We start from the raw sequence: 60,948 nt of genomic DNA on the forward strand, positions 1-60,948 counted from the left end.
ATGTGTCAGCCCACTATCTACAGCATTTTTTATTAGGTTTTTTTTTTTCACACCATGAAAGAAATCCTTAGTCACTCAGACAGGTAGTACCGTACTCACTTGTAGAGTGTTGTTTGAGTGGGTACATGAAGAATTATAGTCTTCCTAATTACATCATTTTCCAAGAGGATAAAATATCTGCAGAGCTCACAAGCTCATTCAGAGACAGGCAAAAAAAAAAAAAGTCATCTTGGTAGCGCAAATAAAGTCTCCAGTGTGAATAAAATAAAATTTGGTATATTGCACATTTAAGTAAAAAGTGTGTTTCTGAATTATAATGTTGACAGCTGGGATGTCATTAAGAATAAGTTACAGCCGATAAGGTAAGCTCTTGCAAAGTAAGCCGTACACACGCACAGTGCTGCAGTTTACCCTTTCTCCAGGGGCAAGGTCAAAACCCAGGAACAGAAGGAACAGTCTTGGAGGCTAGACCAGTGGTTCCCAAGCTGGAGCAGGCATCAGCATCATCTGTAGGGCTTGTCAAAACAGACTGCTGGGTCTTCCTCTCCTTTTTCCCCCCTCACCCCCTATGCCAATTTCTAGGGTGGGGCCCAAGAATTTATAAGAACCATCCTTTGAGAACCACTGGACCAGACTATGTGGCTACCCTCATTTGCTTGCCTTGACCAAATGTATTTGCAGGAAAGAAGAATCCCAGATGCTCCTTCAAAGGTCTCCTGGACCCAGACCCAGGTTGAACTGGAGCAATAAATCATTATTACCCATGTGCTTTCATAGGAGTTATCTTCAATCATGACTTCACATGAGAATCATCTGGACCGTTTTAGAAACAGCCCAGGTCCCCTCTCCAGAGAATCCAAATTAACCGGTCTAGGGTGGAACCTGGGTAAAAGCCCGTGTGGGCTTCAATTACCATTTAAGCAATGGCTCAACCCTGGCTGCACATTTGAAACTCTCGAGACCTTTTAAAAAATATCTATGCCTGGCTCCACTCCAGACCATGTATCAGACTCTCTGAGGGAGGAACTGAGCCTTGGTGCTTTTAAAAAGCACCCCAGGAGATTCATATGTACTGCCAAGTTGAGAACCACGGATTTAACAATGATTAAGGACCAAGACCAAAATAACTCAAGAACTTTCCCACGTGTGTTACTTTTTAAAATCCTCCATCTGGTTGCCAGTAATTGTCAACAACAAAATATAACAGGAACCTGGTGTCAACTTATAGAAAAAACAATAAAAATATGCATACCAAAATAAAACCATTGTCATACCATTATTTAACCTTCAGATTGGCAAAGGTCAAAATGTTTGCAAACACAATGAATTGGAAAATTTGAGGAAGCAGACACTCATAGACTTGGCTGGTAGAATGTTATAGAGTGAAGAATCAACTTTCCCCAAAGAATTTGACCTTAGTCCCTAGTTCCTGGGAAGTAATCTCCAAACGCTTGGAATTTCCTGAGTGACTGGAGGGTCTTTGTTATTCATGGCTGGTCCCATGGATCACATCTGATAGTTTATGATAACAAAATGACTCAGGGAGCTGGCCACACCAGAAAGACCCACTATATGATATCAGCCTGACGTCCAGAGAGGGAAAGGGAACTGGAGATCGAGTTCAACCAAAGGGACAGTGAGTCAATCAATCTTGCCTACATAATTACCTGTTGCTGTGCGAGTCGATTTCAACTCATAACAACCCTATAGCAAGCCTATGCAACTAAACCCAGTAGAAACTCCGGATACCAAAGCTCCGATGAGCGTCTCTAATTGACAATATACTTCATACCTGGATGTGCTGGGATGCTGATGTGTCCTAACTCCATGGGGACAGGACAAGGAAGCTTCATTTTTAAGGTCTTCCTAGACTTTGCCCCATCCGCGTCTACCCTTTGGCTTGTTCTGATTTGTATTCTTTTCTTTGCAATAAGACTGTAATCAAAGAAGGAAGCCAAAGACTCAGAGAAGAAACTAGTCTAAAGGACTAATAGTCTCCACGAACCATGACCTCATCTTCCCTGAGACCAGAAGACCTAGATGGTGACTGGCTACCACCATTGACTGTTCTAATCAGGAACACAGTAGATGGAGCCTGACAGAATGGCGGCAAAATGTGGAACAGAACTCGAATTCTTAACAAGTCCAGACTTACTGGACTGGTTGGGACTGGAGGACCCCCAAGAATATTGCCCTGAGATACCTCCTATTCCATGAGGTCATCTTTTAGCTAAATAATAGATTGGCTTATAAAATAAAAAAAATCACCTGTGAGTATTGTGATCCTTGAAAAAATCATCTCTATGAGACCAAATGGTCAACATTCATTCCAAAGCAAAGATGAGAAGGCAAAGGGGCAGGGAAACTAGACTACTGGAAACGGAACAACCTGAAGGCAAATAATGAGAAAGTTGACACATTATGAAAAATGTAACCAATGTCCCTGAATAAATTGTGTAGAAATTGTTAAATGGGAACCTAATTTGATGTGTAAACTTTTATCGAAAACACAGCAAAATATTATTTTTTAAAAAATTGTGATCATCAGTATAGTGCTTTCCGTACTTCTGGGAATCATTCTGTTGGAGTAGTGGGAACGTCCAAACGTGTAGCCAGTTGGTCAGAAGCACGGCCGTCCTGTGGACTCTCTGAGTTTGGAGCTAGCGTTGGGGTCTTGGGCACATTTAGCAGTCTGGAGGACTGTGCTTTAACATGCGAAGTTTGCCCTAAGTCCAAGTAGTCGGGGACAGAACTGAAGTCTTTGTAAATGGAATTTGGTAAAACCTCCTCGGGAGAGCAATTTGGCAACTGTGGTGAAATGAGTTCCTTTATGTGGTCTTTTGCCTTGGTTCTTTGGAAAAACAGCTTCAGAGATTTTTCCCCTAAACCCTGAGGAGTTACTTTTGCCCTAGTTTTCTACCCTAGAGGGTTTGTTGCTTTTGGTCAGGTCGATTAACATTTTCTGGGTAAACTGCAAACAAATTATGGTCTGATACTTTTTCTCTTGTCCTAGGCTGCAGCCTGCCCTATGATTGGTATGTTCCTTGCAGGGCTGGTCAGTAGACTATGCAAATGAAGTGACTGTAGCCTACTAAGAGGGGATTAGTTAGTCAGTGGCCATGCCTTGAAATTGATGAGTTTTTCACACAGGAAGCTGACAAAAGCAAAAAGAAGACAGAAGAGAGAAGCAGAGAGAAAGCAGGCAAGAAATCTTCTAAAGGAGCTATAACATGGGTCAAGGGCTTTAACACGGAAGACAGCGAGAGGCCCAGAAGTGGCCTTGCAGCAGAGTAGGTAGTGACAGACAGCAGGGCCTAGAGGAGCCTGTCCTAGGGGGACTGAGAGGAAGCCTGCCCTTAGGGGGGCTGAGAGGAGCCTGTCCTGAGGGGCCGAGAGGAGGCTGAACTGAGGGGGCGACAGAGAAGAGCCTGTTACGAGGAGGGGAGTGGGCTGAGAAGAGGCCTACATGGCTGAGAGGAGCTGACAGAGTTATCCTACACTGAAGAAGGGGGACTTAGCCTATGTGCTTCTTGATCCTGATCCCGAGTTGTACCCTATTACTTCCTTAATAAATCACTTAACTTTAAGTGTGGTCTCTGAGTTCTGTGTGGTCATTACAACGAATTATCAAACCCAGAAGAGAAGCAGAGAGCGCCGTGGGAGGGACAGCTGGTGTCAGAATTGGTAAAAAGGGTGGAGGGTGGAGGTATGTCTGACCTCCACCTCATGGGCTGATCCTGGTCATTTTCCCCCCAAAGTTAGACAGGTTCTGACACTACTACTACTACCACCTAAGTTTTACAGCAATATCTACCAAACTCAAAAACGCACTAGCATCTTGGTCCACCAGTTCTACTTCTAACAGTGTTTCCTATAGCTGTTGTCAGGTACCATCGAGTCGGTTCCGACTCAGAGTGACCTACGTACAACAGGATGAAACACTGCCCGCTCCTGCGCCATCCTCATGATCGTTGTTATACTTGATGTCATTGTTGCAGCCACTGTGTCAATCCATCCCCTTGGCGGCCTTCCCTCGTTTGGCTGATCCTCTACTTTACCAAGCACGTTGTCCTTCTCCAGGGACTGATCCCTCCTGATAACATGTCCAACACATGTGAGACAAAGTCTCGCCATCCTCGCTTCTAAGGAGCATTCTGGCTGTACTTCTTCCAAGACAGATTTGTTCGTTCTTTTGGCAGTCCCTGGTATATTCAATTTACTTAGCCAACACCATAATTCAAAGGCATCAATTCTTTTTCTGTCTTCCTTATTCATTGCCCAGCTTTTGCATGCATATGAGGCAACTGAAAATGCCATAGCTTGGGTATCCTTATAGATAAACGTGTAAAGGCACATAGGTGTAAGGTATTTATTGCAAAACCGTAATGACAAAAGATTTCTAATAACCTAAATATCCATTAGTTGGGGACTGGATACATAGACCATGGTACACTCATATAACCATATAAACTGTAATGACAAAAGATTTCTAATAACCTAAATATCCCTTAGTTGGGGACTGGATACATAGATCATGGTACACTCATATAACCATGTAAACTGTAATGACAAAAGATTTCTAATAACCTAAATATCCATTAGTTGGGGACTGGGTACATAGATCATGGTACACTCATATAACCACATAAACTGTAATGACAAAAGATTTCTAATAACCTAAATATCCATTAGTTGGGGACTGGATACATAGATCATGGTACACTCATATAACCACATAAACTGTAATGACAAAAGATTTCTAATAACCTAAATATCCATTAGTTGGGGACTGGGTACATAGATCATGGTACACTCATATAACCACATAAGGTATAACCTAAAAAATAATGAGGGTGCTTTTCATAAACTACTATTCAAAGATTTTCAGCATACATATAAATCAAAACGTGCAAGATGCAGAACAGTATATAATATTCTATCATTTATGTGAAAAAAGGGGATGAAAAGTGAATATGTAAATTTATGTTTTATAAATATACATTGATCTCTGTAACATAATTACAGAAAGCTATTAACATTGGTTAAGCTGCTAACAATTGAGTATACTCTATTGGATACCTTTTGAATCTGAATCACAGTAATGTATTACTTAAAAAACTTTTTTTAATGTGCCTACGCTTAGATCCGGAAACCCTGGTGGCATGTGGTTAAGTGCTACGACTGCTAACCAAAAGGCTGGCAGTTCAAATCCACCAGGCGTTGCTTGGAAACTCTGTGGGGCAGTTCTACTCTGCTCTGTAAGGTCGCTATGAGTTGGAATCGACTGGATGGCAATGGGTTTTTTTTTTTTTTTTTTTTTTATAACCCTTAGATCCAGCAATTACACTTTTAGGAAATTATCCCGGGGGGGGAAATTAAGTATTGTACGAATTTTCATTGATGTATTGTTTGTAACATGGAAAAACAGGAAACAACTTACATGTCCAAAAACAGGAATTAAGAAAATACTGATTCCGAATAATGAAATATCACATACCTTTTTAAAGCCATCTTGGAGAAATATATTCATGGTATAGGAAAATGTTCACGAGACTCTGCTGAGTTTTTAGAAAACAAATTAATAAACAGTGTCCATAGCATTTTATCACTTTAAAATATATATGTATTTGGGTATAGAAAAAAGTCTGGAATGTGGTTTACCAAAATTTAATAATAATCTCTCAATTTATCTTCTGATTCTTGTAGCTTTCATATTTTTTCTTATATCATCTGATTCTTTTTTACGATGAATATGTATTATTCATAAAATTAAAAAAAAAGTCAAGGGGATGAATGTGGTCTCTAAATACCATTCCCTATTAAAAAGAAACAGGGCTCCTTGGCGAAACAGCTGGTTCTGGTCTGACTTCAGAAAGCAAGGAAGATATCAAAGACCCCTGGAGTCACGTCAAATGGATTTAAAAGCCAACTTGGAGAGACTACCACTGGCCAGAGATGGTGGAATTTTAACTTTGGTGAGAATAATAACAGCAAAAGATTAAAACACGTCAACTATGCTAAATTCGGGCCTTCTTAACGGTAATTTTGAGAGAATTCTCTTTGGGGAAGTTGTTCTTAGCTGCTGTTGAGTCACCCTGACTCACAGTCATCTCATATAAGAGGACAAAGTGCTACTTGGCCCTGTGCCATCCCCATGACTGACTGGGAGGGGACTGTTATGATCCACAGGGTTTTCATTAGCTGATTTTCAGAAGTAGATGGCCAGGCCTTTCTTCCTAGTCTGTCTGAGTCTGGAAGGTCCACTGAAACCTGTTGAGCATCATAGCAACACGCAAGCCTCAACTGACGAGGTGCATTGGCTGGGAACTGAACCCCGGTCTCCCATGTGGAAGGCAAGAATTCTACCACTGAACCACCACTTCTCTCTCTTCACAATATTATGAGGAGGCTAAAAAATGGAATTTAGAAAACAGTCTTGCTGGTCCAACAGAAATGTGTGAGCATAAAACAACGAGCAACATGGAAGATCAAAGCGCCTAAATTTGCCTACAGGCACCAGAGAAAGTTTTACAGAAGAAACAGCTTTTCAGCTAAAACTTGACAACTAAATTGATATTGACCAGGACTAGAGCCAGGAGCAGGAGGTAATTTCAGGAAGAAGGATATGAATTTGCAAGACAGCATGAAACTGCAGAAGCACGGTCTTAGAGGAAGGAGAAATATTGCAGTTTTGCTGGAGCATTGAGTGGGGGGTCCTAGGACCTATTTTCCGGCCTGGTGGACCACAGCCCCACCTCACCTCCCTCAGTCTAGCTCTGGCCGGGCCGGGGGAGGCCTTTAGCCTAGGACCCTTTCAGCCTTTTAAAACTAATTGCCTATGGAAAAGGGAGAGGAGAGCCAAGTTTTAAGAAACCTTACGAATTGTGGGCCAGGATACATTTTGGAGCCGGTTTAAAATGCAGTGCAAGAAAGACTAAAAGCAAAGAGGAAACGTGGGAGGGTTAGAAGCATAACAAAAACACTTGGTGTGAGCGACAACCACCTACTTCCTGCAATCACAGACCTCTGTACAAAGAAGGAAGATGAGTAAGAAATGAATGTTCTAAACTTCCTTTTTGGGCAGCAGTAGGCTTTGTACCCATGGTGGTTTCATATATATTCAGTCTACATTACGCAGTATTATTTATTTCTAAACTACAATTTTTTTTTTTTTTTTTTGGCTTGAGACAGTTTAAGTGCTTTATCTAAGGAGGCAGTGTTTGGTTTGGTGATATTATTTCAAAATTACAGATTATATATAAAATCCCATAGTAAAAAGGTTTGTCGTGAATTAACACTTAAGAGATAAGAAATCAATTAGCATTGGAAAACTGGTAACAAAACATATCTGGAGAATATAAGTACTTGTCAGTTTGGATTTTTTTTTAAGTGTATTTTGAAATGTTTTAGACCAGCAAAGCCTTTACCGTGTGCCTTGCACGGTACCTCCTGTTGAGTGATTTAAACAACCGCGATCCCTCGCTTCCGCGCCTGCTCGCGGAGAAGTTCCGTTTTTCTCACGGCTTCTTAGTCACCACTGTCCCCTCGCCGGTGGCTTCCCCTAGCTTCGGGGGCGCTGCGCGTCTGTTGCACAAGCTCGGCCCCTGGCCAAGGACAACCCGGGGTGTCGCAAGCAGTGGCGTGGCTCCTCGGGGTCCCTGCGGCGCTGCCCAGACCCAGGGCTCCCCGGGGCCGCCTTGCTACCTGCACCGCGCAGGCAACCACCTCTCTGCGACTCGGTGGCCTCGCAGGACTGCGCGCACGCGGGGACCCCGGCTCCTGCCCCGCAAGGCCGAGCCAGCCCCGCGGGGCCCGGGGACCGAGGCCCCGCCCCGCCGCTCGCCCCGCCCCACCAGGCCCCGCCCATCCCGGCCCCGCCCCCGGCCTCGCTCTCGTCCCGCTCGGCGGCCGCCGGCCCCCACTTCCCTGCGCGCCCCTTGCCCTCGTCGGCGGCCTCGCACGCGCGCTCCGCGGCCCCGGGGCTCGGCCGGGTGCCCGCCGCGACCTTCGCACAGCCCGGCGGCGCGGCCATGGCCTGGCGGCGGCCGGAAGCCCGCGTGCGGAGCGGCGGCGCGCTGGCGCTGCTGGCCTTGGCGCTGTGCGCGCCGGGGGCCCGGGGCCGGGCGCTCGAGTGGTACTCGGCCCTGGTGAGCACGGCCTACGTGGACCCGCAGACCAACCTGACCGTGCGCAGCGTCTCGGAGAGCGGCCGCTTCGGCGACAGCTCGCCCAGGGAGGGCGCGCAGGGCCTGCTGGGCCTCCCGGACGGCCACCCCGAGGGCTGCGACCCCGACACCCGCTTCCACGTGCCCGCGCCCGGCGGCCGGGCTGCCGCGCCCTGGGTCGCCCTGGTGGCGCGCGGGGGCTGCATCTTCAAGGACAAGGTCTTGGTGGCGGCGCGGAGGAACGCCTCGGCGGTGGTGGTCTACAACGAGGAGCGCTACGGCAACCTCACTGCGGCCATGTCCCACGCGGGTGAGTGCGGCCGGGCGCGGGAGGAAGGGGCCCCCTGGCAGCGTGGCCACGGTCCCACGGCCTTCTTGCCCTCCCGTCTGATCCTGATCGGCAGGCGGCGAAGTGGGACGGGGACGCGGCTTTCCCGGACTTCGCTTTCAGGAGCTATTAGGAAGACACTAGACTCGCTCAGCGTGGTCCTCTGGGGTCCTGCTGGGGAAGAGACAAAGTCTGCAGGCGAGAATGGGTGGCTCTTCTTTGGTCGTTGAGGTGAAGGGAGATGGTTTCCGGAGCAGGGGAGTGACGAGAACTAAAGAAGTGAAAATCCGGAGGAGGTGTGTGGTTCTACCCGGTGGAAGAATCTCGTGTTGCCTGTTACGGCGCTTTCCGTTCACCGTTTCCCCAGTTGGCAGGGGTGGGAATTCAGCTGGTGCGAATCTCTCTGTGTTAGGATTGTGCTCCTCTAACTATGCTGTCCCTACTCCAGTGAGACGAAAGTCTTCAGCTGAGTCTTTTCATTAAAAACTTTTTTGGTTCTGGAGTTTTTAGGTCCCGGCCTTCTCCCTCAGATGCTGTCATGTGCTCTAGTCCCATAAGGTTTTCATTGGTCAGTTCTTTGGCATGGAAGTCGAATAACTCTGCGACCTGCAGTTGATTACCAATATCGACCACAGCTTGCCTGGCTTCAGAGATATCGTCAGCTGTAGACTCCTGAGCATCACAAAATAGTGTTTTCGTTCCTTATTACGAACCATTGTATTTCACTCAAAATTTTCATATAATAGGCTTTTTGGCAGTCCGTTCTTAAGTAGAAGTTTCAGTAAGTTGAACATTCTTAGCCCAACATTTTACTGTATTGTTATGCCTTCTAGGATAACGTTAACTTTGTGTACCACATGAGCGACTCATTCTGAAATTGTTGTTGTTGTCATTATTGGACACCTTCAAGTCGGTTTTGATTCATAGAGACCCCTGTACAACAGAAAGGAACACTCCTGGTCCTGTAGCATTCCCCCAGTCCTTGCTATCTTCAAGCACAGTGTTGTAGGCACTGTGTCAATTCACCTCCTTGAGGGTCTTCATCTTTTTCGCTGACCCTCTGCTTTACCAAGCATGATGTCCTTCTCCAGGGACTGATCCCTCCTGATAACATGTAAGCGAGATGAAGTCTTACCATCCTCACTTCTGAAGAGCATTCTGGCTGTACTTGTTCCAAAACAGATTTGTTCATCCTTCTGGCAGTCCATGGTACATGCAGTACTCTTCAACAAAACCATAATTCATAGGTATCAATTCTTCTTCGGTCTTCCTTACTCCTCGTCCAGCTTTCACATGCATATGATCCGACTGAAAATACCATGGCTTGGGTCAGGCTCACCGTAGTCAAAGTGACATCTTTGCTTTTTAACACTTTAAACAGGTCTTTTGCAGCAGGTTAGCCCGCTGCAATACGTCATTTGATTTCTTGGCTGTGCTTCCATGGGTGCTGATTGTGGATCCACGCATAATGAAATCCTTGACAACTTTGATCTTTTCTCCATTTATCATGATGTTGCTTATTGGTCCAGTTGTGAGCATTTTTGTTTTCCTTATTTTGAGGTATAATCCATATGGAAGACTGTAGTCTTTGATCTTCATCAGTAAGTGCTTCAAGTCCTCTTCACTTTCAACAAGCAAGGTTGTATCATCCTCATATACCAGGTCATTACTGAGTCTTCTTCCAATCTTCTTCATATAGTCCAGCATCTTATATTATTTGCTCAGCATACAAATTAAATAAGTATGGTAAAAAGATGCAACCAGGGTGCACCCCTTTTCTTTATTTTAAATCACTCAGTATCCCCTTGTTCTATTCTAACTGCCTCTTGGTCTGTGTACAGGTTCCACGTGAGCACAATTAAGTGTTCTGGAATTCCTGTTCTTCGCAGTGTTATCTATTATTTGTTATGATCCACACAATCAAATGCTGTTGCATAGCAATAAAACACAGGTAAACATCTCTCTGGTATTCTCTGCTTTCAGCCCAGATCCATCTGACGTCAGCAGTGATATCCCTGTTTCCACATCCTCAGCAGTTCCCTGTCAATATACTGTTGCAAGCATTTTTGAATTATCTTCAGCAAAATTTTACTTGCTTGTGATATTAGTGATATCGTTTGATAATTTCCGCATTCTTTTGGATCACCTTTCTTTGGAATGGGCACAAATAGGGATCTCTTCCAGTTGGTTAGCCAGGTAGCTGTCTTCCAAATTTCTTGGCATAGATGAGTGAGCGCTTCCAGCGCTGCATCTGTTTGTTGAAACATCTCCGTTGGTATTCCGTCAGTTCCTGGAGGCTTGTTTTTCGCCAGTGCCTTCAGTACAGCTTGAACTTCTTCCTTCAGTACCATCAGTTCATGCTCATATGCTGCTTCCTAGAATGATTGAACGTCATCCACTTCATTTTGGTACAGTGACTCTCTGCCCTCCTTCCGTTTTCTTTTGATGCTTCCTGCGTCATTCGGTATTTTGCGCGGAGAATCCTTTATCATTGCAACTGAGGCTTGAATTTTTTCTTCAGTTCTTGCAGCTTGAGAAACCAAGGGTGTTCTTCCTGTGTGGTTTTCTTACGCCAGATCTTTGCATACTTCTTTATAATACTTTACTTTGTCTTCTTGAGCTGTTCTTTGAAATCTTCTGTTCATCTCTTTTACTTTATCATATCTTCCTTTCTCTTTAGCTACTCTGTGTTCAAGAGCAAGTTAAGGAGTCTCTTCTGACATCCATTTTGGTCTTTTCTTTCTTTCCTGTCTTTTTAATGACCTTTTGCTTTCTTCATGTATGATGTCCTTGATGTTATCCCACAAATTGTCTGGTTCAGTGCATCAAATCTATTCTTAAGATGGTCTCCAAATTCAGTTGGGATATACTCAAGATTATATTTTGGTGCTGGTGGACGTGTTCTGATTTTCTTCACCTTCAGTTTGAACCTGCGTGTGAGCAGTTGATACATATGAGCAACTGATGGTCTGTTCTGCAGTCAGCCCCTGGCCTTGTGCTGACTAATCATATTGAACTTTTCCATTGTCTCTTTGCACAGATGTAGTCGATTTAATTCCTGTGTATTCCATCTAGTGAGGTCTATGTGTGTATAGTCCCCCTTTATGTTGTAGAAAAATGTATTTGCAGTGAATAAGTCATTGTTCTTACAGAATTCTATCATATGATCTCCAGCATCCTTTCCATCTCCAAGGCCATGTTTTCCTACTACCAGTACTTCTTTGTTCTGAAATTCTGTAATTCTGAAATTACCCTGATTAAAATCTCTTTAGAATTTCCGCTGCTCTAGGTCAGAAATCCTTTTTCCTCTGCTTTTGTTTTTGATTTCACAGATGCAGGTTCGGAACCTAACAGTGTTGTGTAAAATGAGGACAGAAAAGTGACGTTGGATTTGGCCTATTTCAGAGTTGTGATGGGAACGGAAGCCAGCTGAGAGGTGAGGAAGTGGAGACAGCTCTTTCAAGAAATGGGACTAAAGGTTGGGGGAGGTACAGAGACGTAGGGCAGAAAATGTAGGGGGAAAAGGGTAGGATGGGAGACAAGAAGGCATATTTGAAACCTTATAGGAATGCCTGGTACAGATCCAGGAGAGAGAAGAGATGACTGAATACTCGTGGAGGGAGTGGCCTCATGTGGTAGAGAGACAGTTCCTAGTTGCAGTAAGAGAAAAGGGAGACAGCTTAGGAGCAGATGTTCATGTGGTGGCGTTGGTCTAGGCACTGCCTTTGCTGCGGTTACCCAGTGATTTCAAGTCTACTGAATTGTCATCATACCCATGCCATGTTTCCACAAGACTATCAGAAGAGGTCACGTCGTGTTTCACGTAACATTCCGCATGCATCCTATCAAAGTGTTCTCCCAGTTTAGTAGTTCTGGCCAAGAAAAGAGGTTAGTGTGTTGTGATTCTCTGATGCTGGGCCCCTGTAAACCCTTCTAGGTGCACACACATCTTAATGGAGACTTTTTCTTTTAAATAACAGCCTCATCGATCTAAAATTTTCTAAATCTACCTTATGGCCTTTTTTTTATGGCATTAGTGTCTTTCTAGGCTAATAGCAAGGTGCCCTGGTGGTACAGAAGGTTAAGCACTGGGCTGCCAGCCGAAAGGTTGGTGGTTCGGACCTACCCAACCCTCCATGGAAGAAAGACCTGGCAATCTGCTTCTGTAAAGATTGCAGCCAAGAAAACCCTCTGTCACATGGGTCGTCATTATGAGTTGAAATTGACTCAACGGAACCGAACAACAGCAGGCTAATAGCACTTGTTCTAAGCATGGTTCAGCAATCTTGCTTGCCTGTGTTACGAACATGTAATTTATCTAGATCCAGAAAAGTTAACTCATGTTAATTTTAAACCCTCTTCTTGTGGACTTCTGTTGCCATTATCAATGGCCGTTTTAGCCTTTTTAGTGTGAGTATAATTATTTGAGAGAAAAGACAGAAGAGCTAGCACCTTTTTAAGATGTGAATGTTCCCAGCACATAGCCGCTGTGCTCACAGTGTTCTGCATACCGTGGCTCACGTCATCCTCCTGACTGATGCTCAAAGAGTTTAAACGACTAGCCCAAGATAACAAACAACGATGAATGAAGTCATGCTTCAAAGCCAGGTTTTTCTGAGTCTCTGCTCTTCGTCCCGCTGCATGCTGTCTCCCAGGGAAGAGTTAAGGAGCTTACCTTTTTGTTGTTATCCATCCACAGTGTACCTTCAGCTTCAGGCAGCAGAATTAACCTTTCTTCCTTGATCTTTTTGTTGCCTGTTGTTAGGTGCCGTTGAGTTGGTTCCGACCCATAGCAACCCTGTGTACAACAAAACGAAACATTGCCTGGTCCTGTGTCATCCTCACAATCATTGTTATGCTTGAGCCCATTGTTGCATCTCATTAAGGATTTTCTTATCTTTTGTTGACCCTGTGCTTTACCAAGCATGATGTCCTTCTCCAGGGACTGGTCCTTCCTGATAACATATACAAAGTATGTGAGACATAGTTTCGCCGTCCTTGCTTTTAAAGAGCGTTCTGGTTGTACTTCTTCTAAGACAGATTTGTTTGTTCTTTTGGCAGTCCATGGTATGTTCGATATTCTTTGCCAACACCACAATTCAAAAGTCTCAGTTCTTCTTTGGTCTCCTTATTCACTGTCCAGCTTTCACATGCATATGAGGCAATTGAAAATACCATGGCTTGGATCAGGCTCACCTTAGTCCTCAAGGTGACATCTTTGCTTTTTAACACTTTAAAGAGGTCTTTTGCAGCAGATTTGCCCAGTGCAATATGTCATTTGGTTTCTTGACTACTGCTTCCATGGGTGTTGATTGTAGATCCAAGTAAAATGAAATCCTTGACAACTTCAGTCTTTTGTCCATTTATCATGATGTTTCTTACTGGTCCAGTTATGAACATTTTTGTTTTCTTTGTGTTGAGGTGTAATACATACGAAAGACTGTAGTCTTTGATCTTCATCAGTAAATGCTTCAAGTGCTCTTCACTTTCAGCAAGCAAGGTTGTGTCATCTGCATAACGCAGGTTGTTAGTGGGTCTTCCTCCAATCCTGATGCCATGTTTTCTTCGTGTACTCCACCATCTCAGATTATTGCTTGAGCATACAGATTGAATAAATGTGGTGAAGGAATACAACCCTGATGCATACCTTTTCTGATTTTAAACCATGCAATATCTCTTTCTTCTCTCTGAGCAACTGCCTCTTGATCTACATACAGGTTAAAATGTTTTACTGGTTATTAGCGTCTGCAAGACTCAGTTTATTTGTGATTCCAGTCACATGACTTTTAAAAATCTGTGCCACCAACTCAGTGTCATTTTTTCCTCATTTTTCATGCAGCTTGTTTGTGTAATTGCAGTTAACTTTTCAAAGCTTCCAACCTCCTTAAGGTGACCTCCCATCTAGGCCTCATGGAATGGCACCTGCTGAATTTCTTGGAGTTACGATCTTTTTTTTTTTTTGCAGATGGACATCCAGTTTTGCCAGCAGCATTTGTTAAAAAGACTGTCTTTTCCCCATTTGATGGACTTTGGGCCCTTGTCGAAGATCAGGTGACCAGAGGTGGATGGATTTACATCTGGGTTCTCAATTCTTTTCCATTGGTCGATGTATCTGTCATTTTACCAGTACCGGGCTGTTTTGACTACCGTAGCTGTATAGTAGGTTCCAAAGTCAGGTAGTGTGAGTCCTACTTTATTCTTCTTCTCCAATAGTGCCTTACTTATCTGGGGCCTCTTCCCTTTCCATATAAAGTTAATTATAAGTTTTTCATCTCTTTAAAGAATGTTGTTGGTGTTTGGATTGGTATTGCATTGTATTTGTAAACCACTTTGGGTAGAATTGTCATTTTCACAATGTTGAGTCTACCTGTCCATGAGCATGGTATGTGGTTTCTTGCAGTAGTAGTGTTTTGTAGTTTTCTTTGTATAGGACTTTTACTTCCTTGGTTAGATTTATTCCCAAGTACTTTATTTTTTTAGGGGCTATTTATAAATGGTATTTTTTTCCTAATTTCCTTTTCATCATTCTCTTTATTGGTATATAGGAATCCAACTGATTTTTGTATGTTGATCTTGTATCTTGCAACTCTGCTGAATCTTTCTATTAGTTCCAGTAGTTTTCTGGTAGAGTCTTTTGGATTTTCTTAGTATCATATCATCCGCAAATAGAGAGTTTAATTTCTTCATTACCAATTTGGATGCCCTTTATTTCTGTTTCTTGCCTTACTGCTCTAGCTAAGATTTCCAACACAGCATTAAATAGGAGTGGTGATGAAGGGCATCCTTGTCTTGTTCCTATTCTCCAGGGGAATGTTTTCAGCCCTTCTCTATTGAGGGCGAGGTTGGTCATTGGTTTTGCACAGATGCCCTTTACCTTCTATACCTATTTTATTAAGAGCTTTTGTCAGGAATGAGTGTTGGACTTTGTCAGATGCCTTTTCTGCGTCGGTTGAGATGATCACATGAGTCTTTTCTTTCTTTTTATTTATGTGGTGGATTACATTAATTCATTTTCTAATGTTGAACCATCCTTGCATACCTGGTATGAATCCTACTTGGTCATGGTGTGTTATTTTTTTTTATATGATGCTGAATTCTATTGGCTAGTATTTTGTTGAGAATTTTGTACCTATATTCCTGAGAGATATTGGTCTGTAATTTTCTTTTTTTGTGATGTCTTTTCCTGGGTTTGGTATCAGGGTTATGCTGGCTTCATAGAATGAATTCGGAATTATCGCTTCCTTTTCTATGTTCTGAAATAGTTTGAATACTACTGGTGTAAGCTCTTCTCTGAATGTTTGGTAGAATTCTCCAGTGAATCTATCTGGGGTTTTTTGGTTGGGAGTTTTTTAATTACCTTTTCAATTTCTTTTCTTGCTATGCATCTGTTCAGATTTTCAACGTCATTTTGTGTTAGTTTGGATAAGTAGTGTGTCTCTAGGAATTTGTCTGTTTCTTATAGGTTTTCAAATTTGTTGGAGTATAGTTTTTTATAATACTCTGTTATGATCATTTTTATTTCAGTTGGGTCTGTTGTAATGTCCCCCATTTCATTTCTTATTTGGGTTATTTGTGTTCTCTCCTGTTTTTTGTTTGTCAGTTTGGGCAGTGGTTTGTCGATTTTGTTGATCCTTTCAAAGAACCAACTTTTGGTTTTGTTGATTCTTTCTATTATTTTTCTGTTCTCTATTTCATTTGTTTCTGCTCTGATCTTTATTCCTTTCTTCTGGTGGCTGTTAGCTTCTTTTGCTGTTCTCTTTCTTTCGTTCAAGTTGTGTAACTAATGTTTTGATTTTGTCCCTTCTTTTTTGATGTGTGCATCTAGTGCTATAAATTGATCTCTGAGGACTGCCTTTGCTGTGTCCCAAAAGTTTTGTTATAATGTGTTTTCATTCTTGTTTGATTCTAGGAGCTTTTTGATTCCATCTTTGATTTCTTTTATTACCCAGTGGTTTTAATTTCCATGTAATTGCTTTTTTTCCAAACTGTTCCAGTTGTTAATTTCTACTTTGATGGCATTGTGGTCAGAGAAGATACTTTGTATTATCTCAGTGTATTGGATTTTGCTGAGGATTGCTCTGTGGCCTAAGATGTGCTCTATTCTGGAGAACGTTCCATGTGCGTTGGAAAAGAATGTGTACTTTGCAGCCGTTGGGTGAAGTGTTGTATCTGTGTCTGTCAGGTCAAGTTGTCTGATTGTGCTCTTTAGCTCTTCTGTATCTTTGTCGAGTTTCTTTCTAAATGTTCTGTCCTTTAAATGAGAGTGGTGTGTTGAAGTCTCCTACTGTTGTGGAGTTTTCAATTTCTGTTTTCAGTGCTGTTAGTTTGTTTTATATATTTTAGAACCCTGTCATTGGGTGAGTAGATGTTTATTATAGTTAAGTCTTCATGATGCATCATCCCTTTAATCATTATATAGTGCCTTTTTCTGTCTTTTATGGTGGATTTTGTTTTAAAGTCTATCTTATCTGAGATTAGTATTGCCACTCCTGCTCTTTTTTGGTAGTTATTTGCTTGATATTTTTTTCTCCATCCTTTGATTTTTAGTAAGGTTATGTCTTGTTTCTAAGGTGTGTCTCTCGTAGACAGCATATTGACGCATCCTGTTTTTTTAATCCGTTCTGTCACTCTGTGTCTCTTTATGGGTGCAATTAAGCCATTTACATTCAGTGTAATTATTGATAGGTGTGAGTTTATTGCTGTTATTTTGTAGTTTTTTTTTTTTTGTGGTGCTAACATTTTCTTTGTTCCTCTTACTTTCCTGTGCTGAGTTCCTTTTGTTTGTGGATTTCTTTTTCATTTGTTTTTGTAGATTTTGTTTTTATTGAGACTTTATGTTTTTCTTCTTTATTTTGATAAGTAGGTTTCTTAACTTTCATTGTGGTTACCTTGAAATTTACCCTTATCTTCCCAGGTTTGAACTGGTCTGTTATAACTTGGTATCACCTTGCCTTCCTCTCCATTAGACAGTTCTATACCTATATCATTTATCCTCTTTTATTGTTCTGACATTATTGTTATTTACAGATTAACCTCTCTGGTTCCCTGTTGCAATTGTTTTGGTTTTGGATAGTCCCTGAGAGTTCATTTCCTAGGTTGGTATCTGGCTGATACAATCTTGTGTTCTAGATTCAGGCTGTGGTCTGATGTTGTTTGTTCTCAGACCGAAGGGCTCCTTTTAATAATTCTTGTATGTTTGGTTTGGTTTTTACATATTCCCTTAATTTCTGTTTATCTGGAAATGTTCTAATTTCACCATCATATTTGAACAAAAGTTTAGCAGGGTATATTGTTCTTGGCTGGCAACTTTTTTCTTTCAAGTTTTTATATATGTCCTCGCATTGCCTTCTTGCCTGCATGGTTTCTGCCAAAGAATCAGAGCTTAGTCTAACTGTTTCTCTTCTGTATGTGACTTTTTGTTTTTCTGGAGCTGCTTGCATGATTTTCTTTGTCTTTGGTTTTAGCGAGTGTGATTATGATATGCACTGGTATTTTTCTTTTGGAGTCTATCCTATATGGGGTTCATTGAGCTTCTTGGATGGTCAGCTTTTCATCCTTCATGATATCAGGGAAGTTTTCTGTCAGCAATTGCTCAATGATCTCTGTGTTTTCCGTTTTCTCTCCCTGTTCTGGAACTCCGATCACTTGCAAATTCTTTCTTTTGATTGTATCCCACATAATTCTCAGTGTTTCTTTATTTTTCTTCGTTCTTTTTTCTGATTTTTCCTCAGATTTGTATGCAAGTGTTTGTCATCAATTTCGCTAATTCTCTCTTCCACCGTTTCAGACCTGCTCCTCAGCTGTTCTTTGGTACTGTCCATTTCTGAAATCTTGTTTCTTTTGGATTTCTAATTGTTGTTTTTGTATCATTTCTAGTTGTGAATTTATTTTGGCATTTTGTTCCTGTATCACTTTCCTGAATTGTCCCATTTTTTTTTCTGTATTTTCCATGAATTTGTCTACCTTTTCCAGAAATTTATCTATTTTTTCCTCATTTTTGTCGGCTCTTTGCTTCAACTCTTGGATTGCTCTGAATATTAGAGATTTGAATTCCCTGTCAGGTAGTTCTAGTGCCTTTTCTTCTACTGGGAAGTCATCTAGTATTTTATTTTGGATGCCTGTTGGAACCGTCTTGTCCTGTTTTTTTAAATGTTTTTATATTGTCTGCTGTCTTTGGGACATTCAGTAGTTATTTTCTTCATTTCTTTATTGTAGATTTGCGTGTTTCATCCTGCTTTTTTGTTTTATTTGGTTATGTCTGAGCAGGCAGGCTCTGCATCCTTCGTTGTTTGCTCATCTGTGGTCATAATACTTCTCACCTCCTTGTCCAATGGGCGGGGCCAGACACTCGTCTATGGTACATCAGGGTGGGTCCAGCTGAAGGGGAAGGGCTGGAATGGATTGTTTGTGGCACGTACTAGGGCCGACAGGGTGGGCCAGGAATCAGTGCTGGGCGGGTTCTGGTAGGCCATGCCTGTGCTGCTCGGGAGTGTGATGTTCAGTGCACGGTGCAGGTAGGCAGGAAGGAGGGGGAGGTTGTGATGTGTGGAGCTACTAGCGGTATGGAGAAGAGGAGAGAGAAACAAGAGCCAAAAAAAAGCAAACAAAGAAAGAAAGAAAAAAAGAATGCTAAGGGAGCTTGCCATTGGAGTGAAGAGAAGAGAAACCAAGAAATGGAGAAAAGCAAAAAGAAGGAAAAAAAGGGAAAAAGAAAGAAAATAGATAAAAATTTGGGGGAAAAAAGAAAAGCCCCCAGGAGTCCTGGAGTCCCACTGGTGGGGCTGCTAAGATTGGGGAAGTGGCTCCCAGGCTGCACGGTATAGCCTGGCCAGAATGGGTGTAGATGTCACATAGCACCATGTATTCAGGAGACAGGAAAAGAAGATAAGTGTAGAGAGACGAGAACCTAGAAATGAAGAAAGAAAGGGAAAAAGAAAGAGAAAAGAAAAAAAGAAATGCCCCAGGGATCCTGCCTACCTGGCTGCGCAAACCAGGCGACTAACTCCTAAGCCGTGAGGTGCAGCCCAGCTAGAAGGGGCTCCCAAGCTGTGATAAAAAGATGAAAACAAACAAAGCAAAACAAGGCAAAAACAAGCCAGGTGTTCCAGAGAAAGGAGGGGGAGGTGGTAGGAGGCACAGAAGAAACCAGAAGAGATGGAAAGAACCAACACCAGCTCAGGGGCCCGGTCATTGTGGGCAGAGTGAATCTAAGCAGCGTGAGGCCAAAGCAGTTGCCTCCCAGCCAAGAGAGGAGGCTGAAGTGGGGAAGGAGAAGGGGGTGGGTTAGGAAAGCGTATATTGCTTGTTACTGGGTGCTCTGTCTCCTGCTGGGAACTTTGTGAAGCTGCTTTCCCATACTCTCTGTCTGCTGATCTCCAACATGGGCAGGGTGAATCCAAGCGGCACAGACGCTGCACTTCCCGGCCGGCCGACCCACCACAGCCAGCCAGGAATCTCGGAAGCAGGGCAGCAGGGAGAGAATGGGAGGTGGGAAAGCGTGCATCACTGGTCACTGGGTGCTCTGTCTCCTGCTGGGAGTTCCGCCAAGCTGCTTTCCCGCGTTCCTTGTCTGCCAGTCCCCAACAGGAGTCCAAGATGGGGGACCCATGCCGCATTAGCTGATGGTGCCCCCCACACATGTCTGTCCTTGCCGTCTGTCCTGTCAGTTTCTTATTCCATTCGATGCTTGGCTGAGTTCTTTATCTCTTCATTTGACACTTCAGGTTCCAGGAATGACGTTTGTCTCCCCTGTACTAAATTTTTCAGGTCTTTGCTGTAGAAGGACGGCATGGTACTTCTGTCTGTGGTGCCATGTTGGCCAGAAGTCTCCAGAGTTATAATCTTAAAATACTAACTTTCTCTGTGGCCTAGACTTCTCCTTTTCTGCTGACAAATCCAAGATGATGTGGTTATTTTTCTCCATTGCCCTTTTATTTTTGGCCAATTAGTTCCTCTTTGTTATTTTAAATTAGTTCCAGACCCACAGATGTTCTTTTCTAACTTTTTGCAACTTTTTTGGAATCATTGAGAATGTAGTAAAAGCTGTGTTCACCCCCTGCCCAAAGTTGCAAATACGCCAAAATATACAAACTTTGGCACACAATTTAAGGGGATGGACGAAATCCCTAGGGCCCAGGGTCTCAAGTTAAGAACCTTATTGATTTTCCTTCACTCTGGGAGACAAAGCTGTCACTAAGGCCAGTCAGGAATTTATGGGGATTCTCAAAAGAGATGAACTATCTAAACGGAATAGACAAACAGCTGGTACTTTGTGATGTGCCTGGCCTTGGTCAAAGATGTAAATAGAGTTTCTGACCTTCAAGAATATACAATCCAGTATGGGAATGAAATAATGATAACGTGAGATCATACGTGGTAAGGGCCTTCTTGGGACACAGTTTGAGATTTGTTTACATCTTCTCGGCGGTGATTGAGGAAAGCATCTCATGACTGGTGGTAGACTAGGCCAGATGATAAAAGGTCTTAAATGCTAGCGTAAGACTGGGTTGTATTCTTATGGAGTGGCTGGAGGTGGTTTTTGTTTAATTTTAGTTAGCCTTTTTTTTTGAAGCGGTATATTAACATAAAACAGTTTATCAGCCTCTGTACCATTGATATTTTGGCCCAGAAAATTCTTTGTTGTGGGGGCTGTCCTTTTCATTATAGAATGTTTAGCAGCATCCCTGGCCTCTGCCCACCAGATTCCAATGGCACTCCTGCAGTTGTGACAATCTAAAATGTCACCAAACCCATTGCCGTTGAGTCAATTCTGACTCATAACGACCCTATAGGACAGAGTAGAGCTGCCCCATGGGGCTTCTAAGGAAGAGCTGGTGGATTCAAACTGCCGACCTTTTGGTTAGCAGCCATATCTGTCTGTAGTTCTTAGCCACTGCATCACCAGGGCTCCAAAATGTCACCAGATATTGCCAAATATCTCCAGGGTGGGGCGGAGGGGGGAATGGGACAGAATCATCCCGTTTTTGAAGCACTGACTTAAAGGAAAAGAATTAATAATAGAATGAATGGAGTTAAGTCAGAAGAGGAGCAACGTCTGATGAGGAATAAAGTGGTCTCTCTTTCTGATATACTTGAATTTTAGGTGTAGAACCCTAAAGGCAGCTCAGACCTATGTTTCGTATGTATAGTTAGAACTTGGCTGGAGCCAGTAAAAATGACTGATTCGTTGGTTTCCAGTGTTCTTGTGTGCTCTAAGGAGGCAAATTCCACCTTTGCTGCTAACTGTGTGCTAAGGATCAGCGTGAATCCAATCCCCTGAATGTGAGGCTGCACCCAGTCCTCACTTTCTGACTTCTCCATACTCATTGCCAGCTGTCCCACGGCACTCTCTCTCTCTGACCCCAGCCACCCAGAGCTGGGCCAGAGCTCACAAGTTAGACTGACACTGTCTTTGAGACCAGCTGCCCATTCAGCATTTATTGGATCAGCCGCCAGAGCTAGGTTAGAGCTAACACGTTAGAAGGATACCTTCTTTCAGACTGACAAATAGACAGACACCAGCCGCTGATGGCTCTCATTGCCCCTGTGGGTTCATTAATTCACTGGAACAACTCAACAGAATCTCACGTAAAGTATACCATACTTACGGTTACAACTTTTCTACAAACGGAGAGACACAGAGGGTAAAGTCTGGGAGGGCTCATGACATGGAGCTTCCATGTCCCAAAGAGGAACACCCTACCCACTCCTCTGTGTGGTCACCAACCAGGAAGTTCCTCTGACCCTTAGGGCTCATGGCACTTTTCGACCTCACCACATGCCATGACAGATTGATTACATCATGCCTCGTGAGGTTTGTTCAGCATTGGGTCCACAAATGGTCCCTCTTGGTCTAGTAAGCCCCCATTCATTAGCCAAAGGTGTTGGTAGGGCTTGAAAAAACTGAGAACAAATGCCAGATTGCTTTCTGCAAGGTGATTCCACACCTCAAACTGTGTAACAGTGGTTTTCTACAAAGCAGGTAGTAGTAGTCTGCCTGTCATGTTGAATAATATTAGTCTCTTTCCAAGTCCTAGGGAGAATTTCTCCAGTTTTCTTAAACCTATTGCTTGTCTCTACAAGAATCTAGTACAAGATATTTTAGTTTTAAATGAATATTTCATTGTGATTCTTTTAAAAAAACATGACTTTAAGAACGGTTTTAGGAACCACTGCACAAAGTTAATTCCATTTACTCTAGCAGACATATATGGAGCGGCCACTTTGGACCAAACATGCCCACTCAGGTATAGACGTGCGTTAAGATAAAACGCCTGCCATTGAGGAATTTATGAACTGTTGTTGTTAGGTGCTGTGAGTTGGTTCCGACTCATAACCAATCCTGTATACAACAGAACAAAGCACTGCCCAGTCCTGTGCCATCCTCACAATGAAGTGTTGTTAGGTGCTGTCGCGTTGGTTCTGACTTGCAGCAATCCTATGTACAGCAGAACGAAACACTGCCTACTCCTGCGCCATCCTCACAGTCATTGCTATGTTTGCTCCATTGTTGCAGCCACTGTGTCAGTCCATCTCATTGAGGTCTTCCTCTTTTACACTGACTCTCTGCTTTACCAAGCACGATGTCTTTTTCCAGGGGACTGGTTTCTCCTGATAACATGTCCAAAGTCTCTGAGATGAAGACTTGCCATCATTGCTTCTAAGGAACATTTTGGCTGTACTTCCTCCAAGACAGATCTGTTGTTCTGGCCAAAACCAAAACCAAATGCATTGCCGTTGAGTCAATTCCAACTCATAGAGATCCTATAGGACAGAATAGAACTGCCCCATAGGACTGTCCCCTATAGGACAGAGGAGAACTGCTTTCCAAGGAGCAGCTGGTGGATTCAAACTGCTGACCTTTTGGTTAGCAGCTACATACTTAACCACTGTGCTACCAGGGCTCCATTCCTCTGGCAGTCCATGGTATATTCAGTATTCCTCGACAGCACCGACACTAGTGTTGAACTAATGGGGAGGGAAACAGAACTTTCAAGATAATATGGTTTGGACCTTGACTGGCAGTACATGCACAGGCGCCTAGGGAACCTAAGAGACATTGGTGCACTGAGTATACAAAGGAAGGGGTGAATGGTGCTGGAAAGGCTTAGTAGTATTTGCTGGGAGCCGTGGTGGTTCAGCGGTAGAATTCTCACCTTCCATGTGGGAGACTCGGGTTCAATTCCCAGCCAATGCAAGGACGGACATTTGATGCGAGGGTGGGAGGAGGTGTAAGGTCACAAAGATGACTAGTTGTTAGCTTGACCAAGATAAAAATAGATAAAAGGCAAGGACAACAGCATTAGTAAAGCCAGCATAAGCAGATTTGGTATATCCGGGCCAAAGGGGTGAGTGTATGTGAGAGACAGTGTGTGAGTGTGTGACTGAGAGAGTGTGCGTGTGTGACAGAGTGAGTGTAAATATGTGTGAGTCTGTGAGTGGGTATGTGTGTGAGAGTGGGTGTGTGTATGCGAGTGAGTGTGTGTGTGCGGTGGGCGAGATGGGGAGAGGGTAAGGAATCAGTCCAGAGCAGGAGGCAGAAGCTAAATCGCAAGTATTGTGCTAAGAAGCTTGGACTTAGTTCTTTAGAGCCTACTATTAAGGGTTTTTATTAATGATGAAACCACCGAATGTGTTTTAAGCATGAACATCAAACAATTAAAACCCAAGCTTTTATAGAGTATTGGTTTTATAGTGTTATTGGTTAATAAATAGAATGGTCCTTTAGCTGAAATCTTGGTGTGGCCTTTTAAGTATGGCACTTTCATTCTTCTAACAGTTATTTACTGAGTGGGAGGTACTGGCAAGGCTTAGAGCTGTTTGGGGTGGGGAATGGAGAGTGAGGTGGAAGGAGAATACAAAGACAGATGAGCAGTCTCTGACCTTCCCAGAGTCCACAACTTTAAAGATATGCAGTTTGTATTTGCAGAGCACCGTACTAGCTAGTCCTTCTGTAGAGTAATAAAGTCTTGATGACCTTTCATGCCACACTCTCACAGATGATGTCAAAATCTAGATTGGTATTTACAGTGTATTTTGGTGCTATGAGAGGACAGAAGGGGCACCTCACGGCCTCACACAGGATGGAATTAACTAGGACAGTTCCCAAAAAGGTTGGATTTTGAAGGATAATTTAAAGTCATTGGGGAGGTTGTCTGTGTGTAGTGGGGCTGGTTGGACAAAAAGCTGACGGTCTGAGATAAGTAGTACATTTGGGAAAGAGTTCTCAGCAAGACTTTCGAGTAGCGTATTCCACAAATGCAGAATAGTTTGGAGCAAGCCAAATTACCCAGAACATACTTTTAAATTGTACAGAGCCAAAAAGGGAATTGCATTTATTTCTGAGTCATCCTAATTTGCCTGTGTCAACCATAAAAACATTTCTGCTTTGCAGAATAACTTCAGATTTCTGAAACATTCACATTCCTAGTTGGTACACTGTTACCCCAGCTAAGCAGCCTGTAATTTTCCTTATTGGATCACTTCAGCTATAGAACTAGAAGATAAACCAACTTTTCACATTACTTAGTTCACACAAACCCCTTCAGTGGGCACTACTTTGTGATGATGCTAGGACTGTAAAAATCAATAAATAAACAACAGGTGTAGTGTTTGTCTGGGGGCAGTGGTAGTTCACTGGTAGAATTCTCACCTTCCATGTGGGAAACTCGGGTTCGAGTCACAGCCAGTATGCCTCATTCCCAGCCACCACCTGCATGTCAGTGGAAGCTTACATGTTGTTGTGATGCTGAACAGGTTCCAGTGGAGCTCCCAGACTAAGACAGACTAGGAAGAAAGGCCTGGCAATGTTTTTACAAAAAATTAGCCAGTGAAAACCCTGTGGATCACAGCTGTCTGATCCCACTGTACATGGGGTCTCCGTGAGTGAGGGGCCAACTTGACAATAGCTAACAACAGCAACAAACACACGTCTTATGAGGAAGTAAACCAGTTACTCTTGAGCCGATTCTGACTGAGGGTGGCCCCATGTGTGTCAGAGTAAAATTGTGCTCCACAGGATTTTCAATGACTGATTTTTTGGAAGTAGACCGCCAGGCTTTTCTTGGAAGGTGCCTCTGGATGAACTCAAACAGCCAGCCTTTTGTTTAGCACCTAAGAACATTAACTGTTTGCACCACCCAGAGACCTATGAGGTGAGAGACCTGTGGAGAAAGTATCGTAGATGTGTCTCTTAGTCATCTAGTCCTGTTATAACAGAAATACCTCACGTGGATGGCTTTAACAAAGAGAAACTTATTCCCTCGCAGTCTAATAGGTTACATGTCCTAATTCAGGGCACCAGCTCCAGGGGAAGGCTTTCTCTCTGTGTCAACTCTGGAGGAAGGTCCTTGTCATCAATCTTCCCATAGTCTAGGAGCTTCTCTGTGCGGAAACCTCGAGTCCTGAGGACACGCTCTGCTACCAGCACTGTTTTCTTGGTGGTATGAGGTCCACCTGCCTCTCTGCTCACTTCTGTTTTTTCTACATCAAAAGAGATTGACTCAAGCTCCAATCTAATCTCATAGATTGAGTCCTGCCTCATTAACATGTCGTTGTTGTTGTTAGGTGCCTTCAGGTCAGTTCCAACTCATAGCGACCGTAAGCACAACGGACCAAACACTGCCTGGTCTTGCGCCATCCGCATAATCGTTGTTACACTTGAGCTCCTTTTTGCAGCCACTGTGCCAGTCCACCTTGTTCAGGGTCATCCTCTTTTCTGCTGACCCTGTATTTTGCCTAGCATGATGTCCTTCTCCAGGGATGGTCCCTTCTGACAACATATCCAAATTATGTAAGAAGCGGTTTTGCCATCCTTGCTTCCAAGGAGCATTCTGGTTGTACTTCACTTTTTCTAAGACAGATTTGTTCATTCTTTTGGCAGTCCATGGTATATTCGATATTCTTCGCCAACACCACAATTCAAAGGTCTCAGTTCTTCCGTCTTCCTTATTCATTGTCCAGCTTTCACATGCATATGATGCGATTGAAAATACCACGGCTTGGATCAGGCACACCTTAGTCTTCAAGGTGACATCTTTGCTCTTCAACACTTTAAAGAGGTCCTTTGCAGCAGATTTACCCAATGCAATGTGTCGTTTGATTTCTTGACAGCTGCTTCCGTGGCTGTTGGTTGTGGATCCAAGTAAAATGAAATCCTTGACAACTCCAATCTTTTCTCTGTTCGTCGTGATGTTGCTCATTGGTCCAGTCATGAGGATTTTTGTTTTCTTTATGTTGAGGTGCAATCCATACTGAAGGCTGTGGTCTTTGATCTTCATTAGTAAGTGCTTCAAGTCCTCTTCACTTTCAGCAAGCAAGGTTGTGTCATCTGCATAACGCAGGTTGTTAATGAGTCTTCCTCCAGTCCTGATGCCCCGTTCTTCTTCATATAGTCCAGCTTCTCCGATTATTTGCTCAGCATACAGATTGAATAGGTATGGTGAAAGAATACAACCCTGATGCATACCTTTCCTGACTTTAAACCAATCAGTATCCCCTTGGTTTGTCCAAACAACTGCCTCTTGATCTATGTAAAGTTTCCTCATGAGCACAATTAAGTGTTCTGGAATTCCCACTCTTCCCAGTATTATCCATAATTTGTTATGATCCACACTGGCAAATGCCTTTGCATAGTCAGTAAAACACAGGTAAACATCCTTCTGGTATTCTCTGCTTTCAGGCAGGATCCATCTGACATCAGCAATGATATCCCTGGTTCCACGTCCTCTTCTGAAACCGGCCTGAATTTCTGGCAGTGTGTGTTGTATATCCTGTCTCCATGATGTTGATGAGATGGGATTACTCATAAACATAACTGCACTAATCCCATCTCATCAACATCATAGAGACAGCATTTACAACACACAGGAAAATCACAGTGGATGTCAGAATGGTGGACAGTCACGTAATACTGGGAATCATGGCCTGGCCAAATTGATACATGTATTTTGGGGGGACACAATTCAATCCATGACAAAGAGGCACTTGGTGCATTGAGTACACAAAGCGGGGTAGGGGGAGGTGGGCAACGGTGCTGAAAAGACTTAAGTTGAGCCTGAGCTGAACCTTAAAAATTTGACCAGAATTTCTCTAAGGAGAGGGTATGGAAGTTATTTGAAAAAAGAAAAGCCCGTAGTTCATGAGATTCTCTTGTTAGAGCTTTAGAATGTTTTTATTGCTGCCTGAATTAACTTTCTAGGACAGAAATCTAATCTACTACTTTATATATTTCAATAATTCCCATCTCCATGGAGAGGTTGTTGGAATCTAAATAGTCTCCTTGGGAGGCAAAATGGTATACTAGACTCCAGTGGTAACTCCAGAATTTTGAAGTTATCAGCCAAAACAGGTTGTTTTGTTTTGTTGCTTTTGACAAGATGGTCAGAAGAACAAAGAAATTTGAAATGGAAATGCATGCAATTTCGTTTTGGGCATAGAAGAATTGTAAATGATCTTAAGGATAATTTGGCTAGCTAAAAAAATACTGTATTTGATTTTATTATCATTCAACAAGTAGGTATACAACCTTGTACCATGTGCAAAGACATTGTGCTAAGTGATAAGGCAAAAATAAAGCAGAAAATGCCCTCAAGGAGTTTTACCATTTAATGGTGAAGTCTATAGGTTCCTTTGAAGGGGGTATTGCTCAAGATGACCTCTCTTTAGTCAGGCAGGATTGGGAGCAGTGTTACACCTAAGGAAGAAAACCAGTTCTAGGGCTTTTACTCCCCCACTCCAAATCTTTGGGTTTCTTTGCTTTCTGTGAAGAAATTTAGCTATTTAGTTTGGAAGTGAGCTGCAGTTTGCCCTCATGTGCCAGGTAAGCCATGGTTGTTGTACTAAATAACTTGAGCACCTTAGGTCTCTAGGATTGGCCTAGAGATGGTGGTGTTTTGGAAGGTGGGGGCAGGGCCAGGATACCTGTGCCTATATAGCCCGGGCACCCCTTGGGGTGAGCACAAGGTAGCCCTAGCTAGTGAGTTTTTATGTAACTGCCCTGCCTCCAGTTTACCACCAAAAGGACCTGGAAAAGCAAATCACAGGGTAGAATGATTCTTCATTCTGAGTTGTATTAATTTAAAAACAACCGATTCTATGCGATGCTAGGACTATAAAAACCAATAAGTAAAGAACAGGTAGTATTTATTTGGGGCCAGTGGTGGTCCCCTGGTAGAACTCTCACCCTCCATGCGGGAGACTGGGGTTGGACTGACAGCAGTGGACCTCGTGCACAGCCACCACCTGTCTGTCAGTGGAAGGTTGCGTGTTGCTGTCAGTTCCTGGGAGCGCTCTCGCCGCTATAATTATAGTATAGCAAACTTTAGCCCTCATCCTATGCGCAGTATTTTTGTTTTGAGTGACTTTCTTAATTCAGTGAACTGTGATCTTAGTCATCTAGTGCTGCCATAACAGAAATACCACAAGGGGATGGCTTTAACAAAGAGAAATTTATTTTCTCACAGTCTAGTAGGTTACAAGTCCAAATTCGGGGCATCAGCTCCAGGGGAAGGCTTTCTCTCTCTGTCGCCTCTAGAGGAAGGTCCGCTGGTCAAGGAGCTTTTAAGATGTAGGGACCGCATGTCCAAAGGACATGATCTGCTCCTAGTGCTGCCTCCTTGGTGATATGAGGTCCCCAACTCTCTGCTTGCTTCCCTTTCCTTTGATCTCTGGAGAGATAAAAGCTGGTATAGGCCACGCTCCAGGGAAACTCCCTTTACCTTGAATCAGGGAGGTGACCTGAGTAAGGGTGGTGTTATAATCCCACCCTAATCCTCTTAACATAAAATTACAATCACAAAATGGACCACAACCACACATGGCCAAACCGAGTTGATACACACATTTTTGGGGGGATGCAGTTCAATCCATGACAACTGTGATTAATTTCATGGGTGACAAATTTCAGATTGATATGATAAATGTTTTCATCTTATTTGGTGAGACTTCAGGCTTTCAAGGACCTCTCTAACCCCAGTTGATCTTCCACCTCTCGTTTATTTATTTAGCGAGTGATGTTTCACCCTTGGTGCCAGGCGCTACGCTAGGCCCTGGGGATAATGAGGTGAACAAGATAACCTTTACATACGTTTTAGTCACTAGCCAAACTGGGCTAGTCACTGTCCCAAATACGGGTTTATGATGCTTCCACAGCCTGGGAAACCACCCCCTCATTTACTTGGTCACCTTTTCCTGTCCTTCAAAATGTAACGGGCATGCTGCCTCCCAGGGGAAGATTTCTTTCTTACCCCACAGAAAGTTACCTCCTCACTTCTGTAAGTCTCTGCTATTCCCCTTTCCTTGTTACATAAGCGAGAGTCCACAGTAGAGTAATTCTCATCCCCATCTTATAAAGAAACATTCACAAGAGGATCGATTTGTCCAGACCCAGACAGTGGATAATAGGGTGAGAGTTGAACCCAGGTTTGTCCAGCTCTGAAGTCTGCCGTCTTTCTGATCCAGCCACGAGGTCCCCTGTGGAGAGGTGACAGGACAGGGATACTACCTACGAGCTGGGTCTTAAGACTTTACCATTGGCTTTTCCTGGTGATAAAAGGCATTGCGCAAGCAACTTCAGATTTCTGCGCCCTCAACTTAACACAATAATACAGCATCTTCTTCAGATGAGACACCTCCGCGAAAGCACTTCAAAGATATTTTCCCCATTATCACACAGAGAACATTGTATCAACACCAGAAATTTTATATGGCTGTAATCATAGGATGAGGCCTGGGTGGCACAGTGGTTAAGCATTTGGCTGCCAACCAAGTGCTCAGCAGTTCAAATCCACCAGCCGTTCCTTGAAAACCCTATACCAAAAAAAACCCAAAAAAACAAAAAAACCAAACCCGCTGCCGTCAAGGTGATTCTGACTCATAGCGACCCTGTAGGACAGGTAGAGCTGCCCCACAGAGTTTCTAAGGAGCGCCTGGTGGATTCAAACTGCTGACCTTTTGGTTAGCAGCTGAGCTCTTAACCACTGTGCCACCGGGAAACCCTATGAGGCCGTTCTGTTTGTCCCGTAGGGTCGCCACGAGTCAGAATCAACTCGAGAGCGATGGGTTTGGCTAGTCCCAGCGTAGAAACTGTTTTCTCTATAGAAGCTTTTGGCTGAGTAGCGAGTCCACGGGGGTTCGTTATACTATTCCTTCTGCTTTCGTATGTATTTGGAAATTTCCAGAAAAGGAGGTTTATTAAAAAATGCTTTTAACTTGTAAAGTGCCATATAATTAGGGTATAATTATCATACTGGTTTAACTATCATAATTGTTCCTGTACTTGCCTTTCTTAGCTACTAGGTGTTTATTTTCTTGAAGGCAGGAAATGCCTTACTCGTTGCATCTCCCCAGTGGTGACCTGTAGGTAGTGGGAGTGCTCGGGATACCACAGTCCTTGCTAAGTGATACTCTTAGGCCTTTGGTCATAGGATCAGCGTCTAGAAAGGAGCCACCTTAGAAGGGCGCCCTTCTTGTATTTCAGTAACTCAATTCCCGTGGCTCGGGCCCACAGTGCATTTGCCACAGGTTAAATGTCTCTCTACAATAAGAGTTATAACGTGGTTTCAGCATAATACCAGAGAACATTCTTTCTGTGTGTTTTAAAGTTCTTTTTTGAATCAGTAGTGTGTGCACAGAGTATAGAATTTTTACTGTGCAACGTAAGTCTCCCCGCTCTGTTCTCCAGCTGCCCCCTTCCTCTCCCCCGAGGCAGTCAGGGGTCCCAGTTTCTGGAATCTCTTTGTAGAAATGGTCTGTGTTGATAGGCGTAGATGCAGCTTTTTATTATTTTTTAAAAATGCTAGCATGCTGTCCACACAGTTTTTTGCATGTTGCTGTTTTTCTCTTCTGTCTTTATTGTTCCGTATCAGCACTCACAGAGCGGCTGCTGCCATCCGTGTGCCTATGCTGTAACTTACATAGGGATTTTCTTCTTGAGTGACGTTTAGATTGTGATAGCAAAAAAAAAAGTAGAAAAAACATTGGTGATAAATATCATAATATATACTTCATTTTTACATGATGCATCTGTGTAGTTTACTGGATGCAGAATTGCTGGGTCAAAGAGGTGTGTGCGTTTTACTGATTTTCATAGCTGTTGCCCTCCGTAAAACCAAAAACCAAACCTTTTGCCATCGAGTCAATTCCAACTCATAGCAACTATATAGGACAGAGTAGAAATGCTGATGGATTCGAACTGCTGAACTTTTGGTTAGCAGCCGAGCTCTTAACCACTGGGCCACCGGGGCCTCGTTGCCCTCCATCCAGGTTGTAAGAATTCGCTTCCCCAGCAGCGTATCAGAGTGCTGGCCTGGTCTCGTTCTGGCCAATATAGTGTATCAAACAGTTTGGTATTTGCCAGTCTGGTAGGTAAAATGCTTTTATTTGTATCATTGCTTTTCATATGTTTAAAACCCATTTGTCGAGGAGTGATTGATAATTCGTATGAAGTTACTTTTTGGAGTAATGAAAATAACCTGGAATTACATAGTGTTGATGGTTGCACAACCTGCAAGTACCCTAAAAACTGCTGACTTCTGCACTTTAAAATGGAGTTTGTGGTGTCTGAATATCTCATTAAAGCTGTTATTTGAAAATCCGTTTGTATTTTCTGTGAACTGTTCATTTCCTTTGCCTGTTTTTCTGTTGTACGGACCCCTGGTTACACAATGGTTAAGTGCTCGGCCGCTAACCAAAAGTTCAGCAGTTCGAATTCACCAGCTGCTCTTCAGGAGAAAGATGTGACAGTCGACTTCCACAAAGATTACAGCTTTGGAAACCCTATGGGGCAGTTCTGCTGTGTGCTATAGGGTTGCTTCGAGTTGGAATTGACTCAAGGGCAGTGGAAGTTTTTCGGCTTTTTCTGTTGGTCTTTTCCTTACAGGAAGTTAGTTTCTTGTCTTTGTTGGGTTACATGTATTTTTCCCCATTTGGCTGTTTGCTATGGACCTTGTTTTTGCTCTCATCTTTACCACGCAAAATATTTTCATTTTTATGAGGTCAAATCTTTTTTCGTTCTTTTTTAAGAACCTCTGAGATGACTTTTCATATTTTAAAGATTTTTCCCAATATCGTGTATTCTTATATTTGCATATTTCTTTTGGCCCTATTGTTTCTTTAAAAAAAAAATTATATATACACACACACAGTCTCACTTAGCAGCCTGGTGGCGCAGTAGTTAAGTGTTCGGCTGCTAACCAAAAGGTTGGCTGTTTGAATCCACCAGCCACTCCTTGGAAACCCTATGGGGCAGTTCTTTTCCGTCCTATAGGGTCGCTATGAGTCAGAATCGACTTAATGGCAGTGGGCTTGGGTTTTTGGTATACACACTTAAATCTTCGATTTAGTCGGAATTTATTTTGGTATAAAGTGTGAGAAAGGAATACAGCTTTTTTTTTTCTTTCTCTAGATGACACCGCGTTCTCCTCACACTATTTTTTTTTTTTAAGTAATCTTATCTTTATCCCCATTGCTTTGAAATTCTTCTTTCATCATATACTAAAGTCTTTTATGCATTTGGGTCCATTCCTGGACTTTTTGGTCTTGTTTTATTGTGCTGGTTGTCTTCATGTGTTACTAGCATACTGCTTTAATTAGTTTAACTAGAAGCTGATCCAGGTATTCCTGTTTAGAAAGTTTTCCTTTTCATTCCTGCATATTTCTCTCTAAGTGAATGTTAGATGAGGCACTTTAGTGTTTGTTTTTTTAATCCTGTGATACCTTATGGTTATTACATTCGTTTATAGATTTAAAAAAGCCCATTGCCGTCAAGTCGATTCTGATCCGTAGCGACCCTATAGATAGATTCTTGTAAAGTGCTTGTTTTAGCTTTTTTTGTATTTTTGTCTTGTCTGCTTGTGCCTTCAGGGCAATATTAAATTCTCATGTTGCCTTCCTGATTTTAATGGGCATGCCTTAGGCATTATATATTAATATAAGTAAAAATGGTCTGTATGGTTCTTTTGTTTTTCACTGCCATCTTTGTCTGCTTTTGGTATCTTAGATAAAATTTTAACACTTCCTCCTTTTTATCTGCTGTGGAAGAATTTAAGTATCATTGGCATTATTTGTTCCTTAGAGGTTTGGTGGTAGAATTCACCAGTGAAACTGTATGGGGCGCTGATTTTTTTTGGGGGGGGGAGGGGGGCAGATAGTTCTGACTGATTTATTCTGTTTTTTTATAGTAGTCAATGTGTTTGTCTTTTTCTCCTGGAACCCGTTTTGTTAACGTACGTTTTCCTGGAAAATCGTCCATTTTATCAAATTGTCAAGTGTGTATGGGTAGATGAGAATAGTACTCTTACATGTCTCGTAACTTCCTGTATATTTTATGTCCTTTTCTTGGTTTCTTTGTTCTCTCCTACAGGGACAGGGAATATAGTGGTAATTATGGTTAGCTACCCAGAAGGAAGAGGACTTCGGGAACTGGTGCAGAAGGGAATTCCAGTAAAGATGACAATAGGGATTGGCACCCGCCACGTGCAGGAGCTCATCAGTGGTCAGTCGGTGGTGTTTGTGGCCATCGCCTTCATCACCATGATGGTCATCTCCTTAGCCTGGCTGATATTTTATTACGTACAGCGCTTCCTGTATACTGGCTCACAGTTCAGAAGTCAGGTAATTATTGGTAACATTTTAACATTGCTTTTTAATAAAAGATAGTTCGTATATATTTCCCATATGTATTGCTCAAAGTTGTGTATTTGACCATATTTTATGTTTCCTTTTTTTAAAAACTTTCATTGTGCTTTAAGTGAAAGTTTACAAATCAAGTCAGTCTCTCATACAAATATTTATATATACCTTGCTATGAAGTCGTAGTTGCTCTCCCCCCATGAGACAGCACACTGCCCTGTATTCCCACGTCCATTCAGCCAGCATCTGCCCCCCTCTGCCTTCTCATCTCCCCTCCGGACAGGAGCTCCCCACACAGCCTCATATGTCTACTTGAGCCAAGAAGCTCACTCCTCACCCGTATCATTTTCTATCTTATAGTCCAGTCCAGACCCTGTCTGAAGAGTTGGCTTTAGGAATGGTTCCTGTCTTGGGCTAACAGAAGGTCTGGGGACCATGACCTCTGGGGACCTTCTAGTCTCAGTCAGACCATGAAATCTGGTCTTTTTACGAGAATTTGGGGTCTGCTTCCCACTGCTCTCCTGCTCCCTCAGGGGTTCTCTATTGTGTTCCCTGTCAGGGCAGTCATCGGTTGTAGCCGGACTGAATTTCCTTTTCACTCAATATTTAAGTATTAATAGGATTTTTTAAAATTAGACTATGTTAAATTTTCTGTTTTGTGGAAAGTTAGTTAGTTACCTTTAAATCTGGGTCTTTTTTTGCATGTTTGCCTCCTGCAGATACCTTCTTTGTCCTTTTCCAGACATAAAGACAGAAGGACATGAAATAGAGTGGACCTGTCCTTATGGTACCCTGGTTCCCTAGCTAGGTCCAAAGGCAAGGAGCAGAGTGGCAGGGGCTTCTCTGTGTCCATTGTGGAGCAGCTTTCAAAGCTATTTATCTACAGAAAGACACCGTTTCAGTAACTGCAAAGATGAGGGCAATTGAAAAGCCAGAGGCTTGCGAAGGCAGGCCTTTCGAATTTCAAACTTAAACTGTCATAGTCCTGAAGAGTTGACTTCCTGACTCTAAGCGATGGATAGTCATTTCTTGGTCTTCTACCTGATCACCAGGAAGGACTCTTGCTTTTAGCATCGTTAATAAAAGAGTATATGATACCCCCATCCTCAACTTTCTACTTTCCTGCCAGTAATTAAACGTAAGAATTGGCTTCTTCTTCAGACATGGAGTTGAAAATAAGTATTCTTACTCCAACAGCTCTTAAGTTACATGTGACTTTTCTGTACAGTAAGACTTCCCCGGTATGGTTTCTGTGCAGTAAGACTTCCCCGGTATAGTTTCTGTGCAGTAAGACTTCCCCGGTATGGTTTCTGTGCAGTAAGACTTCCCCGGTATGGTTTCTGTGCAGTAAGACTTCCCTGGTATAGTTTCTGTACAGTAAGACTTCCCCGGTATGGTTTCTGTACAGTAAGACTTCCCTGGTATAGCTGCAGAGTAGTCATTCAACTTTGCTTTTTAAATGAGATTTTTTTTTTCCATATGCATGCTCATAGTATGATGAGTGACTTTTTAAAAAATGGTGATTTAACTTAAAATTTTAAATAATAATAATATTTTTCCTACCCAAGAGCCATAGAAAAGAAACCAAGAAAGTTATTGGCCAGCTTCCAGTTCATACCGTAAAGCGTGGAGAAAAGGTAATATTTCATGGGTGTTCGGGGGAGAGTATGTATCTGTTTGTGTATCTGAGAAGTTTTTCTAATTTGCTAAATTCACAGTATTGAACGTGTGGCGTTTTGGCTAGTTTGAGGTAGGACTCACTTTCATACGTGTATTTATCTGGAAGAAAGGTTGGTAGGAGTGTTCTGTGGCGTATGTGGAGAGCTTTCCAGACTTGCCCTGTCCAATAGGGTAACCACTAGCCGCATATGGCTATTTGAATTTAAGTGATTTAAATTAGATTTGAAATTCAGTTCCTCAGCCCCACTAGCTACACTTGAGAGCACTGATGTTTCCATCACAGAAAAAAGTTGTGTTTCTAGGTCCGTGTCGTTTTAGACCCAGCTGATGCTAAAAAAGCTGAAGAGCCTAGAGTCCACACCCCAGGCCCTTGTACTTCAAATTCATGTCTGTCAAAGCTGACTCTGATTCATTTAATTACAAGGAGAATATCGGGGGATTTGTGGAGAAGGAGAGAAAGGGCGTTTTTAAAACTACTTACAAAAAAAAAAAAAAACCTTTTGCCATGGCCAGCCTGTGGGTCGTTTCAAACTGCTGACCGTTCCGTTAGCAGCTGATCACTGTAACCACTGCGCCACCAGGTCAGAAGCATGTGTACTGCTACGAATCTCTTCCTCTGCCCTACTTGGAGGATTAAAACAAAATAACACTCATTAAATTATAGACCTCCAGTTTTATGAAATTCAGAATCTAAGGTTAGTGGTCAATATGATACGTTTCATATTAAAATATTCTTGTAATTGTATAGTTGTCTACCGTTCTTTCCCAAAGTCAATTGTTCTTACGTGAAAAAGCCCCTTTGGTTCTCTCTTCGCCTTTAACTGGGTCTTATAAAAGAAATCACTTAGAAAAATAGCAACAAAGTATAACAACAATAACAAAAAGTTAAAGGAAAAACAAATTAGTGTATTAGAAAATAAACCCAGGGGGATTGGTAAATAATCAAGAGTTGGTTCTTCCTTGCAAGACTGAGCCAAAAAAAAACACAAACCAAACCCGTTGCCGTTTACTTGATTCCGACTTATAGCGACCCTATAGGATAGATTAGAACTGCCCCATAAGGTTGCCAAGGAACAGCTGGTAGATTCGAACTGCCCACCTTTTGGTTAGCAGCCAGGCTCTGAATCACCACACCACCAGGGCTCCTTTGCAAGACTAAAAACCCAAACCAAATCCAGTGCCTTCTAGTCGATTCCGACTCATAGCAACCCTATAGGACAGAGTAGGACTGCCCCATAGAGTTTCCAAGGAACACCTGGCGGATTCGAACTGCCGACCCTTTGGTTGGCAGCTGTAGCACTTAAGCACTATGCCACCAGGGTTTCCATTTGCAAGACTAGCCAAGATAAAAAAAGAAAGAAGACACAAATCTCTCTAGAACACAGTTACAGGGAGCTAAAGGAAGTTAGAAATACGCTGTATCTAACTTAACGCTGCATCTAAGTGAAACGTATGATCTTCAGGAATATGTAAACCATCAATTAACCTAAAAAAGGTGTATATGCATAGAAGAAACTATCTCATCCACAGTCTACCCCCTCAGAAGTAGAGGGAATTCTGTAAAACCTTTAAGAATCAAACAGTTTCTGTGTTCTGCGTTCTGTGTCATACAAAGACAGGAATAGTCTCAATTTGTTTTGTAAATTTAGCAAAATTCTAAAACCAAAACCTTGCATAGATAACAGTAAGAGGAATCGGAACCAATAGGTATAGAAATTCTAATTAAAATATTGATAAATCAACCTTGTATTGTTGTCATAAGGAGCCCTCGTGGCCCAACCTTGTTAAGCGCTTGACTGCTGTCTGAAAGGAGACCCCGAACACAGCAGGATCAGACGGTTGCAATCCATAGGGTTTTTCACTGGGTAATTCTTCGGACAGTCGATTGCCAGGCCTTTCTTCCTAGTCTTAGTCTGGAAGCCCTACTGAAACTGCTCAGCATGATAACGACATGTCAGCTTCCGCTGACAGACGGTGGTGGTTGCGCATGAGGTGTACCGGCGGTGAATTGAGCCCCAGTCTCCCACACAGAAGGTGAGGATTCTACCAGGGAACGACTGCTGCCCCCAAATACGACGCCTGTTCTTTATTTATTGCTTTTTGTAGTCCTAGCATCACACAGCAGTGCCCATGAAGGGGTTCTGTATGAACTAAGCAATGTGAAAAGTTGGTTTATCTTCTAGTTCTGTAGCTGAAGTGATCCAGTAAGGAGAATTTGAGGCTCCTTAGCTGGGGAAACAGTGTACCAACTAGGAATGTGAATGTTTCAGGTCGGCACAGCAAATTAGGAGGACTCAGAAATAAATGCAGTTCCCGTTTTGGCTCTGTAGAATTTAAAAGTATGCTTTGGATAATTTGGCTTGCTCAAAACTGTTTTGCATTTTTGGAATACACTACTCAAAAGTCTTACCGAGAACTCTTTGCCAGATGCACTGCTTTATCTCAGACCTTCAGCTTTTGCAATGCTATTCCTGTTACCTGTAAAGATTACAGCCTAGAGGGCCCTGTGGGGCGGCTCTGCTCTGTCACTTGGGGTCACTAGGAGTCCAGATTGACTCCATGGCACCCAACAACAGCATTTTTTAATTTTCTTTATTTTGTTGTTGTTGTTAAGAATATATACAGCTAGACATAACCAGTTCAATAGTTGTGCATGTACAGTTCAATGACATTGATTACGCTCTTCGAGTTGGGCAACCATTCTCACTGTCCTTTTCTGAGTCAGTCAACAACATTTTGCCATGACCAAATAGAATTTATTTTAAGGCTATGAAAGCTACTTTAAGCAAAAAGTGGTTGAAGAAGATCGAAAAACCTATGGAATCTGATTGACGGAAGTAACTGGGCTTGCGTTAAATTGTTGAAGCAGTTTGAATTGATGGAAGTACCTTTAGAAGGCAAGGGTGGTCTTTTTTAATATTTCCAAAACTTTTGCTTTATAATTACGAAAAAAAATAAGCAAATTGTAAAAAGTGCTTGAAAATAGATTGAAGGTATAACATGGGTAGCAGAAAGCTTTTCAGTATTTATAAAATAAATACATGTTAGGTGTAGTTATGCTTTCACTTAAAAAAAAAAGGCAAACTGAAAAAGTATTTGAACGTGAAATATTTGGGATTAATACTGAGAAAATCAAGACACGTAGGGTGGGCACACTGTGCTTACTGACGGTCTTCACCCAGCGTTGGTGTTAAGATTTTAGTACTTTGTAGTGACAGCTGAATTTTAACCCATTGTGCGAGGCACTCGTTTCTTTCCAGGCAGATACATTTAACAGAAAAAAAAAGTCTGAGTCCCCCCCTTAGCCCCCACGTCTCTTAGTTTAAGATTGGCATCTGTTTTACAAATCACAGAGGGTCCCTGGGGAGAAAGTTTCCAGTTAAAGCATATGACAGAGTCTTGGTACAGTCGGCACAGCCAGCTGCTTGACTAGCGTGTCATATTACGTTCCTCTTAGAACGTGTTTTTACTCTTCTTAGCAGGAAATCTCAGTCCTTAAATATAAGAGGACGTAGGTTCATATATATAATTTACTGAATTGAGTCTTTGAGAACATAAATAAACTTTTATTTCTATGCTTTTACTATACAGAATGTTTTTCAAAATATGCTTCCAGGGACTGTTTTTTGAAAGTTGTCAAAGTAATGATTAAAAAAAAAAAAGGAAGGACCCCTAAAAGGTCCCTGAAGTGTGTACATAGATTTCCTGACTATATTACATTTTAAACGTATATGTAAAAAAAAGGTTGTGTTTGCTTAAATCCACGTCTTATATATTATGGGATACTAGTATTTGTTGACCAGTTTCCCTTGGACCCCTGGTGGCGTAGTGCTTGAGAGCTCAGCTGCTAACCAAAAGGTCAACAGTTCAAATCTACCAGCCCCTCTGTGGAAAGCCTATGGGGCAGTCCCACCCTGTTCAGTAGGGTTACTATGAGTCAGAATCGACTCGATGCAATGGGTTTTTTTTGTATTTGTTTTCTAATTTTTCTTTTCTTATGAACTCATTCACAGTAATGTATAAACTTGCAGACCCTTAGGGCCTTTGAAAACCATCTCACCGCTTTTGCATGGCATATGATAAATATGTGATAATATCTTACTTTAGATGCAAGGTGTTATTTAAAATGTTGCTATAAAGTTGATTTTAATACAATCTTTGATAACGAAAACCAAAACCAAACTCATTGCCGTCATATCGACTGTACAGGACAGAGTAGAACTGCCCCATAGGGTTTCCAAGGAGTGGCTGGTGGATTCGAACTGTCGACCTATTGGTTAGCAGCCAAGCTCTTAACCACTGTACCAACAGGGCTCCTTGATAACAATATATACATACAAAGTCAAATTTTTGCAGTTTTTTTGCTAACAAGTGATACTCATGGCTAAATACAGCAAAACCTACAAAAGTCAGAACTTGTATCGGGTGGAAACCTGTGAGAAAAGGAAAACTTAAGTATTTTCCAGTGGTGGAGAGCAGTAGAAAAATGGTAAGACTGCACCCTGTCAAAGGCAGAAAACTTGGGAGACCCAGAAAAACAAGGCATTCCCTTCAAGCTCTGGCTCTCGTTCACAGTATATTTTTAAGTAATTCCATAAGGACAGTCTGGCATGTTCCGTAAAGTTAAGTTGCTATAAAATGCCAGGCACGTGCAGACTCTGACTGGTAGTCCCTGAATGCCCATCCCAGAATCCCAGGGAAGAGCCTCATTGGCTGGTCTTGGGTCAGGTGACTGCTCTGTTCCTGCCTGCTGTGGTGGATGGGGTCAGGTCAGCTGGTCCCCAGAGAAGTCGGGGAAGGGCCACGTCTGTTACAGGTAGATTCTTGGAAGTTAAAATTTTGTCTTGAGACTGCTTCCTCCCCAGCACTTTTTCTCTTTTTATAATCTCTGATAGATGAAAAATGATCATTTAATTTATCATTGTTTTATCGCTGTTGAGAGTGAATTTTTTCAGATATTCAGCCATATGTATTTTTTCATTTGCAAGATGCATCTCTGTGTTCTTTAGCAAATTCTAATGAAAGTGTTCTTTTTTTAATGATCCCAGAAAACGATAGCTTATTGAATATTCATTTTCTTTATAAGTTTTATGTTTGAAAAATAACTTATCATAGTAAAGCAAATGTTTTCTACAGCCCTTAAAACATCAACACTAGCCTAATATTTAAACAGTGTTCATCTCTGATTAGGTGGACATGAAATTTTTTCCTTTTTTCTTTTTTAATTGTACTTTAGATGAAGGTTTACAGAGCAAATTAGTTTCAAACAATTAATACACTTATTGTTTTATGACATTGCTTACCAACCCCACGATATGTCAACACTCTCCTCTTTTCAACCTTGAGTTCCCCGTTACCAGCTTTCCTGCCCCCTCCAGCCTTCCAGTCCTTGCCCCTGGGCTGGTGTACCCATTTAGTCTCATTTTGTTTTATGGACCTGTCAGATCTTTGGCTGAAGGGTGAACCTCAGGAGTGGCTTCAGTGCTGAACTAAAAGGTGTATGGGGGCTGTACTCTTGGGGTTTCTCCAGTCTCTGTCAGACCAGTAAGTCTGGTCTTTTTTTGTGAGTTAGAATTTTGTTCTCCATTTTTCTCCAGCTCTGTCTAGGACCAAATAGTTTTCCTTTTCAGCCGACTATTTTAGATAATCTCTTGGTAAGGGTAAAAAACAAATACGAAGTACAGTCACTTGTGTTTAGTTTCAGGTTGTAGTAGTATAGAATCAAATTCATCATTGTTTTACCCAGGATGTAGTAAGATAGTTTTACTAAGGAAATACTGTATACCAAGGTTACAGTAAACTCTTTCCCCTTTTTGTCTTTACAGGGAATTGATGTTGATGCGGAAAATTGTGCCGTGTGTATTGAAAACTTTAAGGCGAAGGACGTTGTCAGAATTCTGCCATGCAAGTATGTTCTTTTCACCTCCTGAGAACTGCTGATGACATTTAAGGATTACTTGGCAAGTTTCAGATTTTTGACCAAAGAGTTATATGTCCTTCATGACATATAACTTTAGATCTTTACCATTTTGTGATCATCTCACCTTTAGAAAAGAAACTTGGATTTTTAATCTCGTCTTCAAGGCTTTTGTATTGTATTCTTTTAAAATTGCTTGGCCCATGATATATCTTGGTCATATATTGGCTTTTAGTGTTATTAGCAAGGCTTCATTAGAATTCTAGGAATTGCATTATACATTTAATGATGCAAAACTATGCTGCGCTGGGAGCAAGGAAACTGAAGCATGACAGATGAAGAACCAGAGAGGAGTGCTGGAAGTGGCCACCAGGAAGCAGGTCAGGGGAGGGCCATGCTTTGCTATTACGTGCACCCTGAGTTTGGGTTCTCTTTGGGGTTGTGTGAAATAAATAGTCTTTCATTTGCTCAGTTACACTGGAGGTTTTGGTTTAGCATCAGTGTCTTAGGCTGAGTTCTCTAGAGAAGCAAAACCAGTAAAGAATATAGATGTATATATCTAGAGATTTATATCAAAGAAACAGCTCACTTGATTATAGAAGTTAGAATGGCCCAAGTCCATGGATCAGAATAGAGGCTTCCTGATTCATGTAGCTGCAGGGGCTGGCAAATCCAAGATCGGCAGGTTGGAAAGCAGGGCTCTTGCTCACAGGCTGTGAATATCGACGAATCCCAAGATTAGCAGGCAAGACTGCAAGGCTTCTCCTGATTTATGTAGCTGCAGGGGCTGGCGAACCCAAGATTGGCAGTTCAGAGGGCAGAGCTCCACTCACAGGCTGTGAAGATCTATGAATCCTGAGATCAGCGGATAAACTGATAGCTCAAGTCCCAAGAACCAGAGGTCAGACGAGCAGGAGTCCGCTGCAGGATCCAGAGCGAGCAAAAAGCCAGAATGTTTGCCTATATTCAGATGCAGACCACACCCCCAAGGAAACTCCCTTTCAACTGATTGGCTACTCACAACAGATCCCATTATGGGAGTGATCACACATCAACACTGAGAATCATGGCCCAGCCAAGCTGACACACAATCCTAACCATCACAACCAGGAAGTTGTGATTTCTGTTTTAGTAGTGGGAGGCTTTATTAATTAATAGTTTTTTAGACGGCTTGCTTTGCTAGCAGAAGGGCTTATTTTTTGTGCAGAAATTATAATGTGTTTTAAGGCTATGATCAATTTTAATTATACTTCACACCTGTTACAATCTAGTCACAAGTTAATATATAATTATGTTTTATTTTCTGTTTGCAAAGCACTTTTCATATATATACACGTACTTTGTATTAGATTAAGTTCTTGATGTCTCTGTGAAAGGAATGAAGGATTAAGTGTCAGAATAACAACTTAAAGTTTTCTGAATACAAGTAGCTTGCTTAAATCTACAGGAATTTATATGGAGTGGTGGTGTGGGTACTTAATGAATTAGGGTCAGTCGATCATGTCTTACAGAGAATTATTAAAACTGAAAAGAATTTTTACTCTAGACTGGCCTAGGGTAAGTCTTCCTGACCGAAAAATGATGCTTAGAACGCTGCGTAAATGAGCAGCCTGAGGCTGATATCCTTTTACAGTACAAGGTAGTATCCTGATGGTTGAGCTGGGGTTTGTACCTGACCTTCATAAGCAAACTTGTGCAGGTAAGTTATTCAGCTGTCAGAGTATATTTCCTGGTTATTACTGGGCTTCTTAACTTTCTCCCCCATTTTCTGCTGAACTTCCTATAACAACCCCCCCCAATAAAGCCAAGAAGTTTCTTCTGTGTTTTTCTTAAGACTTTTCCCTTGGGTGAGTTTCAGTTTAAAGACCGAAATGTCAAAAGACAGGCTGGACTTTACTGTGTTATATAACTAGGTACTGTTATTTTTAACTACATTGGCAGATTTCTATTTGGAGAAAAGGTCTTCATACATTAAAAATAATAATAACAATAAAAAACCAAACCCACTGCCATCGAGTCGATTCAGACTCATAGCGACCCTATAGGACAGAGTAGAACTGCTCCATAGAGTTTCCAAGGAGTGCCTGGTGGACTCGAATTGCTGACCTTTAGGTTAGCAGCCATAGCACTTAACCACTACGCCACCAGGGTTTCCATAATAACAATCACAAATAATTGCTAAGTATTTGCTGTGTGTCTGGCACAGTTGGAAGCACGTTGGTCTTGACTTTTCACAGTAGCCTTCTGGTGTGGGTACTGTTACTACCCCCCATTTTGCACATGAGGAAGGTCAGTAGAGAGGTTAAGTAACTAGTTCAAAGTTATGCAGCCATCAGAGAGCAGAGCTGGGATTTGAGCTCCGTCTGCCTGACTCTTAAAACCCGGTCATAGTCTTAACTCTGCGTCTTCATCCTGCATAGAAAACAGATTCATCACGTTGAAGGGAAAGTTAGCCAACAAAGATTAAAATCAGTAAAGAAAAGAATGTCTTTTTTCTTTTTTTTTCTGACTCCAAAGGTGATAAGTGCTTATTACAGAAAATTTAAAATGTACAAAAAATATGTGAGAAAATAAGTAATTTTTAAGCCTACCATGCAAAAAATAACTTGTTAATATTTTGTTGTATTTCCATTTGAGTCATTTTATGGACGTATATAAAGGTACTATTAGCTTATTTATGCCACATTTATTCTCAAAAGGTTTTCAAGTAACTTGCAAAGGCAAGCTAACATGAGGCTAAAACGAAGCTCAGTTCTGAACGTAAACCATGCTATTTATGTGAAGAGAAAATGTCCCTTTGAGTGCCAGATTCTGTTTAACATGGAAAATAGATACAAATAATTAGAGTACGTGTTTAGGATGTCGATTTGTGTCAGTTAACTTGTAATGAGAAGATGAGTTGATAGAATGTTTTGTGTTCCCTTTAAGATATAAAAATAACACATACTTAATTTTTTTAGGCATATTTTTCATAGAACATGCATTGACCCATGGCTTTTGGATCACCGAACTTGTCCAATGTGTAAACTTGATGTCATCAAAGCCCTGGGATATTGGGTTTGTTACATTTTTGCTTATATTCAATCTCTGCCCCGGTTCTTACTGCGTGATTCCATTTCTTATTGGCCAGAGGCGAGAGGAATGAGCGGCTGAGATGCTCCTCGGGACGTCCTTGTGGGTCTCTGAGGGTTTCCTCGTTACTAGCAATGCATTCTTAAGGCATTCCAGTAAATGAATGGGCCACATCTGTGGATGTAGGACAGCGTGCTAGGATGTCTCCCAAAGGGCTTGTCATTGCTCTTGGCATGCTACACTGCAGAATGTCTGTGTGCTGGTCAGTGCTACAGAAACAAAAATTACCAGATGTTGAAAACGGAAGGGGCCTGAGAGATTCTCTGGGTTGAGGTCTTCGTTTTACATATGGGGAAACGGGAGTCCACACTTTTTGGCACCAGCTGTCCCAGCTTCTGGGTTCAGAATCAAATAGTGCTGGGGAAACTTATCTTGCATTGAATTTGTTACATCGGTTTGTGATATTTAGATACAGTTGGCCACAGGACCTTCCTCAGAAAATAGAGAGAATTGAGGCAAAGTGAAAGAAAGATGATAATAATAACCATGTGCTAAATGCCTTCTGTACACTTACTGCATTTATCCTCAAAACAGCTGTCTGAGCTGTTGTCATTATTTTACTAATTAAAAACTCGAGGTTAGAGAAGCTGCTAAGTAACTTGCTTCAGGTCACACAGGTAGTTAATGGAGAACCAGCTTTCAGATGCAGCTTTGCTTAATTCCAGGGTCCAGGCTCTTAGCTACCAGCCCAAACCCGTTGCCGTCAATTCGATTCGGACTCAGAGCGAACCTAGAGGACAGGTTAGAGCTGCCCCATCGGGTTTCCAGGGAGCGGCTGGTGGATTTGAACTGCTGATCTGTTTTTTGGTTAGGAGCCGTAGCTCTTAACCGCTGCGCCACCAGGGTTTCCTCTTAGCTGCTGGGTCACCAGAAAGGGAGAATGTAGAGAAAATAAATGGGTCTCGATTGTTACATTTTTTGTTGTTTTTAGAGCTTTCGTGCAAGCTATGAGTGTCTCCATATATCCTTGACTAAATAATGAACAGTTTTGAAAGAAAGATCTTTGAAAAAAGTAATTTAAATATTAAATATATACCCCCCAAAAAACCCAAACCCATTGCCTTCAAGCCGATTATTTGAGGTATATATGTACCTTTCTTGTTGCTGAGCATACGTTTAGAGTTTTTCGTGAAAGAGGTTTTTTTATGATAATCATTTATGCAGCTTAAAGCCTTTACAGCCGTTTAGGGCCCTGTGACAGCATCACTAGAGAACTGACTCTGGAAACAAGGCAGTTATTTCCCAGGCTGCAAGCCCACTTAAAACAGCCTCTCATCTTGCAGCTTAGCGTGTCTTCAGCAGATACGTAAGAGACTGCTCCCTTCATGACTACTGTAATTTTCCATGAATTATATATATATTTAAGTGTGAATTCCAGAAGGTCCTAGCTATAAGTATACCTGAAGGGGGAAGGCCAGCTTTCCAGAACTGTGCCATTACAGCCTTGCCCTCCTTTGATGTCTGGAAGGTTTTCTTTCCTCTAGAGCTTCCAGCATTTATTTATTCACAGTTTTTAATAATTATGGTTCTGTTTAACATGATGCAGTAGGCCCAGCTCATCGCCCTTCTGCTCCGGGGTCTGGAGCGTAGAGAAGGAGTCTTTGTAGGACTGCATATTTAAATAAAAGAATACCGTTTTTTTCTTGGCAAAGTTTTAGAGCTTTTTTCCTTCATTAAATACGCTCTGAAGCGCTCGTTAATTTTTTTTCCTCCTTTAGTCAGTAACCTTAAACTGCTTTTCATTTCTAGAAAAAGAACACTGATGGTAAAGATCTCACTGAGCTCAGCACTGAGGCTGATCCTTGTGAGGCTTGCTTTTAGGAAATGATCTACATACATATTTCGTTTATTAAAAATGAGGAGTTGTTCATTTTAATAAGGTTGAGTTACTTTCTTAGAATATTAATTTCAAAAAAGCTAAAATATGTATTCCCAGAAACCCTAATTTCCTTTTTTTGAAGAACAGAAACCTGTAGCAACTTTAAAATCAAACTAAGCTAACTTATCTTGCCTTTATTATTATTTTTTTTAATCTTTAGACAAATGAGCTATTGTTTTTTTTTTTTAGAGCCGGTGGCTCTTCCTGCTTTGGATTTTACAAGTGGCTTGAAATGCTTTCGTGTCTAATTAGTCTCTTTTTCATCACAAATGTAGCGAGAGAGTTCCCGCAGCCCTTCTGTCAACTCCATGTTCCACTTATCCCTCTTGTTTTCCTGCATTCAGCAGTCATATATTAGGGGAATGCCCCCTGACGTGTTGTCTCTGGGGGTACAAAGGTGAAATCCACTCTCAGGGATTTCACCTTCTGGACTGGTGGATGGGGTGCCGGGTGCTGTGGAGAGGGAGCCAGGGTGTGCACACAGACATAACATGGTGGAGAGGTATGTCTGAGGTGTTGGGAGAGCACAGAGAAGGGAGAAATCAATCCACCAAGCGGGAGCAGGGAAGATACAAGCCAAGCTGTTTGCCATCAAGTCAGCTCCGACTCATGGCGACCCCACGTGTGTCAGAGCAGAACTGTGCTCCATAACGGTTGTCAGTAGCTGATTTTTCAGAAGTAGATTACCAGGCCTTTCTTCCAAGGTGCCTCTGGGTGGACTCAAACCTCTAACCTTTTGGTTAACAACCCAGCGCGTTAACTCTCTGCACCACCAGGGACTCCAGAGAAGATACAGCCAAAAACAAAACCAAACCCGCTGCGGTCGAGTTAATTCCGACTCACAGCAACCCTATAGGACAGATTAGAACTGTCCCACGGGGTTTTGAAGGTGTGAATCTTTACGGGAGCAGACTGCCACATCTTTCTTCCGTGGAGTGGCTGGTGGGTTCAAACTGCTGACCTTTTGGTTCTCAGCTGAGTGCTTTAACCACTCTGCCACCAGGGCTCAAGGAAGATACGTTGTTGTTGTTGTGTGCCTTCGAGTCGATTCTGACTCATAGGGACCCTAAAGGACAGAGAACAACTGCCCTTTAGGGTTTCTAAGGAGCAACTGGTGGTTTTGAACTGCTGACCTTTTGGTTAGCAGCCTGAGTTCTTAACCACTTTGCCACCAGGGAAGATACAGGGGTCGTTTTTTCAGAGAAGGGCCTTTGGCCTGGGTTTTAAAGAATCTGCCAGACAGATGAGTATATTGCAAATTGATGATGTACCCACAGGGGTGTGAACATGTGGTGGTTTCAGACTGGCAGGTGGCTCGGTTTGGCAGGTGTTCAGATAAGCCTGGAAGACAGACTGGGATCAGGCGGAGCAGGAGTTTGGGCGTTATCACGACTCAGCAGCATTTGCTGCTTGGCGTGTCAGGAGTCAGAGCAGGAGGGAGAACGGCCCCATTCTGGAGGGTGTTTAGATAATGATAAGAAAGGAGAGCTGAGTCAAAGGCAGAGCCAGGCTGTGGACGCGGCTTGTCGGGAGCAGAAGGCCAGCTGTGTCCTTGGCCTGGAGAGCAGCAGAGGAGGGGCACGGTGGTGCAGTGAGCGTGCAGTGTTTTTACCTGGAGCAGGTAAGACTGTGGATCCCAGGTCACAGTTAACCTACAAAACCAGTAGCCGTTGAGTCGAGTTCGACGCATCGTGACCCGGGTGTGTCAGAGTAGGTTCTGAGTTCCACAGGGTTTTTGATGCCTGATTTCATGGTAGTGGATCTGCAGGCCTTTCCTCTGAGGTGTCACCGGGTGGGCTCAAACCTCCAACCTTTCAGTGAGCGGCCAAGTGCATTAACCATCTGCAGCACCAACAGTAAACCCCTCATTTAATAGGACACTTTACCAGCAATTTCAAGTACTCACAACAAAGCTTTGACTCAGGTAGAAATCAAAAAAAGGTTCCTGGATACCCCCCAAATTTCACTATTCAGTATAGTAATGCTTATATAGTCTCCAGCCCCCACTTTTAGCATCTTTTCTTCTTTAAATCAGCAAATTGGCAGAGGAGAGACACTGGAGGCAAACTAACAGCTGATAAGACACCCTGTATGTAAATAAAGAGCCAGAGTTGGGTTTTTTTTTTTTCCAGTGAAACAAATACAGTGTGAACAAAAAAAGACCAGACTTACTGGCCTGACAGAGACTGGAGAAACCCCGAGAGTATGGCTCCCAAACAACCCGTTAGCTCAGTAATGAAGTCACTCCAGAGGTTCACCCTTCAGCGAAAGATTAGACAGGCCCATAAAACAAAATGAGACCAAAGGGGCACACCAGCCCAGGGGCAAGGATAAGAAGGCAGGAGGGGACAGGGAAACTGGTAATAGGGAATCCAAGTTGGAGAAAGGAAAGTGTTGACATGTCGTGGGGTTGGCAACCAGTGTCACAAAACAATATGTGTACTCATTGTTTACTGAAAAGGTAGTTTGTTCTGTAAACCTTCATTTAAAGTACAATAAAACAAAATACAGTGTGAAGCGCTCTGTCGTTCAGAAGCCTTGCTCACGTAGGAAACCCTAGTACCTCACTGTAGAACAGTGTGAGGCAGTACCTAGGGCACATAGCTACTGCCCTCAGTGGTCAGCAGCCAGCCAGACTGGTTTACACCGCCCGGTAGCGCAACAGTTAAGCGCTGGGCCGCTAAGCAAAAGGTCAGCAGTTTGAATCCTCCAGCCGCTCCGCAGGAGAAAGATGTGGCAGTCTGCTTCCATAAAGATTATAGCCCTGGAGACCTATGGGCCCGTTCTACCCTGTCCTATAGGGTGGGAACCGACTCGACGGCAATGGGTTCAAAAGGACAGGAAAGTGTGTGTGTAACAAAGCTTCGCTTTCTGTCAAAGGTGGTATTGCTTGCATCAAGGGAAAAGCGGGCTTTGGAATCAAAAGCGCTTTGGCCATAGAAAGTCTGCTTATTGAGAAGCCGTCGTTTGCTGATGATGCTAGATTAGGGGGTCATCGCTGTGCTTTTTACCAAATTTACTTTATAAAGTTAATGATATTTCATATAAATTATGGGGAAAAGATGATGAAGCTCTGATTGTGTTACTTAAGAAGGGTATTTTCTTTTTTTTCTAATCTTCAAGGCAGAGCCTGAAGACACGCAGGAGACGCCCGCTCCAGGATCTACCCCCGGGAGCGTTTCGGCCGCAAACTCGAGCGTCGCCGCCCCAGACGAAGGCAGGAGCGAGGGAAGCAGTTTTACAGCGTCTGCCACCCACGAGTCTGCGCCCCAGTGCGGTGCCGCCCTTAAAGACGACACCGGCGAAAACACAGCACTGTTGGGTGAGTGGCCTGCGGATTATAAAACGCTGTCACGCTATCAGTCGTCGAAAGAGAACTAATACACAAAATACGCAAAAATCGTGAAGGAAAAGGTGAAAACCATTCATAATCCCACTCCTGGAGGTACTTTTAAAAAAAATTTATTTATCGTGCTTTAAGTGAAAGTTTATAGATCAAGTGAGTCTCTCATACAAAAATGAATATACACCTTGCTATGTACTCCTTTTTTTTTTTTTTACTCCTAGTTGCTCGCCCCGTAATGAGACAGCACACTCCCTCCCCCCTGTATTTCCCGTGTCCGTTCAGCCAGCTTCTGTCCCCCTCTGCCTTCTCATCTCCCCTCCAGACAGGAGCCGCCCATATAGCCTTACGGGTCTACTCGATCCAAGAAGCTTACTCCTCACCAGTATCTTTTCTTATCCCGTGGTCCAGTCCAGTCCGTTTCTGAAGAGTTGGCTTTGGGAATGGTCCCTGTCTTGGGCTAACAGGAGGTCTGGGGACCATGACCTCCGGGGTCCTTCTAGTCTCAGTCAGACCGTTAAGTCTGGTCTTTTTATGAGAATTTGAGGTCTGCATCCCATGTTTCTCCAGCTCCCTCAGGGGTTCTCTGTTGAGTTCCCTGTCAGGGCAGTCATAGGTGGTAGCCGGGCACCATCTAGTTTTTCTGGTCTCAGGCTGATGTAGTCTCTGGTTTATGTGGCCCTTTCTGTGTCTTGGGCTCATAATTACCTTGTATCTTTCGTGTTCTTCATTCTCCTTTGCTCCAGGTGGGTTGAGACCAATTGAGGCATCTTAGATCCTGGAGGTACTGTTTTAATGTTTGGATAGATACCTTTTCAGATGTTTTTCTCTGTGTTTATCTAAGTTTTTAAAGGGAGCGTGGGGGACTATCATTTATGTGCTGTTAGGTAACCTCCCTTTTTTACAATCCTTCTGTATCAATAAATACACACATTTTTAATAGCTACATAGTATCACACTTTGGATTTATTTAAACCATACCCTGTTGGGCTTTTTGTTTTTTTCTTTTTAAATCAGTAACACTTTCAAATCATTGTATGTATAGTTACCACTTGTCTGATTGCTTTCTGCCCTTCGCAAATAAAATATAGTGTATTGCATACCCTCTATTCATACTTGTGGTGATTTGTATTTCTTCTCTTATGAATTGCCCATTTTATCGTTGGCTCGTTTTTCTACAGAGATATTAAATTTTTCATGCTGAAAATCTTATTAGATATTTTGTATTTTTTTCTCTCCAATCTCTGTATCTTTTAAGTTTTTGGTGTATTTTGCCAGATAGAAGGTATTTTTTGTTGTTTTGGTTTTTTTTTATAGACTTTTTATTCTTTCATGATTCTGTCTTTGACGTCATGCCAATTTAGGGAAGGTCTTTGATACCATGCCAACTTAGGAAAGATTATAAATATTCACCTATATATTTTGCTGCTATTTGTGGTTTTGTAAATCTTTATTCACATGGCTTAAGGAATGACAGGAATGTAGCTAACCTCTTCTTGAAAATGTTTACCTTGTTTTCTGAATGTTGTTTAGTGTGTAGTAATTATTTGTGAATAGTATGCTTTGATATTTGAAAGTCAAGGCAGATTCCTCCATCATTCTTTTAAAAATATTTTGGCTATTCTGCATTTTTAAAACTTAGTCCTAAAATCATTTTGTTTAGTAAAAGAAAATCCCTTTCGAATTTTGATTGGAATTGAATTAATTTACAAGTTATTTTAATTAGGAAGAATTGATGCTTCTGATTTTGACTTTAGGAGTCCCTGGGTGCTGCAGTAAAGTGCTCAACTACTAGCCAAAAGGTTGGTGGTTCAAACCCGCACTGAGGTGCCGAGGAAGACAGACCTGGCGATCTGCTTCCAGAAGGTCGCAGCTTTGAAAATCCAGTGGAGCGGTTTTACCCTGCACGCGTGGGGGACCCCATGAGTCGGAAACAACTTGAGGGCAACTAGCAACAAACTTTTACTTTTGCTGTCCTGGAAGGAAGCATACTTTTCCAGCTCAGTAAGATTCAAACTGAATCAGTTTGTCTTTTAACATATTTAGAATCTATGAGGCAAAAGTAGATATAAATATTAAAACTTAAATTTTCAACCAGGACCAGAGGAAGAAAGAATACATTGTGGAAGAAAAAGGGGAGTGAATTGCAGAGAGTTACAAAGTTGAAAAGGTTGATCCCTTGCTGGTTGCTGGCGTTTTCCTCATCGTGACCTGGGAATTTGAGGATCAGTTTTTCCATTTTTGCAAAGAAGGTGGTTGGAATTTTGATGGAGATAGCACTGAATCTGTAGATTGCTTTGGGTAGTATTTAATTAAGTCTTCAGTCCAGAAACACAGGATGTTGTCCCAATTATTTAGGTCTTTTTGTATTTTTTTTCCCACCACTCATCTGTCAGTTTTTAATACCGTGGTGGCTTGTGTGTTGCTGTGATGCTGGAAGGTATGCCACCAATATTTCAAATGCCAGCAGGGTCACCTATGGTGGACAGATTTCAGCAGAGCTTATGGGCTAGGAAAAAGGACCTGGCGATCAACTTCTAAAAAAAATTGGCCAGTGAAAACCTTGTGAATAGCAGTAGAACATTGTCTGATACAGTGCTGCAAGATGAGCCCCTCAGGTTGGGAAGACACTCAAAATACTACTGGGGAAGAGCTGCCTCCTCAAAGTAGTCAGCCTCAATGATGTGGATGGAGTCACGCTTTCGGGATCTTTATTTGCTGATGTGGCACGACTCAAAATGAGAAGAAACAGCTGCAAACATCCATTAGTAATTGGAACATGGAATGTACAAAGTATGAATCTAGGAAAATTGGAAGCTGTCAAAAATGAAATGGAATGATTGAAGATAGATCTCCTAGGAGTAACATACGGGTCCTTTTAGGCTCTCTGTCTGTTAAATGGTGATGGTTAGTAAATAAACAGTGTATGGGAGGAAGATATTTATATGATCTCTGCAGTGACTGTTTCTCTGGAATGAGGTGTAGTTTTAGCATGTAAATTTTCTTTAGTTTTTTCTGTAATTTGTTTCTTGAATTACAGTCAGCGAGTGAGTAACTCCGTAGTTGAAGTTCCCAGTATCCTGACTGACGCAGGGTGCCTTTTGTTGCTTTGTTGTAGAAACGGTCGGGAGTGACCCTCAGCGTGGAGAACCCGTCTCCTAGTGCCTGTTCACACCGGCAGCCACCAACCCAGCTCCAGTTTGAACTAAAGGACGTTTTATTTTTTTTTGCCTTAACGCCTTGTGTGTATATTTGAAAGTAATGTACATTCTTTTACCTTTCAGATTCTGGCTTGATATACAAAAGGACTAAGATATCTTATTCTTAAATAGACTTTCTGAATAGCCTTCATACATTCACCTACTAAAATATGTATAAGAAGCAATATGTTGTTTCAGACACAGTAATATAAAAGACAAGTTGTGTTCCTGAAATTTAGCACAGGTGCTGTGGTCCTGTAAAAACAAGATCAGTTCTATTTCTTAAGGATTTTTTAGACTAAAGCACATTTATTTTTGACTAGCTTAAGTAGAGTTGTATAATTAAGTGTAGTAATTGTTCATATGAGTGTTCCCTGGAGGAAAGACATTTTTTGAAACTTCAAACTTGTAAACAAGGTGAGAAATATACACCTTCCATGCACGTATGATTGCACAAAGAGATTTCCCCAAAGCAGAGAACACTTTTTGTGTTCTCTTCTATTGGGAATTATGAGAAAAGCACTAGATGACTTTAAGATTTGCATTTTTCTGTTTTATTATCTTATTTCTTGTGACACCTTGATGGGGAGAGGAATTAATTGGTCCTTTTTTTTTTTTTTTCCTACAAGTAGAAAAAGTTAAGATTCCGTATTGCACAAGAGCATTGAGTTCTTTGTGGCCTTGTTAAGGAAATTGAGTAGGCAGACTGAATTTTTAAAAATGACATATGTATGATACTGGTTCCAACTGCAATTTAATCTTTAAAATGAAGGGGCGAGAAAGACTTTTGATTTTTGTTGTTGTTGGAACAAAATAAACAAGTAATTTTCTGGATTCGTTTTGAAGCAAACCTAATAGGATGACCTTGCTTTATCATTTCCTATTTTATTTATTTATTTTTTTTTCTTCCTCTCGTTTGGTTTTCTTACCTGAGGTTAAAGAAGCAGACTAACGTAAAGCTTCTGGAGACAGCTGTGTACGTTTGATCGAGTGGCTGAGTAAATAAACACACACACACACACATATCCTGCTCTTCTCTCCTCTTAGGAGGTAGAGTTGTTTTTTAGAGTGTGAGGTTACAGTCCTAAACCAGCTACTGTGTATATCTTACATTTAAGATAAAAATAATCTTTTTGAGAAAAAAATTCTTAGGAAACTATAAAGAGTTTATTCTTATGTCTGAGGTACGAGGTTTTATATAACTTATTTTTTCAGGTTACTTACTATATTTTGACTCTAGCCACTCGTAGTGAAATACTCTGCAAATTAAACAAGTGCTTTTACTGAGGTAGACTCTAAGGGCAAATACCATATGACGAGCTGTTGAAATACAAAGTTTGTCTCTGAGCCCTTGTTTTAACAGACAGCTTCAAAGGAGGTTCCCACAACAGCCATTATCTTTGAAATCTACCTGCCGTGCCTCAGTGGGAATGGGAAAATAAGTCTTTGATTCTGTACCACATAGTTTGTGTGTTTGCTCTTTGTATTTTGAGGAACAGATTAGGGAGAAATGCTTTAATGACCGGTTCCTCGCAGTAGCTAATGGAGCTGACTTTTAAAAAGAACACCAACACTGCAAGGTGAATTATTTTCAATAATTGCAGAAGCGTGACCTCCATCAGCAGCCGCCAGGTACAGCCTGCCTTCACTCAGCAGTTTGAAAACTAAACAGTACATGAGAAGAGGTTGGAATAAGAGCGGCCTCATCTCCAGAAACACAAGTCTTTAGTAGCTGAAAAGGGTTTAGCAATAGAAGATGAGAAAACTCTTCAATACTTTGAGAGGAAAAAGTTTCCTTTGATGGAAGCTTTTTTCAGATAGAAATAAACATGATAAAGAAGGGTCAGATGTTCTCAGAATTTTTGCTGAAACTTTAAACTTGGTAAGCTGCTGAGACTATGGGGAATTGTAGATGAGGATGTTGTTGTAAACCAGACAGTTTAGTTACATTATTTATGGCAGTACTCATTTTCTTTCTGGAGCCCTGGTGGCGCAGTAGTTAAGAGCTCGGCTGCTAACCAAAAGGTCAGCAGTTTGAATCCACCAGCCGCTCCCTGGAAACTCTATGGGGCAGTTCTACTCTGTCCTTACAGGGTCACTGAGTTGGAATCGACTCAGTGCCAGTGGGTTTGGTTTGGTTTTCCTTCTAACAAATGTCATAAAAGTCGTTTGTTCAGAAATAATGTAGAAACAGTTTTTGTTTTTAGCTGTGAGAATTGTAGGCAGCCGTTTGGAAGAGGAGATTTGTCCATGCATCTAAAGCACTGTTGGGTTCACCGCCTGCCTCTTGTGCCTGCTCACTTCCCAGTGTCATCTTAGTGGCGTCTTCTGGGTTTCCCATCAGAAAGCCACGAAGCTCCAGAGAATGTAAAAGCCTGGACTCACCTGGCAGGTAACAACAGTTTCTCGCATGCTGTCTTTCTTAGGGATCTCGACCACACATAGAGCCTATATTGAAAGATCGGTCCCCACAGTCACTGAGGGGTGATGACAATAAAAGGCCGAATTGCAGTGCCTCCATAAGCAGTTTGCTCTCTGTGGATGCACAATGACAAAGTCTCCTGAAGCGAACCACTGGTGTCTGACCTCAGTAACTCTGGGACGGAAGCTTTATGCCTTGGTCAAGCTTTCCAAACAGGACTGGCTGAAAAAGGCATTCCCAAGGATAGCTATTTTTAAGGAAAAAATTATCAGTGACCCTGGGATGACACTGGGACTTGAATGAGTCAATAGTCAGTACCTCTCTGTGTTCCTTGAGATACTGCCAAATCAAAGTCTGATAGAATCATAACAACAATAGTAATAAGCCTTCAAGAATACATGTGTTATAGGATCCCTGGGTGGCACCGCAGTTAAGCATTCGACTACTAGCTGAAAGGCTGGCAGTTCGAACTCACCCAGAGACACCTCGGAAGACGGGCCTGGTGGTCTGCTCCTAAAAGGTCACAGCCTTGAAAACCCTCTGGTCACAGTTCTACTCTGCACACTTGGGGCCACCACGAGTCGGAATTGACTCGACGACAGCTAACAGTAACCCTTCCGTACGAATAGGTGTGTTCCCATTTGGATGAAGTACCCAATGTAACCACCTCCCGGGAAGGTAGTGCAACTTGCCAGTAGTCTCTTGTGCATATATTAGAGTTTGTTTACTTAATGAAGGCTGAGAATAAATCACTGTGTATGTCTATATTACTAACTAGAACTTGAGGTACTTTTATGTTTGTCAAAAATAATTTCTTAGAGGCTTAGTGTAAACCCTTCTTTGCAGTTTACAAAGCACAGGATGTTGGCTCGAACCAAAGCTGGTTTGGTGGTATAACATGCGCTGTGCTTATTAGAAAAGCCACCTACACCTCTGCAGCTAATTTCATTTTTATTTAAAAACACTTGTCAGGATTTTATCTGCAGTAGTCCTAATACTTGGATTGCTAGTACAGAAGTGAAATTGCCCGTGTCAGCATCAGCCTCGCACCTGGATACGTGCCCCCTTTCTGTAGAGCAATATAAAATAATGGGGGCGGGAAGAAGTATTTGCATTGCGTTCATTTAGAATAAGCAGCCAGTCCAATCTGCTTGATGAGGTGTAGGCTTGTGAGCATTGTGAGTCCCTAGGAAACCCGGGCAGACCAGGGCTTGTGTGGGTGTGAGGCTGGTAAACCTGACCACCTTCCAAGAGTCAATTCAGGTGCTTCAGAGCATCAGTAGTGGATGGCAAAAAAAGACCCGATATAAAATGAAATCAGCAAAACATCTTCTCAGTGTTACAGGGTGAGAGGATTTCAACAAAAATGTGTATTAAGCTTTTTCCCATGCAGTCATTTTCCGGATACCCTTAAAAAGCTATTTTAAAGGGGTATCACTGAAAATACCAGTTTAAAATAGGTATATGGTCTGTCCTTCTCCATGTATTTATACATTAAAATGTTTTATACTTTAAAAAAATATAGTGGCATATGCTGCTTAAAATTGCGTGTAAATGTGTATGTACACTAAACCAAAAAAAAAAAAAAACACCCAAACCTGTCGCCATCAAGGCGATTCCGACTCACTCATAGCAACCCTTTAGGACAGAGCAGAACTGCCCCGTAGCGCTTCCAAGGAGCGCCGGGTGGGTCGAACTGCCGACCTTTTGGTTAGCAGCCACAGATAGCTCTTAACCACCACACCACCAGGGTTTCTTCATATTTTTTATAGTAGTAGGATAAAAATTTAGAATGATAATCAATTCTGTGAAGTTGTTTAAATGAATAAAACACTTTCAAAGGGAATTGTTTGAAACAGAAATCTTACAGTATCCCAAATTATTTTCTTTTTAAAATTACTTCAGTCTCTATCCTAAACTGTTACTTAGTGCCGTCTTCTTTTTTAACAGGTGTTTTGAAGATATTCAAGCTAGAAATTGGAAGTAGGAAAACCAGAGACTTCAAGGTGTTTTGCTTTGTTTAACGTGAAAGGTTGATTGAACTGGTTTGATTACATTTAAACGTTGATCGCACAGTTAATGAATTCCTGGATAATGTAGGTTTGTTTTTGTTTTTTTACTTTAGGTAAGCTGTCTTCTCTTAATTAAGCGTGGTTAATTAAGAACCTTTTATTGGTATCATAAATGCAAACTTTGGTTCAGTTATATTTAGCCATTTTATGTAAAAATGTAAAATAAAAATTTCATTCTTTTGTAAGCTGTTTATTCAAAGTAAGCTTGAAACCCCTCTTTTGAGAACACCACCAAGTACTGTGATCCTGGGGAGATCAGAAGTGTATCACTCACACTTAGCACTGCTCCCAGGTACAACTGTTCCCAGCCGCTGCTGTGGGGATTATCTGTGTCGATGTGGGTGGACCTGGTCTCTGCTGTTGGAGCAACGTCGTTTTGACTTGTACTCTGGTTGTACAGGATTGACTTTAAATAAAAGAAGTAAGGAGTCAAGTTTATTAAGTATCTTTCTTCGCGTTCATTTAATCATCTAAGCAGTTGATCTTACTAGGTCAATTCGTGGATCCACTTTCCTGGCTTGCTCCCACTCACTGTAAGCCGTCTGCTCACTGTTGGACTAAGTCCGTGTCTGGGTCCGATCTGCTGGCCCTCGTGTTTGGGTCTTGGTCTGACTTCCAGTCCTTGGAAGAGGCGTGTGTGGCACAGTGGCTTCTCACACTTTCATCCGGATGAGGAAAGCAGAGCCCAGGAATGTGAGGGTGTGTAAGCCAAGTCTGCTGGCTACACGCCTGAAATGGATCAAGTCCATTTTATCTTTAAAAAGATTACACTGTAAGCTATAGTAGAGTGTTTCAGTACAAGCGCTTATATGTAACCTTTTTAGGTTTTGTTAATCCTTTTACTTGGTTCAAAATCAAAACAGTATTAAAAAGTGTACAGTAAAATGTCTCACTTGGTTCCTCACCTCCAAACGTACACCTGGGCCGACGCTTTTATTTTTTAACTTTTCCAGGTCTGTGTGCAAACACGAATACGTGTATTTTTATTTCACTCTCTTTTTTCATTTAGTGTGTCTCAGTGATGGCGCCACATTGTGTTCGTTCAGTGTGTCTCAGTGATGGCGCCACATCGTGTTCGTTCAGTGTGTCTCAGTGATGGCGCCATATCGTGTTCGTTCAGTGTGTCTCAGTGATGGCGCCATGTCGTGTTCGTTCAGTGTGTCTCAGTGATGGCGCCATGTCGTGTTCGTTCAGTGTGTCTCAGTGATGGCGCCATGTCGTGTTCGTTCAGTGTGTCTCAGTGATGGCGCCATGTCGTGTTCGTTCAGTGTGTCTCAGTGATGGCGCCATGTCGTGTTCGTTCAGTGTGTCTCAGTGATGGCGCCATGTCGTGTTTGTTTAGTGTGTCTCAGTGATGGCGCCATATTGTGTTTGTTCAGTGTGTCTCAGTGATGGTGCCATGTTGTTGTGCCTCGAGGTATTCCATGGCACTCCACAGTATGTGCGTCTTGTTTGGCTGATTCCCAGTTAATGGACACTTACGCTGCTTCTGGTCTTTTGTTAGGACAGATGTTGCTTCAGTGTCAAACCTGATGACATTGTTCCCTGGGTGTTGGTAAATCTGCGCGCCTGCGCATAGCCGATGGTGTCCTGCATAAAGGCTGTTATTGTAGGTGCTCCCACAGCACCGCATCCGGCTGCCACCTGTTTCCTCACAGCCTTGCCAAAACCAAAAAACCCAAACCCATTGCCGTCGAGTTGATTCCAACTCCTAGTGACCCTGTGGGACAAAGCAGAACTGCCCCACAGGGTTTCCAGGGAGCGCCTGGTGGATCTGAACTGCTGAGCTTTTGGTTAGCAGCCGAGCTTTAACCACTGCGCCACCAGGGCTCTGCAGCATCCTTGTGTCCCGTTTGCTCACAGCCTTGCCAGAAAAGGGTGTTAATAAATTTGGAGGATTTTACCAGTCTGGAGATGGAAAAAAATCTGTATTGTTTAATTTGCATCAAAACCATATGAAGATATATATGCCTTGAAAAGTCCTGTTCTCCCCAGTCCCTATCTGCTCTCCTTTCCCCCCATAGGTACCTGTTTTTATTAGTTTTTTGTATCCCCTTTGTGCTCTTTAATCTTATAGTCTTTTCTTACACAAAGATAGCATACTGTATATATGCTCTAATATGCTTTGCTTTTAACAGTATATCAGTAAAACTCAAACCTGTTGCTGTCGAGTCAATTCCAACTCACGGTGACCAGGACACAGTATGACATTGTTCAGCTAATCCCCTATTTGCTGCCACCTTGTCTCTAGCCGTCTGCGGTTTCATACAGTGCACGATAAGTGACCTTACACGATGTCACTTGGTGCGTGTGCAGGTCCGTATTCCTTAGAGTCCCAGAGGTGGAACTGCTGGGTCCTCAGGTAGCTGCAGTGTGGGACTCTGGGAGATACTGGCAGGTTTCAGAGAGGCTGCATCAGTTCTGGTCATACCAGGAGTGTCTTAGTGTCTGCTTTCACCTGTCTCAAGCTTTGCCAGCACAAGTGGGAGTGACTGAGCATCTTTTCATGTCTTAGGATAGTCACTCTTTCAGTAGTCACATCCTGTGGCAGTTTTTTTTCTGTGGGATTGCTGGTCTTGTTATTTTTCCTGGGGTTTCACTTACCTTTACTTGTGATGGGGTTTTCATATTTTACAATGACGTCTTTTGCTCAATTTAGAATTCTTTCAGTGGGGGGTACAGCTCCTTACCTCACTGATGTGACTGCTCATTCCTCGGCACAGCGATTTGTCTCTGCCAGCTAGCTCATGAGGCCTCCGTTTACTTGTAATTGGGGGTGAAAATAGATAGCATGGGGGAGGGGGGGCAGTTCTGGTGAGGTGCAAATGAGGTAGGCCTAGGAATCTGCTTTGTAACACGCCCCCAGGCAACCCAGTACACACTTAAAACGTGAAGAACCACTGGTTCCTTTAGAAATGTGAAAAAGTCCTCTGCTTTATACAGTATAAAATGGCACTGTCCCTCTTTCCATAATCAGCATACTTGCACTGGGTTTGGGGTTTGGTAGAGGTGCACTACAATGGCACTGGGTTTTGGGTACTGGGTAGAGGTGCACTAAAAATTGTACCAGATCTCATGATTTAATTCATGTCACACAAGACTCTTCAGACAGGGTGGCACACTATTGATCTGAGATCAAGTTATTTAGTGCTCCGATTTAGCCTGTGCAGAGGAGGTGAGA

General features: G+C 42.3%; 1 protein-coding gene and 1 non-coding gene across 5 annotated transcripts; both read left to right on the forward strand.

Annotated features, from left to right (window-relative positions):
- The first annotated feature begins 7,904 nt into the window (after positions 1–7,904).
- On the forward strand, positions 7,905–58,200 carry RNF149 (ring finger protein 149). Of its 4 annotated transcripts, XR_007513560.1 has the most exons (8): positions 7,907–8,475; positions 33,854–34,104; positions 35,691–35,759; positions 41,628–41,710; positions 44,680–44,776; positions 49,854–50,052; positions 51,831–52,077; positions 53,192–53,279. XR_007513560.1 is itself a non-coding variant. In XM_049856335.1 (7 exons), exons 1-7 carry the CDS (start codon positions 8,031–8,033, stop codon positions 53,233–53,235), a joined length of 1,188 nt encoding a protein of 395 aa, XP_049712292.1. In that variant the 5' UTR covers positions 7,909–8,030; the 3' UTR covers positions 53,236–53,336. The 4 variants fall into 4 exon arrangements, 1 of the variants encoding a protein (XP_049712292.1); XR_007513561.1 differs by lacking the exon at positions 44,680–44,776 and having other exon boundaries at positions 7,905–8,475; XR_007513559.1 differs by lacking the exons at positions 44,680–44,776; positions 51,831–52,077 and adding an exon at positions 57,646–58,200 and having other exon boundaries at positions 7,908–8,475; positions 53,192–55,665.
- Positions 55,750–55,865, forward strand: LOC126061264 (small nucleolar RNA SNORD89). Its single transcript, XR_007513739.1, has one exon. It is a non-coding gene; the product is annotated as a small nucleolar RNA SNORD89 (small nucleolar RNA).
- Positions 58,201–60,948: the final 2,748 nt, after the last annotated feature.

The sequence above is a fragment of the Elephas maximus genome, chromosome 17 (genome assembly GCF_024166365.1).
Source record: "Elephas maximus indicus isolate mEleMax1 chromosome 17, mEleMax1 primary haplotype, whole genome shotgun sequence".
Lineage (NCBI taxonomy): Eukaryota > Metazoa > Chordata > Mammalia > Proboscidea > Elephantidae > Elephas > Elephas maximus.

What these genes read in the sequence shown, in the direction of transcription:
- RNF149 (XM_049856335.1), top strand. Translation starts at nt 8,031, where the DNA reads ATGGCCTGGCGGCGGCCGGAAGCCCGCGTGCGGAGCGGCGGCGCGCTG. An exon ending in TGCGGCCATGTCCCACGCGG is followed by an intron (nt 8,476 to 33,853) that starts GTGAGTGCGGCC and finishes TCTCTCCTACAG; the next exon opens with GGACAGGGAATATAGTGGTA. An exon ending in CGAAAACACAGCACTGTTGG is followed by an intron (nt 50,053 to 53,191) that starts GTGAGTGGCCTG and finishes GCTTTGTTGTAG; the next exon opens with AAACGGTCGGGAGTGACCCT.